General features: G+C 33.9%; 6 protein-coding genes across 8 annotated transcripts; 2 read left to right on the plus strand and 4 right to left on the minus strand.

The window, feature by feature from the left end:
* The first annotated feature begins 20,706 nt into the window (after nt 1-20,706).
* On the plus strand, nt 20,707-21,932 carry LOC145016953 (heavy metal-associated isoprenylated plant protein 41-like). The gene is made up of 3 exons (XM_078975098.1): nt 20,707-20,959; nt 21,157-21,351; nt 21,437-21,932. Exons 1-3 carry the CDS (start codon nt 20,758-20,760, stop codon nt 21,619-21,621), a joined length of 582 nt encoding a protein of 193 aa, XP_078831224.1. The 5' UTR covers nt 20,707-20,757; the 3' UTR covers nt 21,622-21,932.
* Nucleotides 21,933-24,908: 2,976 nt separating this feature from the next.
* On the plus strand, nt 24,909-29,478 carry LOC145017490 (26S proteasome regulatory subunit S10B homolog B-like). Its single transcript, XM_078975514.1, has 9 exons — nt 24,909-25,101; nt 25,945-26,064; nt 26,162-26,298; nt 26,400-26,561; nt 28,014-28,100; nt 28,381-28,467; nt 28,676-28,813; nt 28,890-29,081; nt 29,183-29,478. Exons 1-9 carry the CDS (start codon nt 24,996-24,998, stop codon nt 29,354-29,356), a joined length of 1,203 nt encoding a protein of 400 aa, XP_078831640.1. The 5' UTR covers nt 24,909-24,995; the 3' UTR covers nt 29,357-29,478.
* Nucleotides 29,479-29,809: 331 nt separating this feature from the next.
* Nucleotides 29,810-32,034, minus strand: IMPL2 (inositol monophosphatase family protein). Its single transcript, XM_078976659.1, has 9 exons — nt 31,609-32,034; nt 31,285-31,363; nt 31,041-31,135; nt 30,913-30,962; nt 30,705-30,829; nt 30,533-30,599; nt 30,351-30,440; nt 30,123-30,234; nt 29,810-30,017 (listed from the first exon to the last, which is right to left on the minus strand). Exons 1-9 carry the CDS (start codon nt 31,928-31,930, stop codon nt 29,947-29,949), a joined length of 1,011 nt encoding a protein of 336 aa, XP_078832785.1. The 5' UTR covers nt 31,931-32,034; the 3' UTR covers nt 29,810-29,946.
* An 18,031-nt stretch (nt 32,035-50,065) lies between these two features.
* Nucleotides 50,066-50,901, minus strand: LOC145017589 (putative dehydrin LEA). Its single transcript, XM_078975588.1, has 2 exons — nt 50,557-50,901; nt 50,066-50,469 (listed from the first exon to the last, which is right to left on the minus strand). Exons 1-2 carry the CDS (start codon nt 50,860-50,862, stop codon nt 50,197-50,199), a joined length of 579 nt encoding a protein of 192 aa, XP_078831714.1. The 5' UTR covers nt 50,863-50,901; the 3' UTR covers nt 50,066-50,196.
* A 4,534-nt stretch (nt 50,902-55,435) lies between these two features.
* On the minus strand, nt 55,436-58,489 carry LOC145017411 (chaperone protein dnaJ 10-like). 3 transcript variants are annotated; one of them, XM_078975443.1, is made up of 10 exons: nt 58,362-58,489; nt 57,752-57,865; nt 57,377-57,436; nt 57,200-57,282; nt 56,930-57,095; nt 56,711-56,840; nt 56,317-56,475; nt 56,032-56,204; nt 55,858-55,938; nt 55,436-55,682 (listed from the first exon to the last, which is right to left on the minus strand). In XM_078975443.1, the coding sequence occupies exons 2-10, from the start codon at nt 57,836-57,838 to the stop codon at nt 55,596-55,598; spliced, it is 1,026 nt and encodes a 341-aa protein (XP_078831569.1). In that variant the 5' UTR covers nt 57,839-57,865; nt 58,362-58,489; the 3' UTR covers nt 55,436-55,595. The 3 variants fall into 3 exon arrangements, with proteins under 3 accessions (XP_078831569.1, XP_078831570.1, XP_078831571.1); XM_078975444.1 differs by having other exon boundaries at nt 57,752-57,868; nt 58,362-58,485; XM_078975445.1 differs by having other exon boundaries at nt 55,633-55,772.
* Nucleotides 58,490-65,890: 7,401 nt separating this feature from the next.
* Nucleotides 65,891-69,024, minus strand: LOC145016472 (TATA-box-binding protein-like). Its single transcript, XM_078974779.1, has 10 exons — nt 68,781-69,024; nt 68,475-68,583; nt 67,604-67,691; nt 67,413-67,484; nt 67,244-67,294; nt 67,073-67,117; nt 66,883-66,975; nt 66,586-66,687; nt 66,433-66,506; nt 65,891-66,129 (listed from the first exon to the last, which is right to left on the minus strand). Coding segments are annotated over exons 2-10 (603 nt in total). The 5' UTR covers nt 68,552-68,583; nt 68,781-69,024; the 3' UTR covers nt 65,891-66,128.
* Nucleotides 69,025-72,089: the final 3,065 nt, after the last annotated feature.

The following is a 72,089-nucleotide window of genomic DNA, read 5'->3' on the forward strand; positions in this document are numbered from 1 at the left end:
CAACTTCAACTAAAGTTATGTTCCTTCGTTCAACTACACCATTCTATTGAGGAGTGTAAGGAGCAGAAAAATTATGGTCAATTCCCTTCTCGGTAAGAAAGTTCTCAACGGTGGAGTTTGTGAATTCCAAACCATTATCACTTCGGATGTATTTAACTGGGAGTTTGATAAGAACTCTTATTCCTTTGATAAAATTTATGAGTTTGGAGGCTGTTTCTGACGTTAGCCCGAGGAAGAAAACCCAAGTGAATCTAGTGAAATCATCCACAATCACAAAAATGTACATTTTGTGATGTAAACTTTCCACTGTTGATGGGCCACACAGATCAATGTGTAGAAGTTCTAGAGGTTCCGAGATTGATTTTTCAATGATGACGGGATGACCTTTCTTCGACTGCTTACCACACTCACATGCAACACATAAATGATCATTCTCGAATTTAAGTAGTGGCAAAGCTCTAACCATTTAGCCTGAAACAAGATCATTCATGTATCTAAAATTTAAATGAGCAAGCCTTCGGTGCCATAACCAACTGACGTCAGGAATGGCTTTGGAGAGCAAGCACAAATGGGGCTTCCTAATGATCATGTTGATATCAAGGGGGTACATGTTCTTGTCGCGGTTAGACTTGATCAAGCATTCTTTTTTGTCTTTAGTCGTGATGTAGCTATGTTTCTTGCAGAATTCCACTCTACGATTTGCATCAGTGAGTTGAGCTACACTTATCAATTTGTGCTTTAAGTCAGCTACATATGCCACATTTGAGATTGATAAATTGCCATTTGTTAGGATGCCATAACCTCGGATTTTAGAGTTTGAGTTGTTGCCATATGTTACATATCCAACATTTGGTTCAAGCTTTAGATCTCGCAGAAAGTCCTTCTGCCCCGTCATGTGCATGGAGAAAGCACTATCAATATACCATACTGTTTGTTGCTCTGAAGCACAGAGTGCCTGTAAATGTAGTGAATGGTGGAGTTTTTAGGCTCCAAGTTAGATTTTGGGACAAAGGCACGAGTCTTAGGCTTGGGACGTGATTTATGAGCAATTGAGGATTTGGAGGGTTTGTTTCTAAATTCTGTGGGAAACAAACAGAAGGTTAATGTTCTTTCATCAATCCAATAGTCATACTTAATGACTTCAATTTTCAGAGATGTGCACTTGGGAACATGAGCTTCCAGAGAGGAGGAAACGACTGATACTTTTGGAACCACAAATTCATCAGATTTAGATTTAACTTTCCATAAAAAATTATGTTTTGAAGATTTTGAGATGGTTGTTTTTGTGGCACCTTTTGGTTTGTTTGATGGCACATTGGTTTTTGTAGAATTTGATTTAAAAATCATGCCATCAGTTTTGGCAATGAAAGCGGAGGAAACATTCTGAGAAGGAGTGTTTCGGACAGATGAGGTATTTTCACGAGTTTGAGGCGGAGTGGGACTGACAATCGTCTTACATTGTGTAGGACTGGGAGAACTTGAAGGTCTTTTGAGTATCTTAGTGGGAGCAAAGGGGTTTTGCCTAGGTGCGGAAGAACTAGAGTTCCGAGATACACTCTTTTCGGAGTTCTCAAAGAATCGAGAATTTTGCCAAGACTTAACTTCCTTTTTCTGAGCATTTTGTGCTTCCATTTTAGGATCTACCACATCCTTCCTATTGAGCATTGGTTTTTTCTTGGATTTAGACAATGATTTGAGGTTTATCCAACTGATGGATTACTAAACTCGGGGTCAATGGGAACCAACTTTGTTTTTGAGATAAATAAGGATTTTGATTCGCAAGAATCAGAGGAGACACAACTTGAAGTCTTTACTTTATCATCTAAGGATGCCCATACAAACTTAGAGGTAGTGGTTTCAGTTGTCAGCAGAATGATTTCCTTAATGACACAGTTGTTAGGAGGACTAATGTTTGGAATATGATCTATCCTATCTGAGATAATGTGATGAAATTCCGAAGTACAGAGAATAATACCTTTCCGGAGTGGAATCCCACGATGCCATTATGAAGTGAATTCCGAGATGTAGATCAGGATGACTATGTGGACGTGTCACAATAAATGCTTAGGATGAACTGAACAACTTAAAAACTCAAGAGGTAATTAGAAATAAAGACAAGTAAAATGATCTTGTGTACTTCAAAAGAAAGTAGTTCTGAGATAAAAAAAAATTCAAGATCGGAACAAATTTTCTTTCAAGTACTTCCATCAAAGAGAACATGTCTCTTGAAAGAACTGAGGATCTAGCATCATCGTACCCATTTTGTTCAGAAAACCATTGAATTTGGCTTCGTCTAATTCCTTAGTAAAGATATCGGCAATCTCATCGTCAGATGGAACAAAAATAAGTTTAATGTTATCGTTTAAAACATGATCTTTAATGAAATGGTACCTTATATCAATGTGCTTCGTCATGGAGTGCTGAATTGGATTATGAGAAATTGCAATAGCACTTTGAGAGTCACAATAGATAGGAATGTGTTGAAATCGGTAACCATAATCCAAGACTTGATATTTCATCCATAGAACTTGGGAGGTACAGCTGGCAGCAACAATGTATTCAGCCTCGGCTGTAGAAAGAGCAATGTAGTTTTGTTTCTTGGATGACCAACTGACCAATCGTCCACCTAGGAATTGACATCCACCTGATGTGCTTTTCCTATCCAGTTTTAGTTCACCATAGTTTGAATCTGAGTAAGCTTGGAGTAGGAAGCTCTCATTTGTTGAGGATTAGAAGTAGACATTGAAGTTAAGATATCTTCAAGCTAAAGTGGTATATAGAAGAACTTTTATCCTTATCACAGAAATGGTTGAAATACCAAGGTAAATTCAAACCAACTATAATATGATCTTATGGATTCAAAGGACAACCACTCAAGCTCTGATACCAATTGAGAGAACATAATAGATCTGATGTGCAGGGACAAGGTTTGAGAACTCAAACCTTGAGTGAACTAAGATCAATGACTGCTTGCTAATAAATGTTCAAGTCTAGCCTGGAAAGACCAATCAAGTCTTAGATAATGTATTCAATAAATAATCAAGTCATTAAATGAAGAACGATAATAAATGATCAAAGTAAAGCTAATAAATGAAGAACAATAAGAATGTTTGAAAGAAGTTTGAAATAACTTAGTAAATGCCAAAAGTTGAGTGAATGATCTGCATATGACTTTGCATTGAAAGATCATATAAATAGGAGTGAAGGTTACAACGAATTAACTAGAAGGCTTACATAGGACTGGACAATAGAGATGTTTCTAACATTCTGATTGTCTAATATTACAAAAGTCTAAGTCCTACGTAACGTAACTTCAATACAAAAACAAAATTCATAAATGCATAAAGACAAAATATTGTGACTCCGAATCAGCATCCATTCCGGACGTGAAGGTTATTCCAGAATGCCTTTATTTCCCTATCTTCTTCTCGTCTGGTCCGGACAGAATCCGGACTGCTCTCCACTTCGGAACATACACACTTTGGAATGAGTACTTAGGATTGCTAGAGGTTCACTTTCAGGTTCGAAAACAAAATAATGATTTCTTGGTGTGAAGAATGCATGACAGGTGAAATTGTTGAGTTGCCCTTAAAATCACAAACAAGGCACTATGGGCTATCCAACCTAGGACACACGACGGGTAGCGAGCCTCTACTCGTGCACATGAGGATTATTTAGAAATATACTCATAAACAAATAACAAGCAACAACAACTATACATTTTGGTACCCGAGACCACAAAGTCACACCAATCCTAGCATTATATGCATGTATGAAACAAGTAGGATGCCAAAAATCTCTTTTCTCAAAATAAGAGTTTTAGCTTTATATAAAAAAAATCATTTCTGAAAAATATAATTTCATGAATGCACAAATAATCCTCATATGAGCAACTAGCAATTAGATATATGATACATAGTTTCAAAGCACAAAATCAATAATAAAGGATGAGTACTCCCAATATCTTTCAATGAAAACCAATAGAAAAAGTATACCCATTATAACAAAGAATAAGTTTAACCCCTAAAAATAAATTTATTTCTCAAAACATGTTCTTATTTGAAAAAGTCGTCCTCGAATAATAAACTAACATATCGAGGAAACAAAGTATATTGTACATGTAGTTTCCAAATAGTATACATATGTGTTGTTGGATTAAGGTGTCTACGCTCGTAATTAAATTGGTATACTCTTATAATTAGAAGCAAAGTCCATTTTGGGTTGGCCCAATAACCAAAAATAGCTGGAAATGTTATTAGGAGAGAGAAATAGAATTTATTAGATTATTATATGATTGATAAGTTCACAACACTTACAGAAAAACATGTAATCCCATTGCCAAATCCTTTCAATAATAAAGGGAAACCATGTTAAGGTAATTAATTACTTTCTTTTTTTTCATCAATTACCATTTTTACCTTACTTGCATCTTGCAAAAGTTATGATGAGCATTAACCTTGTATTTCGAATGGATGAACCATGTATAGATTTTACTAAACTAATAAACTATTTGATTCAGTTTAAGCAAATTTGTGAGTTGGTTAAGATAAAAAGCTAAAGTATACTCCCGTTTTGCAGCTAAAGAGATAATTGTAACAAGCTTCATATTCATATAGATCAAATGTTTTAAATAAGCATCTTCATCGTTAGAGATCTTTTAAATTTATTATTTGCTTTAGTTCTTATTTGAGCAAGCGAATTTTTTTTTTCAAGCTATATGATAGTTTTTGGTTGTTGTAATTAAGTCTTGAGAATTGGTTTATGCTTTATATATCTTTTTGATATATTTTGTGATTTTTGTATTATTTGAAAATAGATATCATGAGTTTTCCTTTTATATTATATGGTTTGTGTAAGAGCATTGATTTTTGGATTTTTTTTTTCCAGTTGGCAAAAGCTGTGTAACATCCCAAAAAATCAAGACCAAAATTTTCATTTTTTAATTTAATAATTATAAAACCATTTGTCTGAAAACTTCCATAATATCAACTCATATAAAAAACAATGTATCAATAATCAAAATATATCATGATAAAATAATATCAGAGTATAACTCTCAAAGATCTCATGTACGGAAATCCTCGTGTGATGTGTTGCAATCATGGTGGTTCCTTTCCTTTCGAAGAAGAGGTACCTAGAACCAAAACTGAAAACCGTAAGCACAAAAATTAGTAAATTCCCCCATCATACCACATACCATACAATAAACATACCGTCTAGCATATCCGAGTGCTGGCCTACCCCATTGGTCTCTTTCAACCGGTAACCGCCAAGTATATTTGGGTGCCGGCCTACCCCTTCCGTCTCTTTCAACCGGTAATCTCCTAGCAAATCTGGGTGCTAGCTTACCCCTTCGGTCTCTTTCAATCGGTCACAGGGACTGTTTCACCTTACCACCACCACATAATATACTATCATATAAACGCATATATCACCTACTGCCTAGCATACCTGGGTGCTGGCCCACCCCTTCAGTCCTTTCGATCGGATACGGGGTCTAATCCACCCCTCCTACCACTATCACGTAATATCAAAGCATACTAGCACATAAAGAATAACAAATAGTTGCATACCAGACAATTATCACAGAGATAATCATCTCTACTATTATCAGCTACTAGTGGGCCGACATGGGGGCCTTCGACCCACTTCTACAGGAAGGTAACTCACCTCTAATGTTGTAAAGTGGTTGAGAAATCTCTGGCTCTAAAATCAACCTAACTTAGTGATGGGTTTTAGCCAAAAGAACATCATATGTGCTCATGCAAACCCTAATGCTTGGATCTAGGTTTCTCTATTGTACATGCATTCATCCAAGACTTTGAAACCCTAGATCTAGCATACAATGATGGAATTAACATATGAATTAGGGTTTAGATCTTACCTTGATTGTTATGTAGTAATAACCATCTCAATTCCTCCTTGTAGTTGGCTTTTGAAAGCTTAGTGTCACATGTGTCACACCTCTAATAGCTCACAAACACCAAGAGCAAGAGGATGACTTAGGAGAAAAGGAGAGGCACCCAAAAACGTCTAGAAACCCTAAGGAAAATCTTGGCCACGTTTTTGGTGCTCTAGGGGTCCTTAAATAGTGAGGCTATTAGGGTTATCAAACAAGGAAACCCTAATGTGACTGCTTAGGCCCTAAGCAGCCCATGGACTCCCTCCTTAGAGGCCTTGGACGATTTCTAATGGGTTTCCCCATAGAATTCATCCACTCCTCTAATACGGAGTCCATTAGCCCAATATTCAACTATCACATAATTGACAATTCTAGTCCCCTTAATTTAATTAATGTCTTTTAGCCACAAAATTAATTCTTATTAGTTCTTGATTGTTATTAATTAAACACTATGATTTCTCTTTTAATATATTATTCATATAATATACTAATAAATCATAATTAATCATCTTTCTTCATAAATCATCCTATCAAGTTGCTTTGGTGAAGGCAACCGAAAAGGACCATGCACAATTGGGTCAAGTACATACCAAAATAGTTATGGACTTAGACACTAATCTAACAGTCTCCCACTTGGATAAGTCTAATAACTATTATGCGTATGACTGCAGATCCTGATTAGCAATCGTAGCCTTCAAAAGCCGTTATCAACTTTGATCTTATCATAAGTGTGTCCTTTAGATAAAGGATCATATATTCCTACATTCTAGAAATCGTATAGACATGAGACATGGATTTAATCATTCACTCAGTCTATGTGTTGTTTCTCGATCTCCGATTTATGACGACTGACAACAGATTACAATTGAACACATCAATTTAGTCCCGACTTGGCCAAGTGCTTTAGGTGTCATCACTAAATCATCGAGGGGCCCACATGTGACATCCCCATTTTCATGGCCAGAAATGACCGATTTTGTTTATGCTTGTTTGAAAATAAGAATACCTCTTTTAAAAAAAATGTTGCGGAATTTGTTCCCAGAAAAATACGTTATCAAATCATTTCCAAAGAAATGTATTTTATTCATTTTAAAACATTGGGATGTCATCGTAAATACAGAAACATAAGCATAAACAAAACTTACAATCATTATCACTAGTGATTTATATCTCCTTAATCTCTCAGTGTAATGTAACTTCATATCGTCATCTGTGATACAAGTAAATTGAATGGGTCAGGTTGGGAAACCTGGTGAGTACATAGGGTTTTCAACCCACAATATTATGGTTAATTTTTTTCTTTAGATAATACATGTCAAACAATTAACCCGATTACCCATCCCCATTTTCTTCATTTAATATTCCCTAAAGAACTATCGTAAGGGTCATCTCCTATATCGTATTTACTACTCATCTCTTTACATCTCATTTCCTTATATGTTCGTTCCTAAGGACTTTTCCTAAGGATCATCGCCTACATCGCATAGATAGTAATGATTCATGGATTACCCCCTCAATACATGCCTAGTAAGGGTTGGAGTATCATCACATGAATACGTAGTTACAACATCGCCGAAACTCGTAATTCATAGTAAGGGTTAGAGTATCATCACATGAATACGTAGTTACAACATCGCCTGAACTCGTAATTCATCACCTATAGGTCATGAGTCTGCTGGTGTTTCCACGGGGTCGTCTAGAATAGTCCATGGTCGCCATCTATACTCTGGTAGATGACTACATCGCCAAATTGCCGGTCAAGGTTATGATATCTTTCATCCTACATCATCGATCCATCATCACCTCTATATCCTCACCTAATTATCATCACCTATCTCTCATCATTTTATTTCATCACATACCAACTATTTCATCTACCCATGTTTCATCCCCAACACATTTTGTAGATATAAAATACATATACATTGAAATCATTAAAAACATGTATCATATCGTTCATCCAGAATAGACAACAAGTATTCAGATAATATGCACTCATAGTACGTAATTTATATAAAATACTTCATATGTATGTGTAAGATGAAAGGGACTATGCACTCATAACATGTAATTTATATTAAATACTACATATCTATGTGTAAGATGAAAGGGACCATAAACTCACCTGATAAGGTGGTGACTCGGCACTCGGACAACACTTCGTTATTGTTAAAACAATTTCCCTCGAACAAAACCTAGTATCATTACCACTAGAGTTTAGTCTAATATTCACCGAGACTAATTAATAGTCTAGCTATTATTACTATTATATAAGAGTTAAAAAATACTTATATAACCCATAATAATAGCCCAAGTACTTATTATAAGTTCCTAATAACATTACTATATTAGAACATAAGCTATACTAAAGATAGCTTAGGCGTAGCTCACTTACAGTGGGTTTTCTCGAAAACTGAGCTTCGCTGGAGCAGTGTTCCCGATCCAAAAGACTCTTTTTCTCAAGGCTTTGGGAGCCTCGGGGCTTTCTTCGGGTGCTAGGGGGTTTACCTAAGCTTTAGGGGGGCTTAATTGGAGCTAGAGAGTTCTAGAGAGAGAAAGTAGAATGGGATGGTGTGAAGAATTGGTTTCACCTGACACCTCTATTTATAAGGGATTGGAGGCTATTTCACGTCGTGAAACATAAAATTCACGTCGTGGTCCGCTGGAGACAGTCAGGCACAGCCTAGTGCTGACACGTGGCATCGCACACATGGTGGAAATCAGCCGATTTTCAAAAATTCATAACTTTCGCATACGAGCTCCGTTTTCAACGTTCTTTTTTCCACGTGTAGGTAAAAACAAGATCTACAATTTCCATTTAGACTCTGTTGGCTAATTCTCAACCGATCTTAAATTTAGCAGTATGAAGAGATCAGACTATCAAATGATCGCGAAGAATTCGTAACTCCTTCATACGGACTCCGTTTTCTTCTGTCTTTTTATCGTTGAGTTCCTATTAATGAGATATTCAACTCTAATTTAGGTCGCGAAGGCCAAAAACCGTTTGATCTAAAATTCGAGTTTCGGGTCATGCACTGCTATGCCAAATCTTAGAAAATTCATAACTTCCTCATACGAAGTCAGATTTGGGTGCGTTTTATGGACGCTCTCGGTTTAACGCATACTACAACTTTTGTTTAGATTATTAAGACTAAAAATTTCTCTATCGTAAATTTAATATTTACGTCTCCCGGTGTCGTGCAGGATTTGACGAAAAACTTCAACGGATCATAACTTCTTCGTTATAACTCGGATTTCAGCGTTCTTTTACGGAAACTTTGTAACATATACTACCACTTGGAAAAGACTAATACTTCTAAGTAATCTTCCATCAAAAACTCATTTTTGATGCTTATTGTCTCTAAATTTACTAGCCTGGATCTACGGGAGTTACACCACAGATATCGCTTTTATCCCACTTTGGGTAAAAGGAACGTGTAAACTTCGATTCAATGTTGTCTTGCACTCACTCACCAAATCACACACAACAATATGTTTTATGACACCAAGTTACTGGTGCGTTTACTTATGGTTCTTACAATTATTAAGACGATCATAAAACTTGATACAGAAGCACTCTCCCTTATTCTTAGATTGGAGAGACTTCTTATCTTTCAACCTTAATTGATTCTTCTTATTCGTTCTACTATTATTGAGACTTTTCAATAATTCAAAATTATACTTAATCTTGTAAGCATAACCATATTTACTAGACCTCTTAGTAAATCATGACGAATAGTCTTATTTTTATTTGTGGTGGACCTGACTAGTTCACAACATTGTGAACTCGATCTCCTAGTCCTTTACTTGACTCTTTGTCAAGGAATTAGTCTCAAATTTCCTAAATATGAAGTTTCTCATTCATCATACAATACTAGTTGTACGATTCCAAGTTTCTATCCAATTAAGACTTGGGCGACAACAAACTTTCCTTATTTGGTAAATTTTGACATTTCCACGTATAACATAATCTAAGAATTACATCCATTTCAACATTGCTTATAATAGAAACAAACATCAGTTTTCAATAATAACATTGCAAGGAAACGTAAATAAGATAAAATCAAAATTTTATTTTTATTGCAGAAAAACTTGTCCTTACAATGCAACTCAAGTGAAAACTATGCTATTACATATTCCTAAGCAGTCTATCATAACTCTCTAAGTAGCAGCTCTAACAATCTAATCATTGAATCATGCAATCGAAACCCATTTCTTCATGATCAGACTCAGTATGCTTCTTCCTTTCTTTTCTTCAATCCTACAAACACAAAATGTACTCTTATCACATCATGTATTTAGAATCAATGAATATGAATTTAACAGAGTTAGATAATGGATAATACCTGAAGCAGAGCCACACATCTTGACTCTCCCATCTCTTAGATCTCTCAGGTATATGGGGCAGCTTTGTCTCCAATGCCCCTTCTTTTGGCAATGAAAGCAAATTGACTCTTTTGGAATAGCACATGCAACTACCTCAGACTTTGCCTTTCTCTTATGGTCAAAATCTTTAACCATGGCATGCCTTTCGTTGCCGTTGCCTATGTCCATGGAATTTTGGAAGGTAGATCTACCAATTAACTTTGCTTATCCGGTGCGCCAAATCATTTCTGATTCAGCAGCAATAAGCATATAGGTGAGGTCGATGAGGGTCACGTCGTGGTCCATCATATAGTACTCCCTTATGAACTAACTATATGAATCAGCAAGAGACTGAAGAACCCAATCAACAGCCAACTTCTCACAGAAAACAACTCCCAACATTCTTAACCTGTCAATGTGCAACTTCATCCCTAGTACGTATGCACACACTGACTTTCCTTCTTCGTGTTTACTTGCCAAAAGGGCTTGAGTGAGCTTGAACTTTTCAAGTCTTCGAACTTGTGGGTCAGGGAGAACAATAGGAGGAGGTGGAGGAAGTGAAGAATGATTTCTTTCTTGTCCCTTGATCGAATCGTGGAATATCATCTTCATTTGGAAATATTTTTCCAATGGATTTAAGAAGACCATAGTTGTTAGATTTTGACATCTACAAAACGGGAGAATCAAGTCAGATGATTGAGTCCTTAGTAAAACACCCAAAAGAGATATTAAATCTAGGACCCAACACAATGTCCTACAAATTGGAAGAGGGATGTCGTAATCCAACTTGGAGAACATTTGAAGGTAGGTAAATGACGATTTACGAATTTCCACCATGAAAAACTAAAGACGAAGGTTTAAGTTTTAATTGAATTGAAACTCCTAGATATTTTGAGATTCATTGAACTTTTCAATGACATTTTAAATCTCAATATGCCCCTCGATTTGTGACTGGGATGCTGAGGATCACAAAACAGGGCGTGAATAACCATGCAAATCTACATGGAGACCCCAATGTTAGAGTCACCTATTCGATGTGCCGGTTAACCACACACGCTCTATCGAACTATGACAAACATCGAGTCACCCTTTGCTACCTTTTCTTAGCATCCAATTAGTATGCCGGTTAACCACACGCTCCACTAACATCTTAGCAAGGGTACAAAGTGTAATTTCATGGGATTGCATCAATTCAGTTTTGCCTAAAGTAACTAAGAATAGGAATTTTGTAAAACATTTAGTTACTTTATTATTCATTATACTTTTAATGAGGAGAGGATTTGCCCTATCCTACCCGTTCGGCTAACGACCATCCACTAGTCAAGAGTACGGTGGGTAAGAGTGGATACCTATTCAATCGCCATTTTATAGGCAATTTCCTTAAACACCCCTTATAGATTAGCTTCGTGAATGAGGCCTACTGACGGTAAGACTAGCAGTTTAAGTTATATATATATATATATATATATATATATATATATATATATATATATATATATATATATATATATATATATAATTTTAGACTTGTAATGTTATATATATTATAAAGGTGTATTTTACACTTTTAAAATACTAGGTGATTTTAATTTTATAAATTACACTTTTAATTTAATTAAATATAAACCATATCATTATGGATTTATTAACTCTCATTTAAATATACTTTTAATTAACTTAATAAAACCATAATGGTATAATTTGAACTTTTCAAAACTAGGGTTTCAGAATTTAACATTTTAAAATTAAACTTTTAATCAAAATTTAAATTCCAAAACTTGAGGGCAAGTCTTGAAACATTTCAAAACATTAGGGTTTAGAATTTAAATATTTCAAAATCAAACGTTGTAATAAAAAATTTAAATTCCAAAACTTGAGGGCAAGTTTTGAAACTTTCAAAACATTATCAAGAATATTCTAGATCAAAATACAAATAATATCAATTAACAATTAATTTGTGGTTATCTAATTTTGACCTAATCTTATTTCATGCAAGATAATTCATCAGTTAATTCAAATAATCAAATATTATCAAATAAGGAATTTATTATTCAAACAATTGGTAATTATCTTTTGATTTGGAAAGGATAATCATATAACAGTAATAAAATTTAGATTTTATCAGTAAAAAACGATTTAGGTAATTATCCTTAAGCAAAACAACAAGAAATCCCAAAAATCTCTCTGTCTGACAGCAAAAGTCGTTGAGTTCACATTGACACTCGTCGAGTTCATCAGACAGAGAGCCCAAAAATCGATTTAACAGCAAGAATGAATATACGAGGCATCAATACAATAGAAACCAATCAAGGCTCTGATACCACTGATGGGTTTTAGCTAAAAGAACATCCTATGTGCTCATGCAAACTCTAATGCTTGGATCTAGGTTTATCTATTGTACATGCATTCATCCAAGACTTTCAAACCCTATATCTAGCATACAATAATGGAATTAACATATGAATTAGGGTTTAGATCTTACCTTGATTGTTATGTAGTAATAACAATCTCAATTCCTCCTTGTAATTGGCTTCTAAAAGCTTAGTGTCACAAGTGTCACACCTCTAATGGCTCACAAACACCAAGAGCAAGAAGATGACTTAGGAGAAGAGGAGAGGCACCCAAAAACGTCTAGAAACCCTAAGTAAAACTCTTGGCCATGTTTTTGGTTCTCTAGGGGTCCTTAAATAGTGAAGCTATTAGGGTTATCAAACAAGAAAACCCTAATTTGACTGCTTAGGCCCTAAGCAGCCCATGGACTCCCTCCTTAGAGGCCTTGGATGATTTCTAATCAGTTTCCCCATAGAATTCATCCACTCCTCTAATATGGAGTCCATTAGCCCAATATTCAACTATCACACAATTGACAATTCTAGTCCCCTTAATTTAATTAATGTCTTTTAGCCACAAAATTAATTCTTATTAATTCTTGACTTTTATTAATAAAACAATATGATTTCTCTTTTAATATAATTATTCATATAATATACTAATAAATCATAATTAATCCTCTTTCTTCATAAATCATCCTATTAAGTTGTTTTGGTGAAGGCAACCCAAAAGGACCATGCACAATCGGGTCAAGTACATACCAAAATAGTTATGGACTTAGACACTAATCTAACACTTAGTCCCTACACATGAAAGATTACCTTAATTCCCCTTTCATAACCATAACCCATTAAGGGTCAAATTTGGTCAAAGTCAAAATTAACATCCTGGTCGAAGTCAACATTCCGGTCAAAGTCAACATTCTAGGTTGATTCAACACGTCGAGTTGATCCCTTTAACTCGTCGAGTTCCGTAAATCATAAAATCCTAAAATCGCGATCCAACTCGTCGAGTTCTTTCGTGAACTCATCGAGTTCCTCCCTATCAACATATTCAGGACTTCTCAAATCATCCTGTCGAGTCCATCCTTGAACTCGTCGAGTTCTTCCTTTTACAAAATCGGGACACTTCGATCCAACTTGTCGAGTTCCTCTATGAACTCGTCGAGTTCTTCAGTTTGTTAAGCTTTCTTAATGTATTAAGAAGTCCCATGTTACAGGGCTGAATATACATCTAGGAGGGTAAAGTTTCTGACTTTACCCATTAAGACACATCCTAGAAGAAATGAGCTCTAACCCTAACTCAAAATGGCTTGGATCCCACTCCAAAAATCAGCAAAACTTCAAAATAAGTCATGGTGTCACAAATATGGACTCTGGGGATGATTTGGTCACGTAAATTTCCTATCTTTACTTGTATGCATGACCTACTTGGCTCAAAAGACCAAAAGATGGTCTAAAAGTTGCATGGGACTTCCATGGCCATAAAGTTGGCACCTTTATGCCATGAAGTCCCCTCAAGACCTTAGATCTAAAGGGTTTTCCCACATAGGACGTCCAAATCTCAAAAAACAACATAATTGGACCAAAACATGAAGGAAGCATCCTAAAACTTTATCTAAACATGCTATAGACAAGGTAGGAGCTTTATACCTCAGATGAACCAAAAATGAAGCCCAACTCCTAGATCTATTCTCCTCTTACACGCCGTTGCTCCTTCTTCAAGTACCCTCTTCTTCAAAATCACAAAGAATGAACAAAAGTTGGCTCAAACTCTAAAAAATGAATTAGGGTTTCGTGGTTAGGGTTTGGGGAAATGGAGGCTGGAAATGATGCCAGCTTATGGGGGTTAAGGTGTTTAAATAGGGTGCAATACCCAGAAAATTAGGGTTTCATTCTGCCAGCCTACTCGTCGAGTTGAGGCTTCTCAACTCGTCGAGTAAACTTCTTAATCCGCGTCCAAAATCCGTTTCTACTCGACGAGTTTGGGGGCTCCATCTCGTCGAATTTCTATACAAAAATGTATAATTATAAATTAAATATATACTAGGAACCAGACGTTACAAGTTGTTTACTTTCAGGAAACTTGTAGATATGAATTACTTATAGGCAAAATTCCTACTAAATTAGCTACAAATGAAAAGATCGTTTTCAATTGTATTTTCAAAACCAAGTGTTAAATAACTAAATGTAGATTAGTTGGGTAAAAATGATGTTAAAATTTTCAGATGCTTTTGAATAAGAATTTTCATGAATGGAAGTGTGTTAAATTTATTATTTGACGTAATTTTTGTTTGGCTAAATCGGTAACTTTTTATGATACACAATATATATTTGATTATTTTTGAAAAAGAGTGTTTCACATGAAATTTTAGGTGATAATAAGTTAACATAATTTGAATTTTATTGTGTGTAGGTCCTCCGCTCCATATTTGATCTTTTGAATGCAATAATTGTTTTTGTTGAGTTATTTATTGTAGATATGTTTACCTGTAGATTGTTATAGGCTTACACATTGAATTTTATCACAAATTGTGTATGTTTTATATAAGCATATTTATAATTGATAATTTGCTAGTTGACGCATTTTTCTTTGTGCCTTACGGTGGAAGAAAGGTACCCAACTACTCAAACCGATCCAAACTGAAAGAAAAATAAATGAAGAAATCTTACAAAAATTACGGAAATTGAAGTATAAGCTTGCAAATTAAAGACCTTAGAAATTGTGACCGCTAAATAACATATGGCTAGATGTAAATTGTGTTGTTTGATATATATACACAAATTTTGAAGCTTTTTGATGTAAACCTACTCGAGAGTTTTTTTTTTTTGTTTTTTTTTTGTACCTTTTTTGGTAATTTAATTGTTTACAAGGTTGTCTTTAGGTAAGCATGAGCTTCAAACAAATAAGCTTTTGCTTCCTATGCACTCACTTGGTATTAGGAGAGAAAGAAGGAGACGAACTTCAAAGGAATTCAGATGTTATTGAGATACTTAAAATGCATTTTACTTTATTTGAATCCATTTTATTTTTTTGTATTAAAATTGTATTATATGTTTTTGGTATGTAATTCACATCAAACCCATACAAAGCATGGACACCCACACTAGTAATAGATTAAGATTGATGACTACTAATTATGCACTCTATTGGTATGTCTTTCAAGCAATTGCATTTAAATGCCATGCTTTATAAATTTTTAGGTCTGTTTTGCTCAACCGCCACTCAGTTATTAGGCAACTGTTAATCTTTAAAAACCTTCATATGTATCAATAACATAACGAAAATGACTTGCAAGATAATTATATATTCGTCTTGTTCACAGTTAGGCAACTTCATTTTTTTATATATATTTGACCATTTAACTTGTTAAATGTGTTCACATGTTACCAATGTCACCTGCTATAACATGTGATAATGGTAATATATGAACACATTTAGCAAGTTAAATGGTCAAATATGTATAAAGAAAGTTGTCTAAATGTGTATAATTTTTATTTACAAATTTTTTAAGACTTGTTATAATTACTTACAATATTTTTATAATATTTCTTTCTTATAGGTTTTTCAAATACAACGCTTTAAACTTTGTTATAATTTTTTTTAAACTTTCTTTTTATACTTTAATATTGTAACATACACGTTTTGAAATCGTGTTTTGTAATGAATAAAATTGTGAAATACTATGTAAAATTGAGTGTTGAGTTCTAACAGATGGTTTTTACTAGAAATAAAGTAAAATTATGTTTAGAATCACTCAGAAAATATTGGAAGTCTTATGAAATTCCAATTAAAAGCCAAATAGTGAAATTTAGCGAAAATATAAAATTTTAAATAAGTAAAATTTTATTATTTAATGTTGTAGAGAATCTCGTTAGAAACTTGTAGGCGAAAACCTCGTCGAAATCCGAGTTATAACGAAGAAGTTATGACCAAACGAAGATCCACGACAAAACCGGCACGGCACCGAATGACGTAAAAAGTGAGTTTTTGATAAACTACTTTTTAGCCTTATTAATCTAAATGAAAATCGTAGTATTTGTTAAACCGAGAAGTTTGATAAAAAGAACGCCAAAATCTGACTTCGTATGAGGAAGTTATGATTTTTTGAAGTTTCAACTTAGCAGTAGACAGCTAAAAACTCGAATTTTAGATCGAGCGATATTTGACCGATACATCCTAAACGAGAATCGAAGGTCTCGTCATATGTAGTACAACGGTAAAAAGTCTGACAAAAACGGATGTCGGATGAAAAAGTTATGAATTTTAGAAGATTTGGGTGCATTTCTCGAGAAATTCGCATGGTTAAGAAGAAGCCACGTCACCTCGCACGAAGCAGGTACGTCACCGAGTTCGTGGCCCAATCCGAGAAGCAACGTGTGTCATCTTCTGATTTGCCCGAGGCCGAGGTCCAGTAAGATCTGGACACACCTCACATCGGTGGCTAATCCGATGTGAGCCACGTCTCGCATACCCACCTCCGACGAACCCTCGCTGCTGATGCCACCGAGCTGCTTCGCAAGCAGCTTCGTCACCCTTCGGTCTGAGCTTCGCACAGGCGACGTGGTCCCTTCTCAGCCACAAGTTCCGAACCCTCGGCCCTATATAAAGGGAGGCTGCGAGACCTTCCGACTAGAATCCCAAATTTGACAATTTTAACCCTCTTTCCATATTTTCTTCATTTTGACTTTTCCCAAAGCCCCGGTATCAATTTTAGCACCCAAAACACATCCCGAGATCCCCGAGAAGCCCGTGAATTTTATCTTTTCGGTTTTGAAGCCCTACCTTCGCAGAGCCCGGTTTTCAATTAAGCTCCTGGTTTTCAACATAGAAAGACATATTTAAAGCCGAAGTGCTATCCAAATTACTATTTTAACCCCCGGTTAACTTAAGGTGAGCTCAATATATAGGAACAATTGTATGTTATGTTTTATATGTGCTATGTGCTTTTCAGTGTTATTATTCTGAGTTATTTTCTCGTGTTATTCGCTATGTTTATAGCAATTGTAATACCTTTGACCATGTAATCAGTGAAAGGACTTAGATTCACATTGGTACTGGGACGTAGCCTCTGGCCATGTAGAGCATGTCTCCGTAATAGAATGACTTCTATTCTATGGCATTGGCAAATGGTTACACAAGACTATAAGCCTGAAATCTAACAAGATGTTAATTAGAAATTGCATGTCTTCTATACCATTTGGGCCAAAGATTTATTGATGTATATCAAGAATTGAAAAGTATATCTTTGAATAAAGTCTTTGATTGATATGAACGCTTGTCACATGATCTCACATACATCTTGTTGTTCCTCTTTGCTTTTGCCACATTGAAGTATATATGGCATAACGTTATATTGTATCTATTATTGAACTCACTAAGCGTCACCACTTACCCTATCAATGTTTAACAATTGCAGGTAAAAGTAACTAGTATGTTTACATACTATTGAAAGATTTAGAATAGTTTGTAATAGTACTTTTGTACTACAGTTTATGTTTGTATAAATTACAATATCCTGGGTAGTTATGTAATATACATAACACTATGTAATAGAAGGTTTGTATCCAATAAGTTGTAATTCCCTTTATCAATGTAAAATATTGTTTTTATGAATATGCAAATAAAATGTTTTAGAGTAATGATATTGTGAAGTATGAAAGTTTGGATCTTTCAAAAATGCGAAAGTTGGGGTCTTTCAAATATATTTTAATACAAATGCTTTTAAACCAAATTTTTTATAAATGTTTTAATTTTTTCTTACAAGTTTTGAATTTTTTTTTTACATTTTCATACAACTTTTTTATAAAGTTCATATAGTATTTCTAAACTTTCTTTTACAAAATTTTAAAGTGTTTCATAGATTTTTTAAGACAATATAATATTTTTTATAACATTTTAAAATACTTTCGTTAAATACTAGTTTAAAACATTATATTAAAAAAAAATTAAAAGTTTATAAACTTCTAATTAAAAAGTATTAAAAAGTTGTAATAATTTTAAAATATTTACATTATATAGATTTTTTTGTTTTTTTATTTGCTAAGTAATATTTTATTTTTATTTTTTTTTAAGATCCTTCATACCTATTATTACATATTTAATTCTGTTGTTAGATATTAATTACTTTAAAAATATTGTATATGATTAAAAATAAAAGAAAAAATTATAAGAGGTTATATAAAATATTTTACAAAACAAAAAACATATTTATTAATTTCAAATTAAAATTTAGAATTGATATTTAATTAAAATTTAGAAAATTATGGATATTTTAAAAATAACGTTTGAAAAAAAATAATATAAACAAATATGAAAAATAAATCTCTATTAAAAATTGAGAAATTGACTTATCAAAGTAATTAATTTTTCGTTTTGTTCGTATTTAAGTAATTTTTTTATACACATTTAACTATTTAACTTGTTAATTCGTTGATATATTACCGTGAAAAAACATCATAAATGGTCCATATGGTTTCCCAAAACCTGAAGTTTAGTCCCTGTGGTTTAAAAACATCATAGATGGTCCCTGTGCTTTCAAAACTTTTGACGATTGGTCCTTATTGCTAACCCCGTTAAGTTTGTCCGTTAACTAAAGGGCATTTTCGTCTTTTCACGATCACAAGGACCATTTATGAAGTAGATACACCATTCCTTCGGCAGATTGTGGAGACACGTAAACCAAGAAATTGAGGTTTGAGACCCTTCAAATCGATGGAAGACCCATCTGACTCAGTTTCAACCTCCATAAATCGAACAATGGTGCAAATGTTCTTACCGTCAATGATGGGTCTTCCATGTCACCGAACAAATACAACCATCGAACCTAGTTAAATATCCATGTGAAAACCACACACATAACTTCTCATTCTTCTTATTATCTGTTTCTGATTCTCCCTTCTTTAACCGAAAACTGATTTGTAGGTTTGATTTTTCCCTAATCCATTAACGCCGATCTGCAGTCTGTTGCCGATCTTTGCTCGGCTGCTATCGATCCTCGGTGCCACTTCTCCCTTCCTCTACATTTACTTGGACCTACTCAGATTTTTTTGTCTGAAATGCTATCATCCGTCTGCTACCACTGATCCTCGCCATCGTTAACTTTGTTTAGAAGGTAGAAAGAGACGAGAGAGGGACATAGGGGTGGATGAGATGAGAGGTTGCGATTTGGCTGTTGTCCGAAATCTAGACGTGCAGGGGTGGCGGAGACGAGAGGCCCCAGTTGAGTGGTTCCGGCCAAGGATATCACCGGTGATGGTGGGCTGAGAATGTGATTAGAGTATAGAGGTGGCAGTGGTACTTTTAGGGTTCATAAAAGAGAAAGAAATGATGTTGCGGTGGTAACGATGGGGCATTGGAGAGAGAGAGAAAGAGAGAGAGAGAGAGAGACCTTTAACATTAAATAATAATAATAATTATTATTATTATTATTATTATTATTATATTAAGTAAGAGAAAAACTTCATAAATGGTCCCTGTGATCGTGAAAAGACGAAAATGCCCTTTAGTTAACAAAAAAACTTAACGGAGTTAGCAATAAAGACCAATCGTCAAAAGTTTTGAAAGCACAGGGACTATCTATGACGTTTTTAAACCACATGGATTAAACTTCAAATTTTGAAAAACCACAGAAACTATTTATGATGTTTTTTCTATTACCGTTGTCATCTGCTATATCAGATATGACAATGATAATATTTAAATAAGTACAAATATTGTTAAATGAAATCATCTATTGCTGATTAGTCCGGAATATATATCACTGTTGTCCGATACGTGATGTTATTTCAAAATTGAATTCAAACATGAAAATATATAGTCTAAGTTAGTAGTTTCCCAAACTTGAAGGGGTCTAAGTATAACAATAGCCAAATCTTCACCTTTGCCCAAGAGATACGGCGGCGCATAAAATCATGAACAAAAGTTATTTTTCCTATAATAATCATTTCACGTATAAATAGTTGAATACACATTATTACATTACACACTGTACATGCTTATGCTTTTTAGAACTATAGTGGCAATTTGGTAATTCTTCTGCGACGGTTTGTCTTTCTACTTTATATAACTTGGGTTCATACGTGCTGCAGGCATGCATGTACCTTTCCGCCTCCAGCTTTCTCTATCTATCACAGTCTCACTTATTATAGCTAATAACAATGGCGGAAATTGCAGGCATCCATAAACAGCAAATGAAGAGGAAACCAAGCAATGAAGTCGTGAAAGAGAAGTGGGCGAAGCATTACTCGTCGAATCACCAGATATTGTTGGTTGGTGAAGGAGATTTCTCGTTTTCTGTGAGTCTGGCTATGGCTTTTGGCTCTGCTTCCAATATTGTAGCTTCTTCCATCGACTCTTATGGTAAATCCTCCTCTCTACATTAAATCACCATTTCTGAACGTTTATCATGTCTAAGGTTTCCATGATCAAGTGTTTTTCTGGTAGAATTGACACGAAAAAAGAGTTAAATTGTTCAGAATATTTTGAGTTGTTTCTTAATAATACTTGAGTAATATCATTATCTGGTCTTGTGATTTGGGATAATTTCATTTTACTAGATTATCTTATCAAGAATTACAAGAATGCAAAAGCAAACTTGGATATCTTGCGTGAGTTTGGAGCCCAACTGTTGCATGTAGTTAATGCAGTCAAAATGAAGAATCATACTGACCTTCGAAAGCAGAAGTTTGATCGCATTGTATATAATTTCCCACATTCTGGTGATCGAGGGAAAGAAAGTGATGAAGATATCATTGTGTAAGATTCTTTTCTTGTTTAATTAACCATTTAAAAGAAACATCTAACTTATTTATATATCCTTTGTACTCCTTTCTTTTGTTTTCATGATTTCCCATTTGGTGTTGGTTCAAAGTTTCTTGTGGAATGCGAGGGCGATGTTGCGTCCAAAAGGTGAAATACATGTAACCCACAAGACCACACACCCATACAGTTCTTGGAATATTGAAGAATTGGCAAATGAATGTGGTTTAACATTGGTTGAATGTGTCAAAGTTCAAGATTGAAGATTATCCTGGTTACAACAACAAAAGAGGAGATAGGAGGAATCCTGACCCCTATCCTTTCCTCTAGGGAAATGCAGTACTTTCAAATTCATGGTTTCTTCAAATGCCAAGAAATCACCTCCAGAATTTCCATTTCAAAAACGACTGAAAAAAACACTTGAAGAAATGAATCCTATTGCGGAGTATTTGATTGATGCCGATGGGTTAACTTATTTGACTGAATGTTTAATTCCTGATCTGTTTTATTTGGAGACATCTTCATCGGATGTGGGTACGAGTCAGCGTCGTCATATTTAGTGGGGGATCTTGTAAAACTGGTTTTTGTCTTTTTGCTGAAACTTTTGTGGTTTTCTTAATCAGGCCAGGTGTGGCTGTGTCCCTTTTTTTTAATTGTTGAATGTTACCAACTGTTGCTTATGATATGAATGGAAATTGTTTTCTTATTTTTATTTTTATAATGATACATATTTTTAGAAAGACTAGATGTTTTAAATGGTCCTTGTGATTTCTTAGATTTGCATGTTTCATTCCATGCTTTTTTTTTCATTACTAGAATGTTTATGTATTGTATGGTTGGTCCCTCACCCATCAAAAATTACATTCATATCCTTTTAATTTTATTTATCTTTTTTCCTTTATCTAGTTCTGAAACGATGACTTCTAAATAAAACAAACGTGATGTGGATCGACATAGATCAATATTATTGAGGTTAGTGAAGTGTGCAACCATCTTTATGCCTTCACAAGCACAAAGTTATTACTCTCTGCTCCGGAGATAAAGCCAATATTTCTTGCATACAAGACCATAAACTTATTTGTCTTTGTCGGTTTCAAGTATACCCAAAAATGATTGAAGCTCGTGACACGTTAATAACTCGTTAATGCATGTCTTGTCTCCTTTTGTTACTTCTCCGGTTATGCCTTTTTCGATGAGCTCACCCATTTGGTATGATCGATCGATGAATCGTGTGATTTTCAACTGGTCCAAAAGAAGTATGATTTATCGATGAATCATTTGCTAAATTGAGTAATCATGTCGCCTTCTTTTGAACCAATAACTCACTACGAAGACAAAATGGTTGATATCTAGATCGTTGGATAATAAGTAGGAGTAGAGGTGGCAAATCGGGCGATCATGTCGTGTTTCTGCCTGACACGACACGACAAGGTTGTATATAACACGAACACGACACGACACAATGTCGTGTTGTTTTTTAACTAACATGAAAACGAACCGATTAAAAAACGACAAACACGATACGGCAAAGATAACATAATAAAAAAATAGTATATTTAATTAATATTTAATCATACATAGCACGAAAAACACGACAAATAAATGCTAATCGTATCAATTTCGTGACGAATTTTAAACACGAACACGACACGGCACGACATCGTGTTTTTTACACTTAATACGAACACAACACGAACACAAATTTGGATTTCAGTTTCGTCCCAATTTCGTTTCGTATCGTGTATTTTTACCATATCGTGTCAACAATTGTCACCCCTACGAATCAACTGTGAAGAGGCATACATGGAAGTGAGATGGAGTGAGTGTAGGGCTTAACAAGTCTTTATAATAGGTTATTAACTAGATTTGATTTTAGAGATTAAAAACTAATAATAAATTAAATGAAGGGTGAAATAGTAATTTCAAGTTAAATTTGTAACAAAATAAAACATAAGACTAATCACGCAAAAAGTTGAAACAAAATGTACCATTCTTGTAATGAAAAAAAAAAGTTAAGAAAGTCGTGTGCACCCTTCTACGTAGTACATGGTGGAAAAGATCGGTCAAATGATTATGGTCATGCCAATAGAGATGCAAACAAAAATCGGTTTCACTATTCAAAACCGGATTCAATACGAAACCGGACTGGGTTAAAACCGGTTTTGATCAAATCGGATCGAATCGGTTTTAAAACCGGATTTTCAGTCAGATCATAATCCTATATTCCTAATCGGAGTTGATACTGGATCGTAAACCGGATTTGCTAAAAACCGGATCCAAATCCGTCTCAAAATTCGCTTAAAACCTACTAAAATCAGTTTAAATCGGATTAGAATCAAATTCGGATTCGGTTGGAATCGAATCAGATTTTTGATGACGTATGCGAAACCGGGTCGGATTCGCATTTTGTGCATCTCTACATGCCAATGTCGATCTCTTCATGAGAGTAACAGTCGGTGGATCAACAGGAGAAGGGAAGGTAGCGACAGAGGAGAAAGAAATAACCTCCCAAAAAAACATCATTAGCCATTGCTTATTTAGAAGCATTCTCTTAGTCAGCGGTGCAACGAGACGAGGATATGGTTTTGTTATCAATATGTGACATATATTCAACATCGCATATGAGAGAAGGCAATCATTTTATATGGGGTTTCTCCGATGAAAGAAGGGTGTCAGATAACAAGTAGATGATTGATGACATTGCAATGACAAATGTGTCAATGAGATTAAACAATGCGACATATATCTTTTTTGAAGAATGAGTAGATTGTAGAAAATAAATAGAAAAACGACCATCTTTGTTTTAATTTACTAAATACAATTATCTTGTAAATAAATTTGAAAATACATGTATTTAGTAAATATTTATTCAAAAGACAATATATTTGTAGAAAAAACTCCATTAATTTGTCATCTCATAAAAGGTCGGTTTGCTAATTTGTTTTACATTCTCACAAATTGAGTGATTATTTATACAAGGAGGACATCAATTCCACAAACAATATGTCAATCTCTAAATCTTTCAATTATCTTCACGTGTCTCTAAATCATTTAGAGGTTGTCAAATAGCCTCTTATTGTATTTGCCCTTGTTAGAACTGCAAGTGCTTCATGTCTCTTTGAATTTACCCCTTGCAATACCCACAAAATTTAATTTCTTAATCTTATCGCTGATGTAATTAGTAAAGATGGAGTTAATACAATGTTTAAAGTCACAAGGTTACTAAAAAAACGATGAAAGTTTGTTGTAATACCAACCAATGACCACCCTATTTCTAAACATGTTTCTTAATTATAAAAATGAGATTACTATATAAGTAATAATGATCTGATAATTTTGTTAATGTGTTATCTAATAAAAACATCTTATAACGAAAAACAAAAAATCATTTTCTTTAGTAATCTAGAAATAGTGGTTGTCCATAACATACACAATACACTCAAAATATACTAATATGGACCAAATTTGAAGTGGCCCAAATTTTGAAATAACAAACCCAAAATTGGGCTTAGAATCGGATCACAGTTAAAGCTTTTAAAGTAAGACATTTTCAATTTCAGCTAATGCTAGAAGAGTTCCCTTGAACGACAAGCGAATAGATCGATCAATTCATAGTTCCACCGGCAAAGAATTTCCGATGGCGAGCGAAGGCGAAGATGCGGTGGTTCGTCGCCGTGGAGCGGTAACCGAGTACCGGAAGAAGATGCTTCAACACAAAGAGCTCGATTCTCGAGTTCGAGGAGGTTAGAGTCTCCCACATTAATCTAATTTCATCTGTTGATTTAGGTTTACGTGATTTATTTGTTTCAATTTGCTTTGGAATACTTAATCCGATAATATGTTATGGTCCGATGAATTGTTTGTGTGTTTATCTTATCCAGGGTTTGAACTTTTTGTATTATGCTAATTTACATCTATCATGCTGTTACTTTCTGAGGTTTTATGTTCCTTTTATGTAAAATTGGACATTTCGATAAATTCTTCCTTTCGTGGAAGTTGAGTAAGCGTAAACGTTGCTATTTCTTCTTTTTGTTCTTGTTTACTATTGAACCTTTTGTGTTCTGTGGCAAGCTGGAGAAATGTGATGAAGCAAATCAGCGAAATTATGAAATTTTGATGCATAGAAGTTATGATCTTTTCACGACTGTATTTAATTTTTTGTGCATTTGTTTTCATGTGGGATTAGAAGTTGTATCTAGGACATAGCTCATTCAGCTTCTCCATTGGCATAGTCGATTACACATCCAAGAAAAGAATATTACCTTCAAGCTATTAATTCTTTTGTTGCTGTGTTTCTGATTCTGTTAACCATATAATATTCGTAATTTAACCTTGCTCTTGTTCAGAAATGAATGCTTGTTTATGAGATCCCTCATCTTTGCATAACATTCTACTTTTCACTTAAAAGATGATTTGTCTTGAAGCTACTACTTTATTCCCTCTCAAAAGGTAGACTTCAAAGGAAATCATGTTCTTGACAATGTGCCATAACTACTTCCATAGTGTTTCCGAGTAAATTATGTGTTTCATTTGTAAAAGTTTTCTTTCTTTTGCTTATGATAAAAATAATATGAATTCATATGCAGTGAGAGAGAGTTTGCGAAGTACAAAGAAGGATTATGCAAAAACAGAAGATGATTTGAAATCCCTTCAAAGTGTTGGACAGATAATAGGCGAAGTCTTAAGACCTCTTGACAACGAACGATGTAACTAACTTCTTTCTTTATTATTCCAACATAAAAAAAAATCTTTCCTTTCTCCTTTTTTCTTTTTTTAATATATCTTTTTATAAATTTATCACAGTGATTGTTAAAGCAAGTAGTGGCCCAAGGTATGTGGTTGGATGCAGGAGTAAAGTGGACAAAGAAAAACTCACTGCTGGAACTCGTGTGGTTCTTGACATGACTACTTTGACCATTATGCGGGCCCTCCCTCGTGAAGTTAGTAGATTTTTAGAAAGAAAAAAAAAACTCTTTCTTTTTTCTATATCTTTTAATTCTTTAATTAATTGATTTTGATGGTTTGACCAATGTTTTTTAAGGTTGACCCGGTTGTTTACAACATGCTTCATGAAGACCCTGGGAACATCAGCTACTCTGCAGTTGGTGGGCTTTCAGATCAAATTCGTGAACTTAGGGAATCCATAGAGTTGCCTTTAATGAACCCTGAACTCTTCATAAGGGTTGGAATCAAGCCCCCCAAGGTACATTTTTTTTAGGGTAAATTACACGGATAGTCCCTGTGGTTTAGGGTAATCTGCGTGTTTGGTCCCTAACAACTTTTTTTAACTCGGACCGTCCTTACTTTATATTTTTGTTGCACGCTTAGTCCCTATCTAACCTAAAAAGACTATTTTGCCCTTAATGACTATTTTTATTTTGTTAGTTCTTTTTATATTATTCCAGTTATTATTAATAAATTAAATTATTAATATATTGCTGGAAAAATGATTGATTCCAGCTTAATCCTCTACGGTTCTTACCACCACCTCCAGTCACCGGCACCAAATCCGGTCATCATCTCCGGCCAAAGATCCATACCACATAAATTATCCAAAAATCAAAATAAAGCCATCTAACGTTCAACACTAAATCTGAATATACATCTAAAACCAAACTTGTAACTCAAATTCAACACCAAAATAAAACCAGAATATGATGTTGAATCCTAGAAGAAAACCAGATTCAGGTGAATCCCCTTACCCTTTTGTCGAAAGTAGAAGAAGACCTTTTGATGCCTTCACCGCTTAACGCCTATCCAATCGATGAGGTATCCTAGAAATAATTGTGGTCTTGAAAATCAATGAAAATAAAGAAGATCGATGATGGGAAATCGACATTTGAAACCCAAAAATCCAGTCTAGAGACCGATAATATCAATGATAAACCAAATCGTTTTTTGTTCCATGTGAGAGAAGGGGTAATTCAGTGGGTTCGAAACTGAATAAAGGGGGGAACAAATAAAGACCCTACCGATCTTCAGAAACCCTAGAATCCATCTTCACCATTGCCAAAGTATTTTTCCCACGAACAAGAACAAAAATTGGTGCTTCAGAAACCCTAGTTCCCATCGCCGGCTGCCATGGTTGAGCTTTCTACAATTTCCGACATATAATAACAAGAGAACAAGGTGTGAAAACCCTAGATCCCTTACCAGGTTGTGCGATTTGTAGTTTATGTTTGCCAAAGAAACACCGACTTTCGACGTTGGTTCTTTTTTATTTAATATTGCATCTGATTGGTGGCGGTGGCTCGCCGGAGAATATATAAGTGGTGGTGTTGCTGGTTTGTTTGAGAAGGACACGAAAACGATGGAGGTGGAGGGTGGGGTTTTATGGGAGGGGCTGAGGAGGTGGGCCCACATATCTAATTAATATTTTTTTTCATATATATTAATATTTGTTTTTAATAACTAATATTTTAAAAAATGGTAAAAGAAATCAGTAAGGGTAAATTAGTCTTTTTAGAACGGACAAGGACTAAGCGTGCAACAAAAATATAAAGTAGGGACCGTCCGAGTTAAAAAAAGTTGTTAGGGACCAAACACACAGATTACCCTAAACCACAGGGACCATCCGTGTAATTTACCCTTTTTTTTATAATTTTATATTGTCATGATCATGTAAAATTACTAATATACCCTTTAATCTGTTTAGGGTGTTCTTCTTTATGGACCTCCTGGTACTGGCAAGACACTACTAGCAAGAGCAATTGCCAGCAATATAGATGCTAATTTCTTGAAGGTATTTCTTTTTTTTTTTTCTTTTTGTGTAATTTACAAAAACGGTCCCTGTCTTTTCTGGTTTTTATTGTGGTAGTCCGGAATTGAAATCTTTTTCAGGTTTGGTCCTTATTTCAAGGCCCAGGTATCAAAATTTGATATAGAAATTTCAAATAAGGACCAGAATTGAAGAAAAAAAAAGTTTCAGTTTTGGACTAAACATGGTAGAAATCAGAAAGTACAGGGACAATTTTTTGTAATTTATTCCTTTTTGTAATATGTGTGTGGAAAAATGTTTACAGGTTGTTTCAAGTGCGATTATTGATAAGTATATTGGTGAGAGTGCAAGGTTGATTAGGGAAATGTTTAATTATGCTCGTGATCACCAAGTAATACGGCTTAAACCCTTGATTTTTAAATATTATTTGGGTATTTATAATCAGGCTAATCACAAAAATAAACAAAAATAGGAAGGTAATATTAATAGCACAAATCACCTTCCCATTTCTGATTATATTCGTGATTATCCCCAATTATAAGTCTATAATATTTCCTTAATTACATTCTTAACGATTTTTTTATAAATTATTATTGAAGCCTTGTATCATATTCATGGATGAAATTGATGCGATTGGTGGACGTAGATTCAGTGAGGGAACAAGTGCAGATCGTGAAATCCAAAGAACACTCATGGAGTTGTTAAATCAACTCGATGGATTCGATCAACTTGGAAAGGTTTAAATCAATTTATATAATTCAAAATATATAATTATTTTCTTGATTTTATAAATGGATGTTTTTTTTTTGGTAGGTTAAAATGATAATGGCGACAAACAGACCGGATGTGTTGGACCCGGCTCTTCTCCGACCCGGTCGACTCGATAGAAAAATAGAGATTCCATTGCCCAATGAGCAGTCAAGAATGGAAATTCTTAAAATCCATGCTGCTGGGATTGCTAAACATGGTGAAATTGATTATGAGGCAGTTGTCAAGCTTGCTGAGGTAAAACATAAAACCTTAAAAAAAAAAAAAATGTTGTATATATTTTGATTGTGAGATTTGTGGGTTTTTATTTTGTTTTATTTTATTTAATGGGTTTTTAGGGATTTAATGGAGCGGATTTGAGGAATGTGTGTACGGAGGCAGGTATGAGTGCGATTCGTGCAGAGCGTGATTATGTCATCCATGAAGATTTCATGAAGGCTGTGCGGAAACTGAATGAGGCCAAGAAGCTTGAATCCAGTGCTCATTACAATGCTGATTTTGGAAAAGACTAGGAACAGATGACAACATTACGTAGTACTTGTAGTTTCCAAAGTTTGCACTTGGATTTACCTTATCATTTGCTAATCTTCACATTTATTTTTTTTAAATGCCAATAGACTTTTAGCATTTTATACGTTCTGGAAATTGATTATTAGGCTTATTCTCTCCATTGACGTTACATATTAAATTAACTACTTATATATAAAATAACATTCACTCTTTCATCATTTGCATAATAATATATTATTTTTATGCAAAATATGCAACTATTGCCAAATCATGTAACTAGTCATCCTAGGATGAACCAAATATTGTGTCTTGTTATGTGGGACAATTTTATAAATTGATGAGATGTTAGGTGTTTACTTGTGTCTTCAAACAACTTTTTTTTAGTTCTTTTGCATTGCAACACTGTAGTAGCATGTTTTCTTGGTTTTACCATTTACCTGTTAAATGAATTGAAATTATAGCAATTATAGTTTGTTTCAAATTGAAGCAAATCTTATTGACAGTTTTGCATCTCTCTCTCCTTGTCAATTACAACATAAATTGTTCAATACAATTTTATCAAAACCAGGAAAGGAAAATGCTGAAAGTTTTACTATTCCCACTCTAAACAATCCACAGCTTGTTGGTGTAACTGTCTGTTCCCAGCCGCCACTACATTAAAACCTGCAAACACACAACACATGACTATGAAAACCAAAGCATCCAAAACATTCCTTATTTGGTAAGTTTAAGGTTTAAAATAATCAAGTCTTGTAAGATGAATATTACTTGTTGGTTTTGAAGTGGAAGAAGCCACCCAGCTAAGCTCATTCCCTTTCCAATCAGTTATCACTCCACCAGCCCCTTCTATCACCGGTATTAGCGAAAGAAAATCATATGGCTGCAATTTAAAACATATCAAAAATCAATAAGACAAAAAGTGTCCTTGTTTATTTTTTAAACATTTACATTTTTTATCCAGATAATGTAAAAATATACGAAGAAGCAAAAACTCACCTTCAGACCAGACTCTACTACCAGATCTACATGCCCAGAAGCCAGAAGTGCATACGCATAACAATCACATCCATATAAAGGAACTTTCACCTATGAAAAAAATAAATAAATATCATTACGTTTTAATTCTTGCCATCAAACACAACGGAATGGTATCCAGATGCATAAGCACATTAACAGACCTTATCTCTCACTCTAGCAAAAGCCACTACAGCATCGCCACTAAATAGATGTGGACTGGTTGTGTACCTAAGTAGTTTATCATAAATAATGAAACAGGATGTTAAATTGCATGCATATAATGAAACAATTTCATTGTTCAAATAAAAAGAAACAGGGAATGATGAATCATACAGATATGCTTGTGAAAGCTTTGGACAATTGCGAGTGGATATTTCTTCTCCATTTAGTGTAGTAGTTCTTCCAGTTATACCAACCCATCTTTCTCTTAAAATAGGCTGATCGATTACTCCAAGAATCTAATATCAAACGAGACAATATCAATAAAACAGACACCTGTATATTGCAGACATGAAATCTGAGGGATCATATTGATTCATACCGGTTTACCTCTGTGAAGTAAAGCAATGAGGGTGCCAAACACCGGTTTGCCTGAATACAGCAAAAGTAGAAGCTCTAAATTTGACCTAATAATAAGAGTTTCATATACAATCTAGCAGAAAGGTATACCTGTAATGAAGCTCTTTGTCCCATCTATTGGATCCAAAACCCACACATAATCTGCAGATTTCTCTGTACATTGCCAACCGTTCTCCTCGCCATAACTGCAATTGTGTAAATAGTTCCTTTAAATATACGAACAGCCATCTCAATGATATGGAAATCACTGATAAACTGTAAGAATGCTTTCTTCAATGTTCATCTAATTAGTGAGGAAAAAGGCACAATAGCGATCTCAAATCAGGTAACTTACATTGCATGAGAAGGCAAACTCGCTCGTATTATCGAGATCATTGCTTCTTCAGCAGCTCTATCAGCTATTGTCACCGGACCTTAGAAGAATCAAAACAAACAGCAGAAGACATAATAAGAAATTATGTACAAGCAATAAGTTCATCGATCTAGAGTTAACTTTTGAGGTCCAAATCACTAATTTTCGGCTCTAAAATTGATCCATATTCTTCGATTTTTTTCCGTAATATTGGTAGTGAATTGAAGAATGTAGGTAAATAAAAAGAAGCTAAAAAAAGCATAATGTAAAATAATTTTGAAATATAATGTAGAAGCAGAAATTTACTCAAATCTTCTTTGTCGACGATATCAAATTTCTTGCGAAAATACTTGCGAATGACATCGCCGGCGGCGTCGGCTAACTTGGTTGCGACGTTGGCAAAACGATCAAGTTCAGACCCGCTATGTTCGACGCTCGTAACCGCATCAACTCCGTCCGAGATTGTCGACCGCGTTGTAGTCATCGAGAGGATTCGGCGAGAGTTTGTCAAGGCTAGGGTTGACGATGGCGATGAAGACAATGATGATGAGCAGCAGGTCCTATAATTCGTATGGAGGAAAGCACGAGAGCGAGGATCTAGAGAGAGAAAGTGAGATTGAGAGAGCATTTTTGTGGCGGGAAATTGAAGCTTGGAGAGCTCTCTCGCATGGAGGAAGGCGGAGTAGCAGAGGAGAGCGAAGATGGAAATCGGTCAACAGAAGTGTTGTGGACCGTTGGATTATATGCCATGTGAGGAGATCAGGAGACCTTGATTTACTATTTAAAATTATATTTTCCTAGTTTTAATTTGACATTTTTGCCGTGTATACATAAAGGTATTAGTTATTTAGAATATTATTATAATTAAATATAAAGTATATTAATTATATGAAATGTTTTTTCATTGAAAAATGTAAGTGGGATAATGACTTAGGAAGGTAATAACGTTTCCTGTTTGTCCATCTTAGGTTCCTAACGTATTTTTTGTGCGTATTACACCATTAAAGTTATTATAACCGTTTACAAATAGCCCTTTTAACAGGAAGAAGCCGGTAAAAAGATTATTTATAAATGGTTATAACAACCTTAATGGTGTAATATATACAAAAAATACGTTAGGGACCTAATATGGACAAACGGGAAACGTTATTACCCTCCTAAGTCATTATCCCATGAAACTATAAACCCCTATAATAAATTTTTACTTTTTAAATAAGAAACTTATAGGCCTTGGGGTTGGTATTTTGGATGTTTTTAACCTCGGCCTTCTTTATAAATGGAAGTGGCAGTTTCTTAATGACAATGGAGCTCTTCGGGTTTAAATTGTCAAATTTTGTCATGGGGAATGTGGTGGTTTTTCGGACGATTCGAGAATAGGAATTGGAGGGGGTGTTTGGCAAAAGATTGTAGTATCCATTAATCACCTCCATGAGAATGGTTGTATTGCTTCTAATTACATGTATAGAGTGGTGGGGGATGAGACTCAAACGAGGTTCTAGAAGGATGTTTGGTGCTTGGATATTCCTCTTAAGGAGCGGTTCAGGAGGCTCTTTGCTTTGGCCTTTAATCAAGATGCTCGAGTAGCACCAAACATCCTTCTAGAACCTCGTTTGAGTCTCATCCCCCACCACTCTATACATGTAATTGGAAGCAATACAATCATTCTCATGGAGGTGATTAATTGATCCTACAATCTTTTGCCAAACACCCCCTCCAATTCCTATTCTCGAATCGTCCGAAAAACCACCACCTTCCCCATGACAAAATTTGACAATTTTAACCCGAAGAGCTCCATTATCATTAAGAAACCACCACTTCCATTAATAAAGAAGGCCGAGGTTAAAAACATCCAAACTACCAACCCCAAAGCCTATAAGTTTCTTATTTAAAAAGTAAAAAATTTATTATAAGGGTTTATAGTTTCATGGGATGATGACTTAGGAGGGTAATAACGTTTCCCGTTTGTCCATATTTAGTCCGGAACGTATTTTTTGTGTATATTACACCATTAAGGTTTTTATAACCGTTTATAAATAATCCTTTTACCGGCTTCTTCCTGTTAAAATGACTATTTGTAAACGGTTATAATAACCTTAATGGTGTAATACGCACAAAAAATACGTTAAGGACCTAAAATGGACAAACAGGAAACGTTATTACCCTCCTAAGTCATTATATCAAATGTAAATACATGGAACTCTATCGCTATTTGGTGGGGATGTTCGTCTTTTTGAGCAGATTTTCGTATAGTTTTTAGAGAGGAAGTCAACATAAGATTTTTGATGTTGTGGTTTTGACTATTTTTTGGTGTTAATGGAATTTTTGTAATTCTATTCTTTTGGAATGGTCCTCTTTAAGAATTTCTTTTTGATAATGTGATAAATATGATGTTTTTTGGATTTCCAATAAGCATGGTAAAACTAAACTTGGTTGGAGTTATTGGCTTCACAATGTAACATCCTGACTTCCAGGTATTTCTTTATTATTTTTTATTAATGAGACTTCATATGTGACTCGACGAGTTGTGAGCCTAACTCGTCGAGTAGAGTCTGATTAGACCACATGAGTTTAATGATCGACTCGATGAGTCAGAGAGCTGACCCACCGAGTAGGCGTTGTAAGATGAAACCCTAAATCTCCGAGTTTGGGGCCTATTTAAGGAAACTTATGTCCTCATTTCCGCCTCACTAATTGTCTAACCTTCTTGTGTGAAACCCTAAATGTGTGTAGTGAGCTAAGAGGGTCACAAAGCTAATCTTGAGGAATTTTAGTGCATCTTTTGAGGAGAATGGGAGTTTGTCCAGCAAGGAACAAGGAGGAAGTGTTGGATCCAGGGAAAATTCGTCCAAAGCTTCAAGTGGAAGGTAAAAATCTTGCACCTTTCTCACTTATTTGGTTGGATCTCATGATTATGGAAGATTAGGGTTTCTACCACCTTTTGTTAGGACGTCGAGCATACAAAGTTATTGCGAGGTGTAGACCTCAGATCTGGACCTTGTGAAGTCCGTAGTGTCCAAAGGTCCCAAATTTATTCATCTATATGAGAGTTATTGTGCTTAACACCTTTGTTAGAGCTTTTATTTAGCATTATGGAGCAAGCATGCCATGCATGAACGTAAAGATCGAAGCTTTACATGACATTCGACTATTGGGAGGCTAGATCTAGAGTTTGGAGTGATAGACCTGCCTTAAAACGTCTAAATGAGATTTTGACTTAAGGGACTCGACGAGTCGGCTAGGGTTTTCTCCGATGAGTCTAGTCATGGGTAACTCGGCGAGTTGACGGGACAACTCGATGAGTTGAGTTGGGTTTTTGCGAGATTCTAAAGGAACAAGGGGGACTCATCAAGTCACATAAATGCACTCGGCAAGTTGGGTCAACATGGACAGTTGACTCGAGTGTTGACTTTAGGGTTGGGTCAAGGTAGGGAGTAAGGGGACAGTGGAGGGTAAAATGGTCTTTTGGCCATTTCATGAGTTTGAGAGAGAGAGAGAGAGAGAGAGAGAGATTAACCTAGTTTATTTCGAGTCGTGGTTTAAGTGTTGGTTGGAGATTATTATCTTATGTTAGTCAGAGGCTAGTTCAAGATTCGTGTACGAGACTATTTCTTACTTGAGTACGATGTGAGTCTTCTCACTATACTTACCATGAGTGTTATCTTTGTGTGACCGAGATGTCTTATGTGCTTACCTGTGTATTTTGATATTCGGTATTATGTCTTTGTGATTTATGTTGAGTATTATTATTATGAGCCTATTGAGTCAGGACCGGAGGGTCCACCCGAGTTGTGGGACCGGAGGGTCTCTACTAAGACACATTGACCAGAGGGTCGCATTGAGTTAGCATTTAGTGGCTAATGTGATGTGTGTGGTATTTTGGGGAACTCATTAAGTTGCGTACTTACCGTGTTATGTGTTTCAGGTACTTCTTAGGATCGCGGGAAGACACCGACTTGATAACTTGATTGTACACACATCTGCGCTGGAGATATGTTTTTGGAGGATCCTGAATTTGTGGTAAACAATTTTGAAATATGTGTTGATAAATTGATACTTGTGATTTGTGAGAAAATGTGACATGTGTTTTAAAATGAAAATTTTGGTTTGAAAATTTATGGTGTTACACACAACCTTGCTTTAACTTCTATTTTATTGTAATTAGAGTTATTTCTAGCTCTTTGTTAGTTTTTAATAAAAATACACAACTCCAAAAAAAAGTGACAATTTAGATGAAAATTTTGACATCATACTTTTCTCTTAGATAAATTATATCATACGTACAAAATTGTGTTCGAACTTTTTATATTTCAAAAGTAGATCTTATAAAAATGAATATTAATTCATTAAAATTAATGCCAGATTTCTAAATACGAATACATATGCGAGATTGCAAATGTCATATGTGGAATCGTGCATTTCATATTTGAAATCGTAGATCAAAAAAATCCCTTTGTTGTTGACATCTTCTGAGAAAACAATTTTCGCATACCATTTTTAAGACAATGATGTCATTAAGGCTATAAGGTTGCACGATATGGGCAAGAAAAAAAATGTTGTTGAAAGGCCACATAAACATAAACCCTCTTCATGTTTCCACCATAGTTTTTCAGGGGTAGTGTTACAAGTTCACGGTAACATCCTAAAATTTACGACCAAAAAATTCATTTTTATTTAATAATTATAAAATATTTGTCTGAAAACATCATACTGCTACTAATATCAAAACCAGTGTATCCATAATCAAAACATGTCATAACAAAATAATATAAGAGTACAGAATCCCAAGAATCCATAACGCGAAAAAAATCATGTGTGATGCACTGCAATCAAGCCGACGCCTTTCCTTTTGAAGAGGAAGTACTTGAAAACAAAACTAAAAACTGTAAGCACAAATCTTAGTGAGTTCCCCGATCATACCACATACCATACAATAACATACTGCCTAACATATCTGGGTGCTGGCCTACCCCTTCGGTAGGGGTGTCAATTTATGACACGACACGACAAAAATACACGACACGAAACGAAATCGGGACGAAATCAAAATTCGAATTCGTTTTCGTGTCGTGTTCGTGTCAAGTTTAAAAAACACGATGTCGTGTCGTGTCGTGTTTGTGTTTACAAATCCACACGAAATTGACACGATTGAGCATGTATTTGTCGTGTTTTCGTGTTTGTCGTTTTTATCGTGTTATATATGATTAAATATGAATTAAATAAAATAATAGTTTTGTAATATTATCTTTGTCGTGTCGTGTCGTGTTGTCGTTTTTTTAATTGGTTCGTTTTCGTGTTAGTGAGAAAAAACACGACATCGTGTCGTGTCGTGTTCGTGTTACAAAAAAAATTGTCGTGTCGTGTCGTGTCAGACAAAAACACGACACGACGGCCCGATTTGACAGGCCTACCCTTCGGTCTCTTTTCAACCAGTAACCTGCATAGCATATCTAGGTGTTGGCTTACCCCTTCAGTCTTTTTCAACCGGTAACTGCCTAGCATATCTGTGTGCTGGCCTACCCCTTCGGTCTCTTTCAACCAGTATCCAGGGACTATTTCACCCCTACCACTACCCTTTAATATCCTAGCATATACATACAGTTCTCCTACTGCCTAGCATATCTAGGTGCTAGCCTACCCCTTCAATCTCTTTTCAACCGGTAACCGAGGACTATTCTACCCCTCCTATAACATACTAGCACATACATCATAACATATAGTTGTTGGATTAATGTCTAAGTCCATAACTATAATTGGTAAGACTTGACCCGACCCGACATGGTCCATTTGGGTTGCATACCATCATGCACTTGGATAGACTATAATGAGAGAAATAAGACACTTATGGTTATTAATATATTATAAGTTCTAGTGTATTAATAATAAGAATAATAAGATTATTTAATTAGTATTGATCAAGAATTAATCTAGGATTAATTAAGTGATCAAAAGAAGACTAATTAAATATATGGGTTGATTGTGTAAATCATCCATACTTATAGAGTGGGCTAATGCTCCATGGATAATCAAGTTGGGCTAAAACCCATAGGATGGTCCATGGATGCTCCATGGTGTATTTGAACCCATGGATCCAAGGAAATGGAAAGCCATGACAATTAAGGATTTACCCTAATTGTAACACTATATAAAGATATTATTCTTGACAAAATCGGCCACTAGTGAGAGTAACAAAAGGGCTAGCCGATTTCATGAAGTGTAGAACTCTCTCAAGTTATTCTAAGTGTTTTGATGATTGTGATTCCATTTGAGGCTTCCACACTATTGGGGCTAGGCACTCAAGCTTCATGAAGACTTTCTACATCAAAGAGGTATGTATTCTATCTTGATACACTAATTGTTTTGTATGCTAGATTAGGATAATACCTTGGATATTCTTATTTGCATGTATAATAGAGAAAACATAGATCCAAGGTATTTAGGGTTGCATGTACACTTAGGAGTGTTAGAATGCTCAAAACCCAACAGTGGTATCAGAGCCTAGGCTTGTTTTCTTGTTATACTTGCAAATGGAGCTGAAAAATCGAGTTTTGATGCTGTCAGCCCAGCAGACTCGCCGAGTCCATGAAGGGACTCGACGAGTCCAAGGCAAAATGCATCCAACTCGCCGAGTTTTGTTCATGCACTCGACGAGTTGGACCCCATACAGCATATTTTCGAGGTTTTTGGCTAGAAATGGACTAGGAACATTACCCTACGTTGTTTTTGAACTTATAAACTTGTTTTTTAATGTGGTAATGTTCATGCTAATCCATTTTTAAAGATAATTGTCAATAGATTCATGTTTTGTATTAGTTTAAGGTTTAGACTAATTACATGAAGAAGTTTGATATGAATTATCTTGTTCTTATGAGTTGCTTAGATTAATAGAAAAGTTAATTGAAATAGTTGTTTTCAATCCATTTTAATCTAAGAGTTGAGTATAAAATGTGTTTGTGTAACTTGTCCTCAAGTTACATGAAGAGTCACATTAAAGACTCATAAAACTCATAAAAGTTGGTAATGGTTACAAAATGAAGAGTCTTGTGTCATTGAATTTTTTTTTTATGACTCCATAACTTGTCCTCAAGTTATGGAAATTCAAGAGTCACTTCATTAATAAATAAATAAATAAATAAAGTGTAACCTTAATTAATTCCATAAGTTATAAAAATAAAGAAAAGTTAATTCTTTTATTTGTTTAAAGTCTTCCATAAGTTATGGAACTTGAAGAGTTTTTGGATTAAAGCTACTTTAAACACATAAGTTATGGAATTAATTAGTTTTGAATAGTTTCAAAACTTGCCCTCAAGTTTTGGAATTTGAAAAGTTTTCTCTTATGAATACTTTAATTCCAAGTTAGCCCTTAGAATTTTAAAAGAGTTAAAATTCAACACTTATACTATTTATAACATTAATGGTTAATTATTATATATATGTATAAGAACAAGTCGTTTTACCGTTAGTAGGCCTCATTCACGAAACCGGTCTATAAGGTGGGTATAAGGTTGTTGCCTATAAAATGGTGACTTAATGGGTGTCCACTCTCACCCACCGCTTGCTTGATCGGTGGAGGGTCGTTAGCCGAACGGGTAGGACAATGACTTTAAATTCTCCCTTCATTAAAAGTATTAATGATAAATACTAAAGTAACTAAAATCTTAATAATTCCCAATCTTAGTTACTTTAGGAAAAATGTGAATTTGGTGCTAGCCCATGGAATTCACACTTTGTACCTTACCAAGTCGTTGGTGGAGCGTGTGTGGTTAACCGGCACACTAACTTGGACTAGTAAGGACCAAGAAGGGTGACTTAATATTTTTCATAGATCAATGGAGCGTGTGTGGTTAACCGGCACATTGATTAGGTGATAATATTAAGGGTACCAAGTGAATTGGTATGGTTATTCACACCTTGTTTTGTGATCCTCGGCATCCCAGTCACAAAATTTGAGAGGGCACACTCGAGATTGAAACATGCCATTGAAAAGTTCAATGAATCTCAAAAGATCTAGGAATTTCAAATCCAATTAAAACCTAATAAATTATTTCGTTTTTCATGGTGGAAATTGGTGAATCGTCATTCGCCTACCTTCAAATATTTGATAGCTTGGATTACGGCATCCCTCTTCTAAGTTATAAAATAGTTTTTTGGGTCCTAGCCTTAATATTTCATATTGGGTGTCATATTAAGGACTTTAAATCAACTATCTTGAATATCTCCCAAAACATGTCTGGTTTAGACATTTATGATCTTCCCAAATCTCTTGAAGATGATGTTCCTCAACATCATGCTTCACTTCCTCTATCTCCTCCAATTATTCTCCCTCACCTACAAGTTCTTGAAAAGTTTAAGGTCACTCGAGCCCTATTGGCAAGTAAAGGTCTTGGTGTGGTCACATCTTGGAGATGTAGTCACATATTGACAAGCCGGGAGAGTTGGGTGTCAAAGTCTTGAGAAAGTTGGTGGTTCAATCACTTTCTAAGTCACATAGTGAGTTCTTTTGGAATACCTATGAAACAGACTATGACAAGACCCTTAATAATCTTATCTATTTGTTAAGATCAACTTCCTCAAAACTTGATGGACATTGACAATAGTGACACAGGAAATCCAGAAAAGCATTCTCTTCCCAATGGAAAAGGACCGGCCATAGTCAACTCGGTTGACGAAATGGTAAAGAGAAAAACTAAGTCTGTGATAGTCCCGTGTACCATTATCAAAGGGTCCATATGTTTATATTGCCAAAGAAAGGGGCATTGGTTGCAAAGCTGCCATAATTTACCTAAGGATGTTAAAGTCGATAAGATTAACTCGACTTCAGGTAAAGTCCACTGTCTAACTCTATTAAGTTTCTATTATGAGATTCTTGATACATGATGTGACTGGGTCACATGGTGATGTTTTAAGAATCAAAGAAAAGGTAAAGAAACTTAAAGAAAGAATATGCTGAATCTGATCGCGTAGATGGATTTCTATCGCGTAGTTTGAAGATCGGATTCTTGAGCTACTTCTTAGGAGTTATAATATATTGCTTGTGAATAGATAACAACAAGTTTTTCATGTGGATTGTAAGGATAAGTTTTTCCGCAAAGTTTTAAAATAAAAGAAAAAAAAGGTTTTAATTTTATTTATTTTAAAAATATCCTTACAATGGCATCTGTGGAAAATTGTTGCTTATATGTTTCCAGTAATAGCAATATTGGAAAGTGGATTTGATTCTTCATTTGTGGTAGTGTCTGAATTTACCAAATGAAGAAAGTTTTTCATCACCCAAGTTTCAATTGGACAGAAACTTGGAATCATACAAGTTGTATTGTATGATGAATGAGAATTTTCATCTTTGAAAAATTAAGACTAATTCTTTGATCACATGTATATGTGAGTCATTTGAAGGACTAAGGAATTAGGTACACTGGATGTGCGCTGGTCAAGGTCCACCACAAAGATTGATTTGTCATGATTTACTAAAGATTAGTAAATATGATTATACTTATAAGGTTAAGTATAATTCAGTAACATTGGAAAGGTTCCAATGTATGGCAGAGCGAATAAGAAGAATCAAATTAGGCAAAAGGATAAAAGTTTCTCAAATATGAAAAGATGGGAGAGTACTTTAGTATCAGTTTTATGATCATCTTAATGATTTAGAAACCATATCACAAATTCATACTCTAAGGACGTCTTAGTGCATTGTTATGGCTAAGAAGAGAGCTCATGAATTGTTGGATTGGTTAAAATCAAGAAGATGAGTCATACTTCGTTCCAAAACAATTCTTAGAGTCATACTCCAAGATTGTAACATTGAGTGACATAAAGTAAGGTTTAAAACACTTATCAAATGTAGTGTAAAATGTTTTCTACTCTTGTACATTTGAGATTGGTAAGTTGTGATGTCTTGGATGAGACAAAGACCAACTAAGACCAATTGTGTGAAGTGTTAGTCTTGATAAGAATCCGCACTATCCCTTGAATATTTGTTTTGTCAAGGAATGGTTCTTGACTAGGAAAAACTTATATGTCAAGGGGACAGTGGGAGCCTTAAAGATCCTGAAAGAGTTTTAAGATTTAATCAAGAGTGAAACCTGTAATTTATCACTAGCACACGACTTAAGGTTTGCAACCTATCGTGTTGACATAATTATTATTTACCTACTTCAAATAAGTTGAATTTGCATGTGAGTTATCAGAGTTCAACTTGGAAGCATTGGTGGGCCTTGTGTTACCAAGGTGACAAGAAACTAAGATTGAATAAATTTAATCCATGTAGGGCTGAATTTGTGTCACACCCCAACCAACGGCGGAAAATGCCGGAGTTACGACGTTATAAATTGAATCACAGTCAACCACATATGTTGAACATTTAAAGTACAATAATTAATATATTACAAACTTTCAAATTTTTAAAAAAAAAGAAAGCATTACAATATTTTAACAATTGACGATAAAAAGAAAAAGAAACATATCACGATTATTTAATAGTAAGGAAATAATATTTCCTTAGCACCGACGCCATACCTTCGACTTCTTATTTACTTGAGAATACACACATTTTAAAAATACGTTAACAAAATTGTTGGTGAACTCCATAGGTTTTGACGCCGAGAGTTTTATAAAATAAAACGCAATTTTTATGAATGTAAGAACTACAAACCAAGGAAACATACATCTTTATAAATTTCAAATAAATACAAATTAGATGAACATATTTTCTTGAATCAGTATAAGATCTCAAAATCAATATTATTTAGAATATATAAATAGCAATTCATATATTTTCAATAAGTGAATTACCAATTATTTACCTTATGTAAATAAATAATTTCACTAAAACAATAACACCAATACCTTCCGTTTTGATTCATATTAATATTTTTGGTAATGGATTTCCGGGGTTATGTAGAGTTTAATAACCGAGCTATAAGACTTATATCCGCCTCTGTTATATATAAAATAGTTCCAACGACGCTTCATCAACATCAAAACAACAATGAGATAGAATAAGAAGTTATCGTCCGTTTTGTCTCGTCATACGAAGGTTGTAGCTAGCAACCGCGGACGGGGTGTCAATCCGTATAAATCTATACATAACATTCTCCGCTCCTTGGGGATTAACGGTTATTACAGAGGACTTCACTAAGTTCATATTCTTAGTTTGATGAAAAATAAACTCACATAAAGATCCCGTATTTTGTTCACAATTCTTTAGTTATATAAAGTTTATTTATCTTTGAACTATAACAAATACTCAAGCCGCATAACGGCTGTATTCGGAACGATAGCAAATTTTCAAACCAAGTGAAAATCCACAATTTTAACGATCATTATATATAAACCTACAGTTTATAATAACAGCTAGAAATTTAACATATATTCTAGTAACCAAATATTTAATATTTTATAAGATGACAATATTAAACATCCAAAAATTACTATTATTATTATTATTATTATTATTTTTATATATAACAATTAGTCGACATATTAGTACACATGTATGTCTTATTGGGTTTATATAAGTCTATAATTTTGGACATTTTTATACCCAAAAGTGACCTATATATAATAACAGTAACATATTACGTATAATTATTCACATATATGTAAATAATAGAATAACATGTAAAGATACAAAATTTGGAGATTTTTAATGTTTCATTTTGATATAATAATAAGTACAACAAGTTTTATAAGGTAAGAAGTTCATAACTCCATTTTACGTGAATAGTGTATTTTTTTTTTTTGTGGATAAAAGCTTTTATGCGACACAAAAACAGTCACAATATGTATAAAAGTGTCATATAAGTAATAAATGTAACATTTAAAATTTTATGAACTCATGCAATTTCTTATAGTTTGAACCTGTAATATCATATGCTTGTGTGTATTCCCCCCCATAACTGTTTAACAAAGTAAAAAGGGGCCATGGAGACTCACGTTAGTAGTGAGAGTCGAGAAGTGTCGGGAAGATCGAGTTTTGAGCGGGTTTTGCTCCGGGATTCTTGGAGTCGACCTATACACCTAGAAACAGGAAGGTAACGTAATAAGGAAACTATATATGTTTGTTTAGTATCGAACCCATCATCGGGATTATCTTGTCGGGACTGTTCATGCCACCGGCCACCATGGCAGGTGTTGGCTGTTCTTCGGGATTTTTGAAATGTGTTCTGAATAGAAAAGAACGATATATGGTTACCTGAGATCAATGGAGGAGTAAGGAATGACGAGAAACTGCTTGAGGGTTGAAAAGAGATGAAGACAGGAGGGTAAATAGTGGTTGTCGCCGGTTCTTCTTCTTCAGTAAGCAGTGTCGACGGTCCTGTTTGCGATCGGAGGCTTGCTTCAATTGGCCATGGCGGTGGTTTTGTGGTTATCGGTCAGTCTGCCATTAAAATGGAAGGAATACGAGAGGTTGGGTTGAAGAAGGCAACAACTTCGGTTGTTGCTGGGTTTTTCTGTGATCTAAAGGAACACGAGAGAGAGAGAGAGTTGAGAAGATGAAGAGGCATGTGAAGAGTGTTATCTAAAAATGAATTCAATAGTGAGATATTTGATCAGATTTTTTTTGTACAGTTTCATGATCGAATGAAGATATGGAAGTAGATTTGAAATAGTTCCAAAGATATCAAGCATGTGAGGTATTTGTGAGTATGCAGGTGAGAGAGATAGAGAAGAAAGGGGGATACAAAATTTCATAATAGTCCTGGATGATATTTCTTCCAGATTGTGTTTGAAGACTTTGTGTGAGGTTATGTGGGCCCTAAGATCCCAATTGAGATTTAGAAGTACATCAATTAGTTGCCTGACAAGTAATGGAATGGAAGGCAGGTGTATAACTTGGTTACGTTCCTTCTAGTTTGCTAGAGCTTTCCATTCAATATATATATTTCTTTTATCCATGTATACACACGTATACATGCATCACATAGTTACATTATATGGCTTTTAATGCATATTTGTGGTATAAATAATTATATATTTTAATTATAAAATTTAATCATTCCCATTTGTTTGATTTCGTTTATAGTAGATATTATGAAGCTTAAATATCAAATATTGGTCTCACTTGAATATAAAGGATTTAATCGCAAATATGTGAATAATTATTTATAATAATACCGATTAATACACAATAGTTTTTATTATAATAATATTCAGGGTGATTGACCGACAATTCCTGGACCGATTTTTGTCAATTGTTACAATTTGTCACTAACCTTATCTTGTGATTATGGTTTTGACAAATTCGCATGGATAGGAACTCATACACTATAAAATCTAAGTGTCATAAGGTTTCTCTCCGATTCATGAAAATGATGGTGAGGAAACGCTTTCACTAAGTAGATTTTACGTAGATAGCAATTGTGTTATTTGCATTTTCAAAAGTCGTTGGTGGAGCGCGTGTGGTTAACCGGCACACTAACATGGACTTGTGAGAAATGGCAAATGCCTAAGCAATTGAGACTATGATTACGGCATCCCTTTTCATAGTTCTGAAAATTGTTTAGACACACATGTGAGCTATCTAAGAAAGGGTGTATGAATCTAAATTTCAGAAGTCCAGCAGATTTTTGAAAATATATCAGAGCTAGTGGGAGCATAAGTGTTATGCTGATAATCATCATGTTAGTGGGAGCATGATTATTATGATTAGTATTGCAAGCTAGCAATGTTAATTATAGAAAACAAAGTTTCAATCCGTGAAGTTGCAGGGGTTGAAAAGTTGTTTTGCTATAATTAAGGGAGAGGAAATTATACTTCATTTCAACTCTAAAGCTTAGATTGAGATTTTAATCATCTTTAGTCAAGAATATACATGAATTTTGTGTTGGAATGGTTCAACTTGAAGAAATTCTATATATATTGTATTTTCAAAATTCGATTATGATTACGGCATCCCTCTTCATAGTTAAATTTTGAAAACATGGCAAATAAAAAATATTGTAGCAAAAGACTGGTCTAGTATCATGTCTTTATGTCAAACATCATGAATCGTGTCCCATATGCTTCGGATATAGGATCGATTTCACGTGCTATAATATTCATCCTTTCTAAATTTTCCAAATGCTTAAGGCATTTAGAAGGGAAAAGTCTAGAACTGGATATGACTAAAGTGATTAAGCAATTGTCGAGGACAATCTGAGGCTCGCCAAAGATTGGTTGCTCAGGGACATTTGGAAGTCTAGTGTTAATTTTGGTAGGACCATATTGACATTTTCTGAAAAGAGGTAACTCTTGTTCGGAAGTGATAGTCAAATGGGACTATGGAAATGTCTCCATAGGTGGAAGTTATTCAATCTATGTAAGATTAGGAAACTTAATTCAAGAAGGATGTTCCCAAGGAGCTGATCTCCTTTGGAATGCTCTGTAATGGTTGATGTCAAGTCCTTCTGACTTCGTGCATAATCATTACAAGAGGATCAATGCATATAAGTTTAGAATCTAACAGATTTCAGTAAATGACATGAATTTGGAATTCTTGCATTTACAATAAGGATTTGGGATTGTGAAATGAGTATCATTGGAATCATGTTCAATTGATCTACATCACAATGTAAGGATCATAGACAAACATAGTGTGCATACTTGGGGTATGGCATAACTATTGTTTAGAAAACAAAGTGTACATACTAGGAGCATGGGACGACTGTTGTTTTATTCGAGTCTTAAGTTGATTATTTGAAACATTGAATAATGTGTAATCAATATGGTGATAAATAAAAAGTGGTTTTATTTATATTCAAAAGAGTTCTGAGACCATATTAGATTCGATTATTATTGTGTTTCACTTTGCATGTTTTGACTTCCAAAATAGCTAGGTTATTCTTTCCGAATGACTAAGTTATTTAAACACTCCACAGTCGTTCATATGTTGGAAGTAGGTATGAATCAAGACTGTCATGAATCGGGTTTGTAGATGGCTAAATGGGTTTAGTCATGGCAATGGTGCTACAACATTCATGAGTGCTCATAAGTTATGAGTATTGGAATAAACCCACGCTCACTTGTATCACTTCATGGAATTTATCTCGAGTGATCGTGAGACGGTAATATCATATAAATCTTCAAACCTAGAGATATGAGTTGTTACCTATGAGTTGGTTGTGCATTGATTGCACGTAAACGCATCAGTAACTTGATGTTATAAAACGTGCCTTTGTGTACAATTCAACAAGTAGTAGAACAAGTATATGAGTCGAAGTTTATCTGTTCCTTCTAGAAATAGAAGCGATATCTGGGCCCCTCGATGATTTTGTTGTGACCTATGTACCGGCCGGTCAGAACTGAATTGATGTGTTCGATTAAGTTCTTTGTCAAACAAATCGAAAATCGAGAAACAAACTGCTGGATAATAAGTACGACGTTGTTCCATGTATTTGTCCGGCTGATATCATGAGAACAGAGGATTATATGATCCCTTATCTAATGGACAAGTCATTGACAAGATCAGAGTTCATCTACAAGGTCAGAGTTCGACAGAAGCTTTTGAGAGCTACGATTGCCAGTTGGTTCCTGAAGTCATACGCAATAATAGTTTTAGACTTATCCAAGTAAGAGACTGTTGGATTAATGTCTAAGTCCATAACTATAATTGGTAAGACTTGACCCGACCCGGCATGGTCCATTTGGGTTGCATACCATCATGCACTTGGATAGACTATAATGAGAGAAATAAGACACTTATGGTTATTAATATATTATAAGTTCTAGTGTATTAATAATAAGAATAATAAGATTATTTAATTAGTATTGATCAAGAATTAATCTACGATTAATTAAGTGATCAAAAGAAGACTAATTAAATATATGGGTTGATTGTGTAAATCATCGATACTTATATAGTGGGCTAATGCTCCATGGATAATCAAGTTGGGCTAAAACCCATAGGATGGTCCATGGATGCTCCATGGTGTATTTGAACCCATGGATCCAAGGAAATGGAAAGCCATGACAATTAAGGATTTACCCTAATTGTAACACTATATAAAGATATTATTCTTGACAAAATCGGCCACTAGTGAGAGTAACAAAAGGGCTAGCCGATTTCATGAAGTGTAGAACTCTCTCAAGTTATTCTAAGTGTTTTGATGATTGTGATTCCATTTGAGGCTTCCACACTATTGGGGATAGGCACTCAAGCTTCATGAAGACTTTCTACATCAAAGAGGTATGTATTCTATCTTGTTACACTCATTGTTTTGTATGCTAGATTAGGATAATACCTTGGATATTCTTATTTGCATGTATAATAGAGAAAACATAGATCCAAGGTATTTAGGGTTGCATGTACACTTAGGAGTGTTAGAATGCTCAAAACCCAACAATAGTGGCATACCATACAATTATCACAAAGACAATCATCTTAACTATAATCAACTACTAGTGGGCTGACATTGGTGCCTTCAAGCCACTTCTACTGGAAGGCAACTCACTTCGATAACTGGGAAATAGCTGCAAAGGCTCCTGCTCTGAAATCAACCCCTCTCGGTTCCTACACATGAAAATTTCCTTTAATTACCCTTTTCATACTCATAACACCTTAAGGGACAAGTTGGTTAAATTCAAAATCAAAGTCAACACCCTGGTCAAAGTCAACATATGGTCAAAGTCAAAATATGATTGACTCAACTCGTCGAGTTTGGTCCATCAACTCGTCGAGTTCCATGATTCATAAAACCTTGCACTCGCGATCCAACTCATCAAGTTCTTTCATAACTCGACGAGTTCCTCTTATCCATGATATCGTAACTTCCCATTCTACTCGTCGAGTCATCCTTAGACTCATCTAGTTTTCCCCTTTTAAGAATCGGGACATTTCACCCCAACTCATCGAGTTCCTCTATGGACTCGATGAGTTCTTCAGTCTGTTGGGCCATCTTAATAGATTAAGCTCCTATCCTTCAAATCTGGACTCCACACTTCTTCTACACACTGAAAAGGTCCTTTTATGGGTAAAGTTTCCAACTTTACCCGTTAATAGTTTCCTTTAATGGTTTTAGCTCAAACCCTAATCCTTTAAGACATAGATCTTAGTCCAAAAGCCATAATACTCCAAACCAAAGCATGAAAACTGAGATCTAGGCCCTAGACACCAAATGAGCACGTAAGGTTTCAATCTTTCCCTCCATGCATGACCTTTTATGGTTTAAAAGGCTGAAATGATGCCTTAAAGCTTGGATGGGGGCTTCCATGGCCATAAAGTTTGCACCTTTATGCATTGGAACCCCTTCTAGACCCCATATCTGAAAGGTAAATCACTTGGGATGTCCATTTCCTAAGGACCAAGCTACTTGGACCAAAAACTCAACAAAAATGGAGATAAAGAGATCTAAATACACAATGGAAAAGTTAGGAGCTTTTTACCTCTATTGAACCAGAAATGGAGCTTAACTTATGGATCTACTCCCTTCTTAATGTGTTTAAATAAGGTGAAAATCCTGAAATTAGGGTTTCACTCTGCCAGCCTTACTCGTCGAGTTGGGGCTCCCAACTCGTCGAATAGGTCTCTTAACTTGTGTCCCAAAAATAATTCCTACTTGATGAGTTTTGGGCTTCCAACTCGTCGAGTTCTCTTATAAAGTTCTTTTATAAAGGTGAAAAAATTTACATAAAATACATACCTTGAATCGGACGTTACACTCACAACATCGCTACTGAGACAAATTAAAGAAGAAAAACATAAAAAAGGTTATAGGAATCGGAGAGAAAATACCGACCGCGTCTCGTTACCACCGCCACGGAGCATCACATAACGATGGCATGAGGGGTGTTACCCGGGGTTAAAGTGAAAACACATGGCATGAGGGGTGTACCCCGGGGTTAAAGTGAAGACACATGGCAATAACGAGTGATATAACGTGCACACACCCAAAGGTCCAACCAAGTCTTTGCCCACAACTATAAATATCTTTGATTTTTCAATTTAAGTACAAAATACATTTTCACATGTTTTTTAGAAAGCAATTTTCCCTTTAAGTGTCCTTTTGAGTTAATTTTATCTTTTTATAAAATTGAGAAAGATAAAAGAGATTATATATATATATATATATATATATATATATATATATATATATATATATATATATATATATACTTTATCACAACTATAAATATCTTTGATTTTTCAATTTAAGTACAAAATATTTTTTCAATTATGAATGTTATTTACAAATCTTGTCACACTCCAATCAATGACCAAATTTTGGCACTTACTAGGCATCTTCAACCCATCTTCATACTCTATTTCTTCTCCTATTTCTTCCTCCATTCTTCTTCAACCCTACCCTATTTCCACCTCTAAAAATGCAAAAATAGATAAGTTTATAGTCAATTTTAGTCGCTCTCATTTTTATTTTATAAATATCTAATAATTATAATTTAAATGTAATATTTAATATTTATAATATCATATTGTATACTAATTTATATTAATTAATTATAAATATAGTGTTTAATTAGTAGATGGGTGGAATATTCGAAAAGTATATTTTTTGGGATAAAAAATAGGTAGGGTTGGATTTTACTTATCGGAAAAAATTACGACAACAATCTCACAATTTTAATGAGAAAACCTAAAAAGCTACACATTTCGTTTCAACGACCTCTTTAATAACAGGTTCTTCTAGTTCTATGATTCTATCTATCCATTTCACGAACAGACTTAAAACTACAACGAGTAAATTTCAAAATTACTCGAAATCTATTACCACTTGGTCCAAACTCCAAACTACAACCCTTGGTATTTATATAAATTCATTTCCATTAAGCCACCCTTATATTATTCATAAAGCAATAATATAATATATACAAAAAGAAAAAACTAAAAAGCTAAAAAAGCTAAACACATCATCTCGACGAAATCCATAAACCAACTACAACGGCGACAAGGTCGATCGGAATCTAGTGAGAGTGGTGGCCGGGGAGTTTATCCTTAATCTTATCCATCAAACCCTTCTTCTCGTGCTCCTCCTCATGGTGCTCCACCCTTACGAACTCCGGTTTTGGCTCATTCAGCGGCCCTGCCGGCGTCGTCACACTTATTTTCGTAGTAGCTGTGTACACCTTCTCCGGAGCTTTCTCCTCCTTGTTCTTATGTCCTGGAAGCTTTTCCTTTATCTTCTGCATCAGCCCCTTCTTCTTCTTCCTCCTCCCTCCTTGCCCGTCGTCCTCCGACTACAACCATTAAACACCCACCCACAAACCATCAATTCCCCGGGTGATTCTACTAAAACTTTAACAAAAATCATATATTGAACTTACCGAGCTGGAGCTTGAGCTTCCTGAGCGTCCAATCTCCCGCCTTTCACCTTCACCACCACAGGGAACTGCCGTTCCAGCTCCGGCACCACCAGGCACTGCCTCGGGGATCGTTGGAGCAACGTGGGTACCATCATGCGTCTTAAGATCAGAACCGATTGTTGTGCCGGCATGAAGGCCTGAATCTTCGGTGGTAGCGACACCAGTGAGGTGCATGGGGCGGCCGAACTCGTCGGTGAGTTGAACAGGGCGGCCGAGCTCATCTGTTAGTTGAATCGGGTTGCCGGCTTGATCACGTATATCTGCCATGTTTTCCGATTTAGAAAAGAGAGTGGTTTATTGAGTGCAAGTAATTTATTTGCAAAGGGAAGGTGGTTTTATCGCGGCGTGGGTCGAAATCTATACACAAGAGGTCGGAGAAGATGACGGTTTTTGCATGTCACTTTTGAAGTCACACGTGTCACTAAATTTGTCTTAATCTTGGCGGAATTTTGCCACCTAATCATATGTTGCTACGTGTCATTTCATTTTATGATTTATCTAGTTTCATTTTGATTCTATTAAAATCAAATTCGATAAAGATCGGTTGTAACAAAGGTCTCTAGAATTGCGATCTATGAGACAGATTGTATGGTAAGATCAAATTTTGAAAAAGCCTATAAAATCTATTAGTTATAAATTTAAGACAAAATTTTACTAGTCCGAAATAAAATTTACATTATAATTTTGGTCCAGACATATGTAAATGAGTAGAAAACACTAATTTGTTTTATTATTATTATTATTTCTTCCATTTTTATTTATTTTAGTAAATTTTTAATCAAAATAAAAAATATATCCACCCACAATATACGTACCCATCCCGTGTTTTCTCGCATCACAACCAAGGTATGACGTCCATAAGATGTCATATTCTCGGATGACGACCAATTGCCCCTACGTTATGCGCGTTCCAAAATTATGCATCCCTAAGAAAATCAATTATTGTTCCTGTCATCGAGCTCTTTGTGCTATATATATATATATATATATATATATATATATATATATATATATATATATATATATATATATATATATATATATATATATATATCCTCTCTCTTAATGACACATGTAATATGTTCAATGTCTTCTCCACTTCAAATTAATTGACAATTTTACCCTTAGCCTTATAATCAGTAAACATCTTTCCATAACAACTCTTTTAGCCTTCATTTCTTCTTCCTTCTTGCACCGATCCGCACCGATCCTTGAAGAAGGGGAGTAAGATTTTTACATTTTTGTTTAGTCTGTTCTATTTCTTCTATAAAGCCATGAGAAAGATTTGTTATTATTTGTATATTTCTGCTTGATAAAGGATTTGGTTTTATCTGTATGTTTATTTGGGGAAAATTGTAGAAAATGAAAATAATTTGAAAGATTAATACAAAGGAAAAGCTCACATATTGTCAAATTTGAAAGTGACTTCATGAGGCATACCAAGTGCTCGACAAAATGTTATTTGTTCTTTCTTACTGAAAATACCCAAACAAATTCTCATTGAAGTTGTTTTGTTGTTTTACATCATTCTATGTCGTGTCGGTTCTATCGCGAAACTTCGATAGGTCATAACTTCTTCGTTATAACTTGGATTCCGACATTCTTTATATATTCGGAAACCTCGTTTCAACTACTACAACATTATCCATAGATATCGGCTTTATCTAACATTTCATTTTGACGCTTATTTTTATCCTTAATTTATTTAAGTCACACAGTTAAGCACAAAACACATGATACTCAAATAATACACTTCTATTATTTCAAAACAGGTTACAAAGGTTAAACTAGACTATTATATCAACATTAATGGCAAGCCCAGAAACATAGGCGTTACAGTAAAGGACTTAAGGTACTTTAAATAGGGTGCAAAACCTACAAATTAAGGTTTTCACACTTAGCTCCTACTCGTCGAGTAGATTCTAAAAACCACGCGACTATCTCAATCTTTACTCGACAAGTTGGGGCTTCTAACTCGTCGAGTTGCCCTGTCAAAATGATTATAAATTAAGTAAATTTATACATGGGAGTCGGGATGTTACAAGTTTCCTTACTGGGTTTAGCAAGTCGAAGACACCAAGGCTGACCCATGTTTATATTATGTTGTTAGTATGCTAGTTGTCTCCGTGACTCTTGCATGTGTTGTGTTTATATGTTTTCTGGGTTAAGGCCCAATGTCGGGCAGGGCTTGATGGATATCTGTATGCTATGTATCTATGTGATTATCACATGTGTATGTGTTTTATTCGATATATGTTATCTGAGTGTGGGCGGGGCACATATCTCCTTATTATCTGAGTGTGGGCGGGGCCCGTATCTCATTATTATTTGAGTGTGGGCGGGGTCCGTATCTCATTGGGCGGGGCCCGTTATTCGAGTGTGTGCGGGGCCTGTATCTCACACTTATTCGAGTGTGGGTGGGGCCCGTATCTCACCGTTATTCGAGTATGTGCGAGGCCCATATCTCACCGTTATTCAAGTGTGGGTAGGGCCTGTATCTCACTGTCATTTGAGTGTGGGTGGGGCCCGTATCTCACCGTTATCCGAGTGTGGGTGGGGCCCGTATTGTAGCACCTGGTTCTTGGTATGTAGTTTCATCTAAGTATTTTGTATTTTTTTTGCCTTGAACTCGGCGAGTTGTAGGTCCGACTCGCCGAGTAGAACCGGGTTATTGAGCACATTTAAGTTGGCGACTCGGCAAGTCCATATTCTGGACTCGGCGAGCCCCCGCTGTCTGAATGAAACCCTAATTTCAAGGGTTTGCACCCTATTTAAGCATCCTATTGTGCCTCATGTCGGCCCCCATTCACCACCAGAATGTCCCTCACGAAACCCTAACACTTCCTTTGGTAATTTAAGTGTTTTGGTGTGATTTCTTGAAGATTTTGAGAGGAAAAGGAGTGTAGATCAAGAGAAGCAGAAGGAGGCCAGATATCTTGGTGTTATTTCAGAGATTCCTTGAGGTATAACTTAGTTTCCTTCTGTTTTTATGCTAAGAGTCCCTTAGAGCACCATTAAAGTCCTTCTTGAGCCATTTTCCAAGCTTGTTTATGGATTAGGGATGGTAATGAGTTGATTAACCTCTAGATCTAGGCATGTTTGAGCTCCAGAAGCTGAGATCCATGGCCTTTATGGAAATAAATGGCTTGAATGTCCTAGATCTACCATTTTGGTCTTTATTAAGCCTTAAATCCCCATCCTATGCATGTATACACGTAAAGTTGGAAACTTTACGTGTAAAACCTACCCTAAGAGCCCAATCTATGTATGGCATGAGTTGGATCCAAGCAAAATCGAGTATGTAGTAATTGCATGTGAACGAGACTCGGCGAGTCGAGTCACGAGTCCCCGAGTTTTCCCCCTTTTCGTGTTTGCTAAGTGGAGTCATGAGTCTATGTTCCTTGGTTTTCCTTGTTGATATCCCCAAGGTATTTTCCCACCTCTTTGATGGTTATTCAGTTCTTCATTTCTCACAGAACTAGCTCCAATATGCACGTTTGCAATAACCTTATCTATAAAATCATCGGCTAGCTTTCCCTTAAGTTTTTCCAAATGGCTTTGGATTAGCTAGCTTTCCCTTAAGTTTTTCCAAATGGTCTTTGGATTAGCTACCTTTGATCCAATATGTAAACTTTTACTGAAGTGCAAGACCATGACCAACAATTTGTGTTGCTAAGCGCAAGCTTCATCTGGGAACACCTTGCAACTAATACACTTACACTAGTCTCATTTACATATAGGGATGTAGTGAAATTTGGTGTAATGCACCCACTGTGTTAAGAACTACAAGTTACAGTAGATGTTTGAGCCAAATAAGATACAAATAAAATTCACATACAACTTATTCTATAACTTTTTTACCATAAACCATTATATTATGTCACATTGTGCGTGCAGATACACAACTAATAATATGGAGAAAAGAATATGTTGAAGGGTCAACACGTTCATATTGACAGCCTAAATAATTTGCCTAAGAAAATTTATGTTATAAATTTATATTCAAACAGGAGTTTCAATAACCATGTCCCCTTTTTTTATAATCTAATAATAAAAGTCCATAGATTTTAGAAAATACCATCTTTAAAAAAATCTTAAAATATTACAAGCTTATTTATTTATATATTTATTTTTTGTTATTATGCATAAAAAAAATATGGTGCTATTATGTATAAAAAAAAAGTATAAGTATATTGCTATGATAGATAATAATTAATGTATGTTATTATTATGGGTAAAAGATTGAAGTAAATTGTCTATATCGGTAATTAATAAGAATTAAAGTAGGTTGCTAATATGGATAAAAAATCATGTATGTTGTTATTATGGAAATTTAAAGTAACGTGCATTGACATAATGGATAAAAAAGTACATTATATAAAAGAAAATGTAAAGTACATTGCTATATTTGATAAAAAAAAAGTATATTTCTATTACGTGTAAAAATAATAATATGTTGCTATTATGAATAAAAATATATATATATTCCCTATACCAGTAGAAAAAAAAAATTTGTATGTTGCTGTAATGGATAAAAAATGTTAATATATATATATATATATATATATATATATATATATATATATATAGTTTGTTTTGCTAATTACATATTATTTGTTTACTAACCGTATATGTTTGTTATAATTATATATTTTTTGTTTACTAATTATATATTTTTTGTTTAGTTGATCAACACTAAATATAATTTCATAATCAACATTTATATAATAAACCTATGTCATACATTTATATTCAAAGAAGAGATTCGTTTACCTAAAGACAAACTTTAACTTTCAATAACCAAATACCTTATTTAATTAGAAACTTATAACAAAAATCCTTCTGAACATTCATCTTATAAAATACATTCGCAAAGTATTACAAACTTGAATTATAATGCAACAAAAAATGCAAACTTACACAGAGTATTTCACTACAATAATCAACATAAAAACATTGAATACGTGATGATGACATGGAAGCATGAGCATACACACATGCTACTTGGATGAAGAAGCAGACTGTTGTTGGACTTGAACGCCTTCCTGTCTCAAACTATTATCCCTGCGATAATTTGTCTTTGCTCCCTGACAAGTCACAAGACAAATTGAAATTGTTTACTTGTATTAATGCCATTTTATTTCTCTTTATCTTGATTGCTTCCATTTTTATTTAGCCTGAAAAAAAATAATAACACCACCACACAATTTGCAATCTCACTTTATTCCTACATATTATTAAATTAATACTACAAAAACTTACTTGCAATATTGTCCCAAGCTTCTTCATCCCAATCGCACGTCTCTTCACCTCATCTTTCGACACCGTCGGGTCTTTCAACACCTAACAGCAAAAATACAGAAAATCAGATCAGGACAGAACAGAACAGATCAGTACAGATCAGGACAGGACAGGACAGGACATAATTGAATTTACCGCTTGGCAGACACGGGATAATGTTGTTTCGATATCAACAACATTGATCTGCCACAAGGAATTAACCATTTGATCTTTTTTCTCTTCAAAAGCTTTCATTATTTGTTGTTCTTTTCCTTCTGAAGTGTTCAGCTTCTTAAGGTCTTCTTGTATTTGTATCAAAGACACAGCACCTATATACACACACAAAAAAAAAAAAAAAAAAAAAACAGTTACTGTATTAAATTTAAAAGTTGTTTATTTTTTAAATTTTAATAATGATGGTTTTAAGTTAAATGATTTGACCTGAAGCAGCTGAAACTTGTGATTTCATTTGGTGTCCTTTGTCTCTTACCCATTCAGCTATGAATGGGACCTTCATATAACGTTTATCTTTTCCAAGTTCTCTTGCAGCTTGTCTTGTGTATATGTAGCCAATTGTATGTAACATAGCCTCACCAAAAGCTGAAATTTTATCACAAAACTTGATCATGAAAGCAAAAAAAGAAGTTAACGTAGAAGGGTAATTTAGGGATTTCGAATTTTGACAGGTGATGTTGTGGAACAATGAAGAGTTACAAAGTTGGCATCTTCTTTGGAATGTTGCATATTTCATCTAAACAACCAATTTGCTGCATAAATTGGGGAAAAGTAAAATGTTTTTTTTTTTAATAAATGCGTATTTGTAAGAAAAAAATACCAGCTTTTGAGAGCTGATGAGCTTCTTTTGTTGCCCAATTTACAAATTCTGTTGTTTGTCCTTCAACAAATGGTCGAAGGCGATTCTTGAGAATTGTTATGAGTTTGGTTTCTCTCTCCTTTTGAAATTCCTAAAAAAGAAACAATAAAAGTGAGTTTAATAAACAAAATGTAGGTAATTTATTATGAATTTGGAAATTGGAGTAAAAAAAATGACTACCCTCATCCTTTCTTGGACTTTCATTTTACGGATTTCAGGCACTTGTCCTTCCTCTTCAAGTTCTACTGACTGTATAGCAGCCATGTAAAGTTGCCCAATATAATCCTCAAATAAATCACTACCAAATAGCATGCCAAAAACAGCTGCAGGATCCACCATTGAATCACTGAAAGAAATTATAAATATAAAGTTAGCTTTTTTAACTATTTATTAAATATAAAAGAAACACAATTCTTAGTTAAAGGAAACTAATGCATCATTCATACTTACTCCGGTACTCCTGCTTTTCCATTTTTGTCATATGCTTCACGCTTTTCAGGATCACTTAGAACCTGATACGCCTCTCCAAGAACCTTTGTGCATAACAAAATATAAATAAATGTCTTTGATTGATACTCAAGATTAACAATTGAGAAACTTTGAATGATTAAAGGAAAGAATCAAAACCTGGAAATTTTGGGCAGCTTTTGGGTCCCCAGGATTTTTATCAGGGTGAACTTTCCTTGCCTTGAAGATAACATTATGAAGCATTATTATATAGTCAAATAAGAGAAAAAGGCTCTTAATTTATAATTTCCACATATACCACTAACAACTAAGCATAACAGGAGTAGGAATGTTACATGTGTCCCTAATAGATGATTCATATCACTATATCATAACTCATAAGTGAAATGTGACATAGATCTTGGTGGAACAAAGTTTTAAGAATCAATAGATCACAAATAATCACTGTGTGATTTGTAGTATGCATTACAAGTTACAAATCTTCTTTATGATGTTTGGGATTTTGTTTGAGGAAGAGATAAGAAGTAAACATACTTTGACATAGTAGGCCTTTTTAATATCGGATGCAGATGCATCAGTACTGACTCCCAAGATGTCGTAATATTCTGTGTCTTTCACCATATTTCAGCGATCCAAACTCTTGTAAAGCTGCTAAAAAGAAAGAAAAAAAAAATGATGTTATCAAACTTTGGAGTAGTTTGTGTTCTTTGTGCAATGTGAACATGCCCTAAGAGATAATTAGATAAATACTCCCTAAAAAATATCAAACTTTGGAGCCGAGTATAGTGCTTATCAAATTCAAAAAATGCTATGAACGTAGCATCTGGTATAGAGTTTGATGAGATTTCAAAATGGCTTAGAGATTTCATAATAATTTGGTAAGCAACCAATTACATTCTGTTCAAATTCGAAATGTAGTCTTGTTTAAAGATGGTTGGATTAAGATCTAGCAATAGAATTACTGATAAACGATGAAAGATAAACATGAAGTAACTCAAATCATTGTTATAAGCGTGTATTCAAATGAATCAAAAGCAACACGAAGATAAGCTAGGTTCTTAATTGATACAAAAATCAACAACAAATCGCAGATAGAATCACAAAGATAAACTAAAAAACATCGATTTAGAACAATGGAACTTACGATTTATTGAATGACAAAAGAAGACGAATCAATCAATCTGAAAATATTGAAAACTTGATGGATCAGTGGCGAGAAATCGTTCAATTAGCTCCGACATGATTCGCTTTTTTGTTCATAAAAGTATAGTATACAACACGAATGCCCCTTTAGTTATTTCCAACATTCATTTTATGTCCTTGACTTTGAAAACTTTGCATTGATTGTTTGGCATAAAAACTTTCTCAGCTTTTAGTCCGTTACTCTATTTTGCATTAATTGTTGGAGATTGAATTTTGCATTGATAGCTTGAGATTAAGTCGGTTGTTACGGCTACTGTATTTTTTTGCAAATGTTTAACATGTTGAATATACATAACTAGATTATAACCCGTGGGAACCACGGTTATAAAATAAATTAAATTTTTGTAAAAAAAAAATTATAATTACGAATCAATTATTATAAATAAATTATTAGTAAAAATATATATTTTTATAGTTATATAAAATTATAATCGTTGTTTTAAATGAATATGTGAAATATATATATATATATATATATATATATATATATATATATATATATATATATATATATATATATATATATATATATATATATATATATCATACAATATTTATTTGTGAACTAATGAAAAAACAATAACAATAATATATAATAAAATATATATAAGAGCAAATATAGTTGTTTATATTGTTTTTATTTCAAAATTAAATTATATATAAGATTGAATGTTTGAATTAAATTACAATTGTGGTAAGAAAATGATGGGTTTTATGCAGAGATTTATAAAACTGAAGGGATATATAAAGGTGGCGTGATTGTTGTATGTGATTGTTAACCCTAATAATAATAATAATAATAATAATAATAATAATAATAATAATAATAAAATTAGGTAATAAGTATTACAATTTAAACTTGTGATGACGGTTACATTTGTGTAAAAGGGAGGAGGCAATTAATAACATTTTAAATTTTTAATTAATGAGGAAAAAGCAAAGAGTGACAAGTGGCAATTTCTTTTTTGAGACAAAACCAAAGAGTGACAAGTGGCAATTTAATTAATAAGAAGTTCTAAATGATTGACACATGACAAAGTAGTTATTCTTTTATTAGATAGGGAGATAATTGACGGTGTTGACATGAGTATTGTAAAACTTTTCTTTGGGTTAAGGACATGTCAACCTGTTCACATGGAAGAGGCGGTTTTGTTTTTCGATCATAGGTTGTGCAGGGTGATTGAGAACATTGTGGTTTGTGGTGGCCCGTTCTTTGGCGACTTGCTTCATTACCCATTCGGTTTGGTGGTTTGGGTTTATACTCGGCAGTAGAGGCTACCTCATATGCTTTTGTTGCCACAATGGTCAATCTTGAGAAATGCAAGACCACATCTTACGGGATAACGACATCCAGGGCATGGATTCTAATTATGTTTATGCCTTAGCCTTTCTTCGTAACAAGCTTCCGGACATTGACCTTAGCAGTTTTAAAGACCCCCCCCCCCCCCCCTAAATCCCATAATACACCGGCGAGTGTCATTTTTAGTAAAATTGTCCAAGATATGGAAGTGCATTTCAACATGACGACTCGGCAGAAAACAATTTTTCAGTGTTTACGTGCACCACATGCTCAATATTTTCTTCTAGCTATCATTATAGATGGGCTTGGCCAACATATGTCTCGTGTGGAGTATCGTACCATCCTCAAATATCGATTCATGATTCCAATATTCCCAGCCGACGAGATATGTCTGGTGTGCCGCAAGGCATGTTTGAACTCTTTTGGAGAGCATGCAATTCATTTCAAAGAACTCCGGGTGTTCGAATACAGACACGATATGGTTAGGGATGTTTTAGTCGACATATTTAAGTGTGTCGGGATTTCCGCCAAGAAAGAAGCTCTTGTTAATTTTCTGACTGACCCAACAGAAGGAATGTCAACTCTTAAACCGACTGATGTTTTGATTTTTGGATGGATTGGAGGGAAACATGCATGCGTGGACCTTACAGGGGTATCCCCTCTCGTAGGCTTGAGATTCGGGGGGTTTTACGGCGGGACAAGCTGCATTAAAAGTTGTCACATGCAATGTCACCAAACATGAGAAATCATGCACGAAAAATCAACACGTGTTCATACCATTTGCATTTGATACGCTTGGTTTTCTTGCGTCAGATGCAGTGGAGCCTTTTTAAAATTATATAATCATCCCCTAGATTTGTAGATGTAGTCTTCAAGAGAATTGGGTTTGTCATACAAAAATGTTTAGCGGCGCAACTTGTTGTCCGTTTGCCTTCTCATTTATCGATGATAACTAAGATGTTTTCTCAGTTGATGATTATATAATTTAAAAAAAAAAATCTCTTATAATAGATAGTAGTTGTTATTCTTTTAACATCTTTTTAAAATTTATTAACGATTTAATGTTAAAGGTCACAAGCAAACAAAGAAACATAGACATTTGTTGAAAAAGTTAGTTTGACGACCATAATGCAAAATTAAACGAAAAATAGCAAGAAAAGAAGATCCACTCGAAGTAGAAGGACGATTTAAAAAAAAAAAAAAAAAACCACAATAACTACATGATTGATGATTGGCCTTGCTTAACCGTGTCTCTGTCTCCTTTGGAGACCAGATGGTCAAGATCCTTCAATCATGTTTCATTCACGTGTAATAAGCGTGTTTATAGTTACAAAAAATCATGAAAAACAAATTGCTCTTATCTTTTGAAAAAATCACAAAAAATTTGAATAGAGAATCGATAATTAAAATAAACAATTCAATTTGAAAAAAATGTTCTTCATATAATTATCTATCATAAGATTAAATTTTTTATAGAGAAAACAAAATTGGGTCATAACACAATTCTCTACAATAATCATATCATATTGTTTAAACGGAAATTAAGGGAGTTTTGGATTAAATAATCATCAAAGTCATAAAAATGTACCGATTTAGCCGCTTAAATCCTAATCTAGTGCACTCAGCTATCAAATTCATGATTTTGTTCGATTTTACCCCTTGTAACCTACGCCTCCAGGTAGTGCCAAAATTGAAATACGGTTCTCGGATGGCACCAGAAATAAAGATAACTACCATTAACCACTTTTCTCTCCTGTATAAGAACTTGGAAATGTTCCAGAAAAGTGTTGGATTCCATATACTCAAAAATCAATCATGTGATTCTCTCTATCTCATCAAACACATAACAACAAGGCATAGGCGGATCCACAATAGATCCCGGGGTATCCCAGGATACCCCTAAAAAAAATCGATAGAATAATTTTTTTTAGAAAATATTCGTTTTATGTAGTGTATATATACATAATATTAATATGATTAGCGAGATAATAATACAAGATGTAATTGGTTCAATTGGTTAAGGTGTTAGGGGATGTTTCTGGAGGTTACAAGTTCAAATCTTCTTGCAAACATTTATTTTTGCAGCTCCTTTTCTATAGCTGTATAGAGATTATACCTATTATATTATTATGTTGTGAACATTATGCACAAGTATTGATTTGTCCAAGTGGATAAGTGTTGAACTTTCAAAGTTGAGGTCTCTATTTCAAACCTTGGTTGTTAAATTGGTGTATTTTATTTTGTTTACTAGTTTTTCAACTTGTTTTTTAAAAAATTTAAAATTGTCCCACATCGACCATAACATGAAACATAGCTCTTATACATCTGTTATATAAGCAACACAAGCTTCTTAACTCTCAACAAGTTAAACATTTGAATGGGTTTGGGTTTAAACCCAAAACCGAGTTTGGAAAATTGTAAAACTCGAACCTAGTTTGGGATACCCCTCAACTTTGAACCTGGCTCCGCCACTGCAACAAGGTATTTTATGTGTTTCAGATTTAGAAGTGGTCTGACTTCTACATTTTTATTCTTGGGTTATCCAAAATCTGATTACGTGATAACTCAGGCTATAGGGGCGGAATCACAGATTTTGGAAAGTGATTGCAATTACGATCCTAGGAATTATCTAAATAATATTGATATTCTTAAGACCCAAAATCTAACAACCTTCTTACAATGGCTTATTTGTCCTTTTTTTAAAACAAAAAATTACTTATAGGTTTCCAAAAAAAATTAATTTCATGGTGGCATCACATTTGTAGAGAGGCGAATTTGAAAACGTTTTAAATTATAAGAGAATTTTAAGATATAGCAAGCAATGATTTATCGGGCTTAAGTTGTCTGGGAATGACGGAGAAGAAGAAGGTGGGCCAAGTAAGAGAGAGGTTTTGTTGGTGATTTTATATCACTAATATTATTTAAGTGTAATGGGGTTAATTTGTTGATCAATGTCACTTTGACAATTATCGAACAAATTAGTATGGTGCGGAGTGCACATTTGTTTGATTTTGTCATTGATGAAAGTATAATGCTATTTAGAGGCGAAGCCCGTGAACTGATGGGGGTTCGGGGGCAGCGCCCCTGGGAGCGGGGTCCAAGGGGCTTTGCCCCTGGCTGGGGTCGTGCTGCCAGGTCAGCGCGAATTTTTTTTATTAGTTATGTTACTATATAAAAAAATGTCTCAGAAATCCATATTTTGATAAAAACACTCGGTTTTGTGATCCATTTATAGACTCGGTTTTATGGTAGTTTATGACAGGTAATATGGCCGTTTTTGGATAGGAAGTTATTTATATATAACTACCATATGGCAGTTTTAAGACAGAAAGTTAGTTTTCTGTTATATATGATCAATTTCGGATTTTTTTTTGGTACAGATTCATAACATCTTCTTCATTCTATATTCTAGAAAAATAGTGAGTTTCATCCGATTAGAGATTTTGAGTGTACCCTCGGAATGCTTTAATCTGAAAGTGTTTCACAACTCTCACTGATCCAAGTATATCTATACCCCGAATTTCTAACAGGTTCTTCAAAATTAAGAAATTAAAGTGTGATTTATTTTTATCCATATGGACACTACACCAACGCCAATGGCATGCACAACCTACAAACCTGTTATAGTTAGTCTTTATAGCCAAATCGAACAAAAAGTTATGTTGAGTTGGTCTAATCAAAACTAAAGTGGCTAAATCAAGATACTTTTGTGGCTTCCATGGTCATCTAAGTCAAAACTTTGAATTTGAAATGACTTTAACATATTGTTTCTTTTAAAATCTTTGATTTCCATACAAATATAAATCTTTTGGATTTAAATATCATTGTACGATATGGAATGTTATAACTTTAATAAAAGGGAAAATGACTTAATATGGCAATATAGTTTTGATTTTTTACACATTTAATCACTAATGTTTGTTTGTACATCTTCGAATATTTAACTTGTTTTTTATACACATTCAGTCTTTATAACTGCCTATTCCAGGTTAAGTCAGAAAAAATGACTTAATAGGGTAATATAGTTCCCAATTTGTGTATATTTAGTCTTTAATGTTTTCTGTTGCAAAATAAGTGTTTGTTGTTTTTGTACACATTTAGTTTTTATAATCAATTTTTTCAGGTTTTGTTTATGACATCTTACGTGAGACAATCATTAGTGTTCTCATATATATGGCTCGTCCCTCACGTATATTATAACCTAATTCACAAAGCGATCAAATGATGTTGGTGTCCTAGTTTTCTCTAACCAAAAGATGTATTCGGCTTCAGTTTCATCTATCTCCATAGTAAATAATGAGATTGTTTGTGATTGTTTCCTCCATAATTCCTTGGTATATCTATTTTGACTAACTTTCTGCAAATAGGTTTTTGTTCTTTTCAAATTGACATTCTTTCTTACCCGGCTAATTATCTTTTTTTGTTACCGGAAAAACCAGGTAAAAAGTGCAAATTTTGACAATGGGTTGATAAAGAAAATATCAAACAGAACCATGTATGACACTAATTAATGAGGGAGGGGTTTTTATACGTTTCACGTATCAAAACACCTCATTAAGGATTGTCTCACGTAAGATGTCATGAGTAACATCTAAAAAAACCAATCATAATGACTGAATGTGTACAAAAATAATGATTTATTTTGTAACAAAAAATATTAAGGACTAAATGTGTACAAGCAGAGAACTATATTATCATATTAAGTTATTCTTTTCGGTTTAACCTGGAATAGTTGGTTATAAAGGGTTATAAAGATTGAATGTGTACAAAAAAAATAAATAAATAAATAAATAAATAAATAAATAAAAATAAACAAATTAAATGATCAAGTATGGACAAAAAAAAGTCAATGACTTAATGTATATAAATTAAAAACTATATTGCCCATTAAGTCATTTTCCCTTAATAAAATCAAAACATATAAAGAACCTTTTGGATTAATTTTATAGCATAGTAGTTTCAATTATGTAATAACTCATGAAAAATAGGTGAAAAACGATGATAATAGATTGGAATTGGTTTTGTTACTAAGTTTGTGATGATGGTTAGTTGAAAGCTGCCAAATTTTACACAAGCGATGATATAATTTGATGCAGTAGTCACCAATCAAAACTCCTATGTTAATTTTTAAAACGAGAGCAAACAGATTGTGTAAAAGCGTGGCACTCAAGTTAAATTTACTTTCGTTAAAATAACGAAATTTGGGTAACTTTTGACACATTTTTCTTTAAATTATATGTTTCTTCTTAGTTGTTTTATATTCATTGTTGAATACTTGAATACCCTAATGTGGGGTTCCCATGGATTAGTGGTGGCCCTAATTGAAAGTTAGCACGCTAACAATGATCTCTAGGAATATATATCTTATAGAGGGAATTCAAACAAAGTCAATATTAGCGTTGTTATATGTTTTAACAAAAGAATGTTATTGCAAACGTTTTTGTGATGCTGCTCATGTTAACAAGTTATTTTGAAGCATGTTTATGATGAAATAAATATTTCTAGTGGCATAAACTTGAGTTTTTATTTGTAAAGCATATTGTAGCGATATATATGTTGTTTATTGGTTATTTTTTTATGAGAAATTCTACCAACTATAATTATTAATGTATATAGGTGTCAAAGCTTCTTCGTGTTGATTATCCTTGGGACTTTCATCTAGAGTAAGGTGAGTTCATTTTGATTTCTTAAATTGGATGCACACAAAATTTGGTTTTTATGCAAATTGTTTCTAAAAACATCTATATGTTATTGAAATGTTGAACATGCTATAAAATGTTATATATACCATTTAAATTTTATGTAGCCTTATGAAAGTTTTATAAGATTTATGTAGCCTTGTGGAAATATACAAACACGTATACTTGTTTTCAAAACAACCACTTGAAAACCATTGTTATATGTCGATTTTCATAACTTGACAAATTAATCATTATAGAAATGCCAATAAAACTCATGGAAGGTTCAATTTTTTGCAACAAAAAAAAAATGCACTATTTTTACTAATTTATACAAAAAATGTTTCAATCGTTTTACAAAATTATAGAATTGACACATGTAACGATGTTTCCAAGTTATATATTAAAATGTGGAATATTATATAAAAAAATTACCACTTTTATTACATAAATTATAAAATAACCTTATACAATTTAATCAAACTCAGAAGATCAATATATAAGAGCCCTGTTTTGGATATAAAAACTTGAAATCAAAATCATTACAACTTAGAATAACAGCAATAAATTGAGACTAAGCTGACAAATATGCCCAATTTTCATTTCCACCATATATTTACAATACATTTTCTTTCATAAGTCAAAGTCAAAGTCAAGGTCAAAACTCCCAGAAGTCAACTTGAGCTCACCCATAACTTCATACCATCGAACCATATATCCCACATATAAATCTGCACCAAAACATAAAATCATTGTTACTTAACTAATAACCTAAAAGTCAAAGTCAATGTCAATTGACCATTCTCTTTCTTGACATATTTCAAAATGCAAAATGACATAGATGCCCCTCCCAACAGCTCAATAACATCTAAGTTTTTTGTATACTTAAATCTGTTTTTTTCCATAATCCCATATTCGGGTATTCTTGTAATTTTGCTACTGATTTTGTATTTGAATCTCGAAAATGTGAGAGACCCTTCAGGGGTAAATACGTAAATGTCAAAATAATAAGTTATATCATATATATATCATACCACTGCTGATTCTTCCTGAATTCAGTTAAAACTGGATATATATTCTCGAATGCAGTATAAGTCTCATCTCTAACCTGAAATTGCATAACAAACAAGCTATAAAAACATATATATATTTTTTAAATAACTTAAAGAAATTAACAATCAAAATACCTTAGCCCCTGTTAGAACAATTTTCCCTGAAACAAAAATAAGCAGAACAATTTTGGGTTGTTTCATTCGATAAATTAATCCCGGGAATAATTCTGGTTCATACTGTATGAGAAAACAAAAAATAAATAAATAAATTGTTAAAAACAACATAAAGCTTTCTAGGGCTATTTTCACTGATGAGGATGAAAAGGGTATTTATGTCTTTTGCGCAGAAAAAAGATCAAGATTCAAGAGCAAGTCTTTGGTGGGGACAAAAAGTGGACTTTTTGGTTTTTTTTTTATATTTTATAAACTTACACTTGAAAAGGCACCATGAGAGTATGCAAGACCTTCAAGTCTAATTGGAAATTTGACATCACATGACCCCACAATATTTTGTATCTTAAAATCCTAAAAAGCAAAATAAAGAAGTTAAATATATCAAAAAAGACACAGGTAAAGATAAATAGACCGCATATACAAATAATAACAAAATTAAAAAGAATACCTTGAATTTTGCCGGGAACCCGAGTTTTTGAATAATCCGAGCATACTAAAGAAAATAACATATGCATCATAGATTTAAAAAAAAAAAAAAAAAAAAAAAAAAAAAAAATTTAAAAAGGATGAAAAATACATTGCTATTTTATGACTTTATCCCTACATAAAATAACAATACCTTCCTTGCTGCAAGTTTTGATTGTTGTTCACTCTTGGCTCCTGTACAAACCTGACACAATCACCATTAAAACATTATATTATTTTTATGTTCTTCATAAAAATAAATAAGTAAATCTGATTCTACATAATGTTTTGAACCCAAAAAAGTTCAAAAATGCAAAAGTTACCATCTTTCCTGAAGCAAAAATTAGGGCTGTTGTTTTTGGTTCTCTTATCCTCATGATCACAGCAGCAAAACGCTTAACAACATTAACAAGAAAAAAATGTGATTAGAAATTAACATTTTCTATGATCAAGAATCTGTAAATTCACTTGAATAAAAATTATAAAAACCATAACTGAATGATTACAAGAGTACCTTGGGGTTATATTCGGCATTACGAGCTTGTAGTGCAATAGCTTTAAGATCTAGTTTGCAATCCAGATTGACTGTAGAAACAATGTTCCTAAATTTACAGATATGACCTTCTGATTAGCTTATATGATTGCTCAAGAAGGAGATTTTCGTCATTTTGATTATTGTATGAGCTATTTAGTATTTAGCTATTTATCAATTTAAATCTTGAATGTTATTAATTTTTGAAGTTATAATTAACTGGTAAAAGTCTACTCTTGTTAGAAGGATTTATAAGTTGTAATTAATGAAAGTTGTGGGGGTATGTCTGGAAAGTGCATAGTTCAAGGACTGAGTTGCAAGTTAAGCTAAAGTGAAGAACCGTTTTAAAAAGTATGTAAAGAGGGGGGAAATCGCTAAAATTTCTTGTTTCTTTAGTTTGTATGTTTATTTTTGTTTGAATATGTCGTTGAACTTGGTCAATTAGAGAGAGAATATAACTTATTGATCAAAGTGCATTTTGGGTATTATGTTAGCAATTCCTTCTGTTAAATCATAAACAAATTGTTAGTAGATATTTCAATTTATGAGTTAACTATTTAACTTTATTTAACTTGAAGAACATATATACATACACTAATTCAACTTCCATAAGTAGCCACAATTGGAAAAAAGAATCAATTCAACTAGCAAACTGCATACACATTGACATCCATTAAATCACCCACAATTGATCATCTTTTTTTTTTCAACACATTTACACACCAAACTGTGCGTGTTAGCAAATCAATACGACCAAAAAGGTTGAAAATTCTGCACAAATCACACCTACTAGATTACCCGATCATTATAACAATGAAGAATACACGTAGAGATGAATCATAACTAGACTTACTGAAGAGTAGGAACAATTCCAGATGGATGCTTGGTGAGATCAACTGGTTGACTACCCTCCATTACTTGATCCGCCATTACTCGATTTATCACAAATCGCTACTTAGATCCTGAACCAAAAACAAAATCAACCTAAGAATATCTCCTATGAAATCGATTCAAAAGTTAGGTTTCTGGAACTTCGAAAAATAGTTTCACGAGCTATATAATCAACTCATCATCCATGTACAGATCATTTAAATACGGGTATAGAACTTGGATCTCGTAACCAAAAGCAAAAATTCTGAAGAACGGGTTCTAATCAGACCTTTACAATGCGAAATTCCAATTAGGGTTTCTTCAATCTTTTGAAGCTTTAGCTGAATCAAAACGAAGATATGAGACAAAATTGGTGAGATTTGACAAAAGGGGTTGGACAAATCGCGGTGAAAATTTGAAAAAACCGATCTTTTATACGAACAGATGATTTTATAGCTTTCTATGGAGAGAGATTTTGTGAATAAAGAGGGAGGGGAGATGGGAGGTATGTGAAGCCGGTGAAGATGTGATGCAAGGATATTGGGGCGTGGGGTTTGTTGTATTTATATGATTCCGCAAATACCCTTTTGATGTGTTTGGCTTTGGGGGCATAATGGTAAACTCCAAAAAGAAAGTATACACTGACGGGTTGTCATGTGATTGTCGTTGAAGGACGGATGGAAGACATACACGTGGTCAGGAAGCTACTGTGATCAATATATAGTTTGACCTACAGGCCCATTGGCTTTGAAGGCTCATTTGTGAAGAAATCGTATATTGGGCCTCAAATAGCCCTTTCCAAATTAATGTTGGGTTGATCTTTAGCAACGGGTCTTGGAATGATATGTTATATCGAGTAGTCTTTTGGGGTCCAATCTTTTTATGGACTTGTTTTTATACGGTTTGATTTTTTTGGTTTGGTCTCGCTATATGGTTATTTTAGTAAGATTTGGTTTTTTCTTGTTTTAGTTCGATTTTTCTTTTTCTAGTTTTAGTTCATAACATTATCTAACTTGTAAAACACAAACATATCATTAATATTAAAAAAATTTAGAAATATGAAGATATTATTAAATAACATGTAAAAACATAAGTTCATAACATGAAAGGGGCATAGGTTCATAACATAACCAACTTGTAAAAAATTAGACATAGGTTCATAACATTAAATAAGTTGTAAAACTTGTAACATTCTAAATTCAAGACTATAGTATTAAGTTAATAAAGTAAATAAATAGATGATGATTTATTTAAATAAATCATTATGGGATAATCATATCATTAGTTGATATTAAATTTAGAAAGTTAAAAGTGAAAATAACAACATTTCCAAGTCCAAGGGCCAAAAGTGCCAAGTTGACAAAGTGAGTTGACCAAAGGGTTGACTTAATTAATGGAAGGGACTATAAAAGTTATTTAATGGATGAAGAAGGGCTTCTTATGTCATAACTTAAGTTAAAATCACAAATATATATTAAGTGGGTTTTGACCAAAATGAGGGACCAAATGGTATATTTTAGGAAATAAGATGCACCTATTCTCATCATATAGAGATAGAGCAAGATTGAGCTCTACCATTTCCCTCTAATGATGCTTTTCATCTCTTTGTATTCTAGAGTTTGATTCAAGTGGAGATTTGATCATCCAAGCAAAAGGCAGAGGAATCAAAGGCTTTCGAAGTATAACTTCTCCTCCTCTAAATCTAATTTTGAGTTTATGATTGGGGTTTAACCCTAATGTCGAACTTGGCTTCAATTAATGATCAGAGTTTGGTTTTCTAACCTTCCTTAAGTAGTTTTGATGATTTCAATCTTAAACTAATCATTTCATTGATGGTTTCGATGATTTGGGTAAAAGATCACCAAGAACCTTAGAATCCCAAATTAAGAGATTTTGTGTTTGAATGTGAAATTTTGATGGATTCAATGTCTTGTATATGTTTGACAATGATAAACCCAATTGAAATGCTCAAACACATCTATAATGGTAAAATGTTGCATACACATAGATTTTAGGTGATTTTGGGGAAATTGTGATGAAAAAAAATGAAATCCTTTTTTTTCGACCATTTGAAGAGTATATGATACTCATAAACATGAGTTGATACTGTTAGAATTATTTGAATGCAAAAGCATAAAGATTTAAATGATTTTTAGTTGCATTTATGGAATATTTAGCCATAAGGGCATTTTGGAAAATCTATTGATAAATACATAATTATTGACATCTAAGAAGTCATTGATATTCATGAAAACAAATTAACATTCTAGATATGTTATTGCAACATTAACATGAAGGAATGCTAGTGAAGTTCTAGCTATAGGGATTGTTTTGGCCCAAGGGTAATTTAGGAACATGGAATGGAAATGAGGATTCCATAGTTACATTAGGTACTTACAGTGAGATTGGTTATGGTTGTATGTACTTAACAACATCCGATGATGTATTAAATGATCTAGGAATAAGGCATATTGGTTAAAGAGTGTTGTTGAGTAATTTGAGTTATTCACCCTTTCATTTGAGTGTTTGTAAGAATTATGAACTTAACATTTTAACTAAGGACTTAATGAATTAAGTTGAATATTTTGACATGATAAAATGCCCTCTAGTAGTGCTTGGAAACCTTTATATTTGTTATAAATGGTTACCTAAATGACCAAAACTATCCAAGCAAGTTTCAGCCTCAAAAAATGAGTTTTTGGTGTGTTTGGGCTGCCTCAGGACGCGACTCGCGTGGTCAAGCACGCGACCTGTTAACCGAGGTCATTGTCTCAATAAAAATACACCAACTAACCTACGTAGATAGGGTAATCCGGGTCGAATCCACAAGGAGTTCATGGCTAAACTTTGTGTTAAGTAATCAATGAAATAGAACTAATACTTACAATTATCACAAACAAATATTTAAACAAAGAGTAAACCAACAAGCTTGGAAATTTATTAAGTAAAATGAAACTCTTAATGAGAAAAGTAAGGTACTCCCGGTTCAGTTGTCAGACAATTCAAATTCACACACTTTCTTCCTTAAAATCCCAGTTCAGTTACTTAAATGCCATTAGGGTTCATTATCATGTAAAACATGGTGTTAGGTACACCATATGTTATTCAACTAGTTATCTTACTCCCTAGATCTATTTAGATTATGAACAATTAGTAAATTGGTAATAGAATGTCTTGCAACTACCTATTACAATATTAAGCATTCAATATCACAAGTTTGAATAACACATGTGGCTTCAACCAATTGTCTTTGTTCCTAAACTATTGAACTTGGAACAATTGGTGAATTGGCAATGCACTATATAAACCAATTCCAATCATTATCACCAAAAGATTAACACATGTGTTATTCCAACTTGTGATATTGAATGCTTAATATTGTTGGATTCAACCAATTGTCTTTGTTCCTAAACTATTGAACTTGGAACAATTGGTGAATTGAAAATGCACTATTTTAGTTATGAAATCAAACAAATTCATACAACTCAATTCCAATCGTTATTACCAAAAGATTATCATATGAAACACAAAATAACAGTTGAAATTAACTAGAACCAAGTAATACTCAAATGTGTTCATCCAAAAGTCTTAAACATCC

This window comes from Lactuca saligna, chromosome 9 (assembly GCF_052625555.1).
Source record: "Lactuca saligna cultivar CGN05327 chromosome 9, ASM5262555v1, whole genome shotgun sequence".
Lineage (NCBI taxonomy): Eukaryota > Viridiplantae > Streptophyta > Magnoliopsida > Asterales > Asteraceae > Lactuca > Lactuca saligna.

Excerpts from the sequence above, each read along its gene's own strand:
- LOC145016472 (XM_078974779.1), bottom strand. The coding sequence starts at position 68,551 with ATGGCGGATCAAGTAATGGAGGGTAGTCAACCAGTTGATCTCACCAAG. Across the intron at positions 67,118-67,243 it reads CAAAACTTGCAGCAAGGAAG|TATGCTCGGATTATTCAAAA; the intron begins GTATTGTTATTT and ends TATTTTCTTTAG. Across the intron at positions 66,688-66,882 it reads CTCATGGTGCCTTTTCAAGT|TATGAACCAGAATTATTCCC; the intron begins GTAAGTTTATAA and ends TTTCTCATACAG.
- LOC145017589 (XM_078975588.1), bottom strand. The coding sequence starts at position 50,862 with ATGGCAGATATACGTGATCAAGCCGGCAACCCGATTCAACTAACAGAT. Across the intron at positions 50,470-50,556 it reads GAAGCTCAAGCTCCAGCTCG|TCGGAGGACGACGGGCAAGG; the intron begins GTAAGTTCAATA and ends TAATGGTTGTAG.
- LOC145016953 (XM_078975098.1), top strand. The coding sequence starts at position 20,758 with ATGGCGGAAATTGCAGGCATCCATAAACAGCAAATGAAGAGGAAACCA. Across the intron at positions 20,960-21,156 it reads TTCTTCCATCGACTCTTATG|ATTATCTTATCAAGAATTAC; the intron begins GTAAATCCTCCT and ends TCATTTTACTAG. Across the intron at positions 21,352-21,436 it reads AGAAAGTGATGAAGATATCA|TTTTCATGATTTCCCATTTG; the intron begins TTGTGTAAGATT and ends TCCTTTCTTTTG.
- IMPL2 (XM_078976659.1), bottom strand. The coding sequence starts at position 31,930 with ATGCTCTCTCAATCTCACTTTCTCTCTCTAGATCCTCGCTCTCGTGCT. Across the intron at positions 30,235-30,350 it reads TAGTAGAGTCTGGTCTGAAG|CCATATGATTTTCTTTCGCT; the intron begins GTGAGTTTTTGC and ends TTTAAATTGCAG. Across the intron at positions 30,018-30,122 it reads TTCCACTTCAAAACCAACAA|GTTTTAATGTAGTGGCGGCT; the intron begins GTAATATTCATC and ends GTGTGTTTGCAG.
- LOC145017411 (XM_078975443.1), bottom strand. The coding sequence starts at position 57,838 with ATGGTGAAAGACACAGAATATTACGACATCTTGGGAGTCAGTACTGAT. Across the intron at positions 56,205-56,316 it reads ACAAGTTTCAGCTGCTTCAG|GTGCTGTGTCTTTGATACAA; the intron begins GTCAAATCATTT and ends GTGTGTATATAG. Across the intron at positions 55,939-56,031 it reads TATCCCGTGTCTGCCAAGCG|GTGTTGAAAGACCCGACGGT; the intron begins GTAAATTCAATT and ends TTTTGCTGTTAG.
- LOC145017490 (XM_078975514.1), top strand. The coding sequence starts at position 24,996 with ATGGCGAGCGAAGGCGAAGATGCGGTGGTTCGTCGCCGTGGAGCGGTA. Across the intron at positions 25,102-25,944 it reads CGATTCTCGAGTTCGAGGAG|TGAGAGAGAGTTTGCGAAGT; the intron begins GTTAGAGTCTCC and ends ATTCATATGCAG. Across the intron at positions 29,082-29,182 it reads CAGTTGTCAAGCTTGCTGAG|GGATTTAATGGAGCGGATTT; the intron begins GTAAAACATAAA and ends ATGGGTTTTTAG.